Source organism: Hemibagrus wyckioides, linkage group LG03 (genome assembly GCF_019097595.1).
Source record: "Hemibagrus wyckioides isolate EC202008001 linkage group LG03, SWU_Hwy_1.0, whole genome shotgun sequence".
NCBI classification, from domain to species: Eukaryota; Metazoa; Chordata; class Actinopteri; order Siluriformes; family Bagridae; genus Hemibagrus; species Hemibagrus wyckioides.
In genome coordinates, this window is record NC_080712.1 from 4,173,766 (window position 1) to 4,245,854 (window position 72,089).

Below are 72,089 nucleotides of genomic sequence, written 5' to 3' on the forward strand. Positions count from 1 at the left end.
GTTTAATAAAGCTGAGGAATGTATAAAGGACATTAGACACTAGATGCTAGGTATTTCTTCTCCAAAAGTCGTATTTCTGATCTAAAAGAACAGTAGTAGCAAAACAGTTTTGGGGTCTCAGATCAGCAGGTTAGGTACAAAGCAGGAAAGAAACAAGTCTTTTTCTTCTGTCTTTACTATGGATTTTCACAAAAGAAAACTTTTCTGTTTAAATGTAGCATACTTGCCTGAGTTATATATCCTGAATCACAGCGCAGTCTAGCTGTTAGCAGGGACTATTTTACAATGCAGAATGATTTAATTGAATGGATGCTAGCCAGGATGCTAGGAAACAGGAACAAAACTGAGATAAATACAGTGTAGTGTAGCACAAAAATATATAACTGTAACGTTAGAACAACAGCCAGCACACAACATTAGCCAGACACACAAAACGTTGTTTTGTCCAATGTTTTAAATGCAAATTTTGATTATCATTTGTCATCCTTTTGCTTTTATCCACTGAGATTGTGGCATCGGGTCGTGCACCTAGGGAGAAAAGCTATTTATAAAAACTGTGTATTTATATTATAGGCTATTTTATTGTGTGCTGATTTATACATGCAGGTTGCACAGTGCTAAACTGGAGGCTATAAATGTTCCAGGACGAAACTAAAGAAGGAAACCTGACATGTCTTGAATGATTGGATAAAATTTGTGGTAGAAAGACATATTTTCTAAATGTTACTGTTGACCCAAGTGACCGCATAAACACTAGATTCTCGGGCCAATTCAAACGCTAAATAATAGACCTATAGTGTGTATGTGTGTGTGTCTGTGTGTGTGAAAGAGAGAGAGAGACAGTAAATATTTTAACTTTTCACTCTCTTTCAATTTATGATGTCATAATTTTGGTGCTCTGTTGTTTTGAAGCTTGGCGCAAGGATCATAAAATGAGAAACCGTCTACAGCTACAGACTAACCAGCTATGCATAAAAGATTTACAGTGTGTGTGTGTGTGTGTGTGTGTGTGTGTGTGTGGTTGTGTCTGCCTGAGATACTCTTCGTGTTTGGATTGGATCAGTTATCAAATTATAGCGATGAAGCATTTCCATACAAATCTTCAGTTAAATAGTTGGTGAAGACAGAATGGTGGAATTATTCTATAATGAATGTGTGTGTGGGTTTAGAGTTACAGCGCCACCTTCTGCCAAAGAAAATATTCACAGGCAGATTGTATCAGTGAGTCCACTGCTTTAGTTTAAAGTGGCTTTGATTGGATTTCAGAATAATTGTATTAATTAATCATTTATTTAATTATTTAAGTAATTCTTATTTATCTGTTTATTTTATGTGTTTCTTATTAATAAAACGTACATAGGGTGAGGAAAATGTTTAGAACTCAAGAAGTGTAATAGGGGAAATTCATACCTGAATATTTTAACGAATTTATGAAAGATTTTTAAAACATTACAGAAATATTGATTTGTTTATTTTTTATTTACTTGGTCTGTAATAGAAATGAAGTGAATTGGACCTTCATTTCAATTTTACATTTGTATCTTTGTTCTGTAACCTAAGAACATTGCTTTAATCTATCTATCTATCCGTCCGTCCATCTGTCTGTCTGTCTATCTATCTATCTATCTATCTATCTATCTATCTATCTATCTATCTATCTATCTATCTATCTATCTATCTGTCTATCTGTCTGTCTATCTATTTGTGTGTCTGTCTGTATGTTTGTTGTACAACTTTTATTAAAAATTAATAAGTAAAATTAAAAAGTAATCAATGAATTAATGAATGATGAATACATTTGGGGTTTTTTTCCAATTCAATGAATGTAATGTAATTAAAATGACATTTTTGTATTTTATTTTGATTTGATCTCACTTTTAATTTCTATTGTTATCTTTTTTTTTATTGATGACTGCAAGCAGACATAAACGTGAGAGGATAAAAAACAACAACACTTTTCTGTAGCCATAACTGTCTGATTATACAATTTAGACATTCAATTCAATTTTGACAATTTAGAACAAATATTAAGAATAGTACAGTAACTAAACTTTATACATAAACTATATTCCATCTTAAGGACATGCGTAAAGTGTAAAGAGGTACTTCAAGCTTTTCTGTACATGTTTAATTGACTGATCTATCACATAGTGATGAGTCTAGCTGAATCTAGATGATGTGTTAATATTTATGAGTCTTCTAACAGATGTTTTGTTATTATTGTGTTGTCTTCAAGTTCCCCAGAGACAAAATAATAGAATATGTATTTATTATCAAGTAAACATGTCTCACAGAACACAGAGGATTCATTCTCACAGAGTAATGGTAGGTTTTACAAATAGAAAAGCAAACCTCAGTGAGGAAACAAATCATTTCCTGTACCACCTATTGCATTTCCGCCCACATTTAGAACAGCTAACACTACTCAAAACATGCTAACACTAACTAACTATTCCTAATAATTCATCTTTGCAAATAATAAGAGGAAATAAATCAGAAATTAGACCATAATTCATTTTGTCGTTATCTCCATCACTTATCAGTTTCCTGCTTCTTCTTTTTCTTATTTTTGTTTGTTCTTATGCTTCTAAATTTCAGACAGGAATGTCCTCTGGAAGCTTCAGGTATAAAGTTCATATGCCACGACTCAAAGGATTGGCATTGGAGTAAGTCGCAAAGCGGGATGCTGAGATGTTGCTGCACTTTTCAAGTGAAAATTTCAGATTATTTAAACGATCAGCCCTCTGGGGCAGTTGTCTTTCTTTAATTGCCCTTTAGCTAGAGCTCTGATTAAAGGTATACAGCCTCTATGAGTGATGGTAAACCTCCTGGAGGGTAAAAGAGAAAGAAAAGCTCATAAGGAAGCAGAACCCTGTATGTGTGTGTGTGTGTGTGTGTGTAGTTACTATAAAGTTATGTGGTCATTTACATGGTTTATTCATGCTGGGGATTTAATAAAGCGTGTAATTCCTGCCTGTCTGCACATTATCAGACAGTGACAGTTTAATCTCTGGGTCTGTAAAGTGACTTCTAAAAAAGAAAGAAAAGAAAAAGAAAAAAAGGACGGCGTCTTGCTTTTAAATTTTGTCTTGATTTATTTGTGTTGCCAAAAATTATACTGATTACATCTCCAATTGTTGTAACCTGTTTTGATTCATTCTGTATTGCTTGGGGAGCTAGATTTAGTTTAGTTTTGTGTTTTTTTTAAAGGAATGCTGTGCCATAAAAACCATACTGTTGCGAGGCATGGGACGAGTTGGCGGCTGAATCCGTTTGCGGAGTTTATTTGAGAAAACAACAGGCAAAAATCAGTGAAACAAACAAATCCAAATCACAATCCAAACAACGAGAAAATCCAATGAGAGAAAACTAGGTCAAACACAGAGCAATGGCAGAAAAACAATGGAATGCTTGGTTATGTAGCAAATACTGACAATCCTTCGCCCCATGGTATCGGTGGAGCCGACAGGCAGGACGTGATCACATGGTTAATATTCCAGAAAGGACTAAAGGTTGGAGAGGGAATGGCAGGTGAAGCCGCTACACATACAGTGCTATCCCAGTGTATTTGATCAGCTAAGACATGTCCAGTGTTTGCTACTTACTTGCCCAGTAGCTCCAAACAAGCAAAGCAAGAACACAGTGTTTTTGTTACTCCGCCCCCTAGCCTCATTAATGGTTGATTATCCTGATGCTCCACCTACAAACCACAGAGATTTTTGTACATATTTTGTACTACTGAGCCAATCCTCTGGTGAGTTTGGTCCAACGTTTCCTCAATTCTTTCGCTCAAAAATGGATAAAACCTAAAAACATTTTCAAATCCTGTCACAAACAACATTTTATTAAGTGTTTATAGAGACATTATGAGGAAAAATAAAGCTCTGAAGGAATCAGCAGTGAACAGTAGTACCATTGGTGAGTGGATGTAACTAAGTACAGTTGGCATGCTTTGCTAATCTGCAAAGAAACAAAGCAAAGCATGTAACATAAATCTGATTCATCTGCTTACATTGATGCTGATGTTTTTCCCTAGTTTACCAAGGGGCGATGTATTCATAGAAAAGTTCAAGTTAACTTTTCCACGCAAACGTTTGTATCTTCAGAGTAAATGTTGATATCAAACCCATTTCTGCTCTCGGAGATGCTCCAAGTGCTTGTTCATCTAAAAAGCAGCTCGAATTTGATCTTCAACCAGTGTAAGGTTATCCAACAGACACGCGTCTAAAACATACTAAAAGCCAACATATTCATTTTAGATCAGACTCAAAGCCAGAACATCATTCATTTCTTTACACTGATTGAAGACATCCCATAAGTGACTTTCCGTTCTGCTGACGGCCTGGAACACCACCGTACTGGTAAAAAAGGGTTAATAAATAAATGAGGTACAAAAGGAATAAATGACGTCCTGGTAAAAGTAACGCTTTATCACATCACCATGTTGTTGATTCATATCCTTTAAAAGCACAGAGGGTTTTATTTCTTAAATATGTGGTGGCTTTACAGTATCACTTATCAAAATACTTTTGATCTTTTTCACACCTGGATCTGTTTTGCCGTCACAGCCAACCCCGGAACAGCGTAACATCAAGATCCTAAATAATTCTTTCAGATTTCCTCAGCACTGGTCACCATCACAGTGATGTATCACCACAACCGCAGTGTAAAGAACACACTGAAATGATCCACACCCCCCCCAATCCAGACCTCACTGATGATTTATAAGTCACTTTGGAGGGGGAGAAATGCCTGGAACGTTCTGTCCGACCCCTTGTACCCTTGCTTTGTACCCCCTGCATACCACAGATGTTCAGCAAACAGCTCATGTAAACTTGTTATTTTTCCCTCCGGGTTATTTAGCCCAGATTGGATCAGTCTTTTGGATGCAAATATTTGTCCTGATGTAATTGTGTAATTGCGATTTTTCTTACGCATGCTGTTGCAATGTCAACAACCACAAGTTTGTTGTTTTTCTTCTAAGTGTCACACAATCCCATTCCAAGCACGAGGAACTTCTGAGATACGGCCTCGCTCGTGTCGTCCTCTCGAGTGCTGGACGATCGCCTCGCTCTTTCGAGGGTTCCAACATTTTTCTTTTGCTCCGCTGGAGACGTTTGCCTGAGAGACTGTGAATTGAATTTCACAAACGTTTCCTCCAGGTGATGTATGACAGTCCTATGAGGGGCACCAAAGAGGCCTCGTGTTCGGACCGAGCGCTTTGGGGAAACACTGGACTCATGAGATTAGAAGGAAAACAAGAACTCTGGAGAATGAAGCACTCAAGCAACTGCTGATGGTGTGGATAAGAAAAAAAATGCAACAGTGTTGGATAAAATAATTACAGCATTTATTCTATTATAATGATTAATCTCCTGAAAATTAACAGTAGAGTCTAAAAAATGCCTCAATAAAGAGTAAATAATACAAATAATTACCAAATAAAATACATAAATAGAACATAATAATAATAATAATAATAATAATAATAATAATAATAATAATAATAATAATAACTGATGGATAACATAATTAAATAAGTAATCAAATAATTAAATTAATTAATTTATTTATTAAAAATTATAAACATTTCCTGATAAATAGTAAATAAAAAATAATAGTAAATATTAACTAGCATTTACTTTCAAATAAATAAATACATAAATACATAAAATACATAATAATTATATTAGTGAATAGTACATAATTAATAATCACATTGCATTAAAAATATTAAATATTTTCTTAAATATCACATTTACTTTAATAAATAGTATAAAAATTATAATAAATAATATCAATTGCTAAATAAATAAATAAATAATAAAAGACCTATGTATGTATTATTCGTACATAATAATTACTGTAAAATATAATAAATTGTAAATAATTATTATATTATATATAATATTATATTATATATTTTAATATATATAAAGTTATATAACCAATAATAAAAAGTATAATATTTAACATTCAGACAGTTCACGCAACCTATTGCTGTGCAACTTGATCAGTATTACAGTATTAGTTTAATTTTTTAGCAATGCAACTGCAGGCCTTTTCTTTCATTCCTAAAGCACATGACCACTTATTAAGAGTTGATTTAATGAATAAAATTATATCTAAGTCATCGGTTATAGAAGTGCAGAAGCGTTATTAAGGTCATGTGCTGCCCCCTGCTGGCCTGATTGTGACAATACAGTCAAAGTAGATTGAGCAGATTTCCAAACACAGGTCTGGAAGTTTCCACCGTTTGGTTCTAGTGTGAATCTCACTGATATTACATTTACACCCTGTATGTAAAGATAACTTCTCCTTCACTGCAACGTGTGCATGCTTGAGACATTAATAAATTCTACAATTTTTCTTTTCTTTTTTTTAATACCAAACATTAAAACAATTAAAACATCATATTAAATCATGAATTTATAGATTATAAAAACGTACATTTAGTTTATTATTTTTTTATTTACACAACCTGATCATTTTCATCCCTTTTAAATAATCATAATCTTCCCCAAGCCACATGTTCAACAGGAAGTTGAATCATCCACGTCTTCTGAAGATCATGAGAAGAAGAAAAGTAATGTCTCTCATTCTTTTTCTTTATCATCAGTGATATTGGTGAGCGATGGGCGAAACAAATCTTCCTGATACACTGACTGATTCGTACAGAAGTCCTAAGAGGCCATGAGTTATGAGACCTTTTTCTTTCTTGTTTTCACGTGATCTCGTACGACTTAATGTTTCTGTGTATTTGGCATAAAAACATGTTCTAGAGGCAGCAGAAGTACAGTAACACAGCACCATGGATGATCGGTTGTACTTTGATCAGGGACCAGAGCATAGATGACATAGGCAGTTGCCTAGTGTTCAAAATGACGGACAATAGGTTGTTTTTTGTAGAAGGTGCTCTTGTGATCATGAGATCCTACACCCATACATTAAGCAAAATTGTTTCTCCCAGTTAACATAATTTTAGTACTAATCGATCATCGAACTGATTAAAATATTGTGAGAATTAAATAGAATTAATATCAACATATAATGATGACACAATGACAATGATGAGAGAGTGGACAGTTTCTGGTACCTGGGTGTTTTCATCACACAGGACCTGTCATGGTCCTGTCACATCAACACCCTGGTAAAGAAGGCCTGGCAGCGTCTGTAAAAGACTTTAAACTACCCTCTCAGGTGCTGAAGACTTTCTACACTTGCACCATTAAGAATGTCATCACTTTCTAGTTTGAGAACAGCACCATGCAGGACAGACGAGCCCTCCGGAGGGTGGTGCGGTCAGCTGAACGTGCCATCTGCACTGAACTCTCTGACCTGCAGGCCACCTACATTAAGCAGTGATGGACCAGGACCAGGAAGATAGTGAAGGACCTCAGCCAGGGCCAGGAATATAGTGAAGGACCTCAGCCAGGGCCAGGAATATAGTGAAGGACCTCAGCCAGGGCCAGAAATATAGTGAAGGACCTCAGCCAGGGCCAGGAAGATAGTGAAGGACCTCAGCTAGTGCCAGGAAGATGGTTAAGGACCTCAGCTAGTGCCAGGAAGATGGTTAAGGACCTCAGCCAGGTCCAGGAAGATGGTGAAGGACCTCAGCCAGGGCCAGGAATATAGTGAAGGACCTCAGCCATCCCAAAAATAGACTCTTTTTCTGCTTTATTTGTTACATTTTTATATTCATTATAGGACAGTTGGAAAAAACATTTCACTACATTTCCTATTGCGTATGATGTGTATGATGTGTATGATGTGTATGATGCGTATGATGCGTATGATGTGTATGATGCGTATGATGCGTATGATGCGTATGATGTGTATGATGCGTATGATGCGTATGTGACAAATAAAATTGGAATGTGAATTGAATTTGAATCTTGATGCCATTATAATACAACAACATCTCACATCACCAGTGCACCCAGTTACCATACATATTAGTATTGCCATTTATGTGCACTTAAACTCTATTTCTAAAACAAATGAGTGAAAAAAGAAAATGATCAGGGGCACAAGGCAGGATAAAAAAAGACAAAAGAGCAATATAGAGGCAGAAATCTAAAATCTCGCCTAGGGCACCAACAGAGCCTGGGCCGGCCGTGTCAGGGACTCTCACTCAAACTGAGACAATTAAGTCGAGATCACGAGAAAACAAGTCTTGTTATGTCGAGATCGTGAAAAAATTAGGTTAGAAAACAAGATAGAAAACAAGATAGTTTCACTGCTGCTACAGAGTACTTCAATAAGGCTGGAAATTCATTCATTGTACAGCACCTAATACTTTTAAGTTAACATATACATTATTATAACATATTTTTCATTCTTATATTTTATCTAACTTAGATTGTACTGTGAGCAACTGCAACTTCATAAAATTTCCCAGAGGGGATCAATAAAGTATTCTGTGTTTGATTTCTAGGTTTCTAAACACTTTGAACCCTCTCACTGATGCCCTCTTCTGGACATTGACAATAAAGTCTAAAAAATAAATAAATAAATATAAATAATAATTAATTATAATAGTAAATCATACTTATAGCATATTATAATTGTAAATTAATAATAATAAGGATAATAATAATAATAATAATAATAATAATGAATAACAATTAAATAAATAGTAAAATAATTGAATTAAATTAATTAATGAATTAATCAAATAACAAAATAAAATAAAAATACCTGATAAATAGTAAATAAAAAATGATAGTAAATATTAAATATACTTTAAATATTTTTTGTTTGCTAAATAGTAAATAATACTAACAGTATATAACAATAGTAAATTATTATTATTATTAATATTAATAATAATAATGAATAGCATAATCAAATAATTACATTTAATTAATCAATTAATTAATAATATTAATAATATTATAAAAAAAGCCTACTCAATAGTCAATTTAAAAAAGAATTGTAGTAAATATATGTATGTATATAATTTTACATTTTATATTTTTGTGTGTTGTATCTTGTAACTGACTAAGCTGACAAAGACTAACACAAGAATTTCCCTCATGGGATCAATAAAGTCTATCTATCTATCTATCTATCTATCTATCTTTTAAATTAATTGTAAATTGCATATGAAAAAATAAAAAATAAATAAATAAATAAATAAAAATAATAAAATAAATAAAAAATAAAAAAGGGGTAGAAGAGATAGAAAGAATAAAAAGGGAGTAATGGGTGAGGGATAAGATTAATAAAAATAAAATTGTTTTTTAATAACCAAGTTATAAAACCTTTATCGTCATATAAACAATTATTATTTTTTTAATTACTATTATTACTATTTATATAATGACAAATTTGGTGAAAATTTCAAATCTGCATTTATTTACTTATTTATTTGATTTATATTTCGTGGTGGTAATTATGTAGTTTGACAATAAACAAAAATGTAAGTAATAAATAATAAAAAAAAATAGAATAAAATAATAATAATAGACCCACACACCTTGTTGAATAAGTTGTTGTTGCAGCTAAACATTAAGTATTTACTAACTGAAAGACACAATGTTGTACTGTTTTTGGTTGTTTTTTATTAATTATTAAAACCCAGAACAATGCGCAGCTTTGATGAAGATGTTTCAAGACGATTCAGTAGCTCTTGGGGCTTTCGTACGATTCGGGGAACGGCACCGACATGTGACCCGAGCCCATGACCAGCGGCAAGATCCCGGCGTTCGGCACCACGTTCCAGGAGAGAGTCAGAGTCACGTTCTTATTCGCCCTGGGGTTATAATAAATACATATTTTACACACAGTTCCACACAAACGGTCATGCATTTGGAACTCAGACACACGATGGATTATATCTAATAATTGGACAAAGATTTCTAACACAGAACCAAGCAATAGAATACACATATAAAAAATACATAAATAAATAAAATAAATTAATAACATTTAAAAAATAATGTTTACAAAAATAATGTATAATAATAAATCATATAAAAAATAATAATTAAATAATAAACACTGAGTAGTTTAGTAGCTTCAGTTTTCTGAACATAAACCTGAGCAGATCTGCTTCAGCCAATCACATGCGTTTATGCAAATGATGTAGCCAAGGTCATTTGACTGGACGTGAAAATAAAGTGCACTTCATAGGGTGCATACAAACCCTAAATTCTACACTATACTGTTCAATAAAGCACATTAGGTATTGAAACAACATGTGTTTTAAGGGGAATTTAGACAGGAATGATAGCTTTATGTAATATGTGGATAAATAATAATGATGATGATGATGATGATGAAGAATGTTCGCACCTCAGGCCATTTCCATCGTCAAAGAAGTAGTATTTGGACTTCATTTCCTTCAGTTCAAGTTTGGTGTTTTCTCCTCTCTTGACAATCTTGTCCCATAAGACCACCTGGTTCAGTGCCTGTGGAGAACACACACACACACACACACACACAAATACAAATATAGTACTAATAAAACTGCACAATGTGATTAGAGTGTAGTATTTTTATGAACACCTACGTTGCTTTTGGTTGAATATTCAGCAGACAGATAGAGAAAGAGCTCCTTCACGTTCCAGTCGAATATCGGCTTCAGATGTAACAATCTGTTATGGTAAACAACATGAGGGTGACCACACACACACACGGGTTACTGACTGGGCCACAATGGACACACTGCTTAAGAGCCCTGGCCACTAGAAATCAGTGAGACACTGAATGGCCTTGGGATCAGCGAGCGTCAGGGGGCATCAGCGAGCGTCAGTGGGCATCGGCGAGCGTCAGAGGGGATCGGCGAGCGTCAGAGGGGATCGGCGAGCGTCGGGGGGGATCGGCGAGCGTCAGAGGGGATCGGCGAGCGTCGGGGGGGCATCAGCGAGCATCGGGGGCATCAGCGAGCGTCAGGGGGCATCGGCGAGCGTCAGGGGGCATCGGCGAGCGTCAGGGGGCATCGGCGAGCGTCAGGGGGCATCGGCGAGCGTCAGGGGGGCATCGGCGAGCGTCAGGGGGGCATCAGCGAAAGTCAGGGGGCATCGGCGAGCGTCAGGGGGCATCGGCGAGCGTCAGGGGGCTTCGGCGAGCGCCAGGGGGCGTCGGCGAGCGTCAGGGGGGCTGCGGCGAGCGGCAGGGGGGCTTCGGCGAGCATCGGGGGCATCAGCGAGCGTCAGGGGGCATCAGGGAGCGTCAGGGGGCATCAGCGAGCGTCAGGGGGCATCAGCGAGCGTCAGGGGGCATCAGCGAGTGTCAGGGGGCATCAGCGAGCGGCTGATCCACAGTGGGGATAGGCGAGCGTCAGAGGGGATCGGCGAGCGTCAGGGGGCGTCGGCGAGCGTCAGGGGGCGTCGGCGAGCGTCAGGGGGCGTCGGCGAGCGTCAGGGGGCGTCGGCGAGAGTCAGGGGGCGTCGGCGAGAGTCAGGGGGCGTCGGCGAGAGTCAGAAGGGATTCAGTGATTAGTTGTTGAGAGTCAGTGGGGAAAGAAAAAAAAAGTCACTAAATGGGTAAAAAGGTCACCAAATCTAGCGACAATATAAATGGGCAACACAAGGAGGATACAACATTTTTGGTTTGGTTCTGAACGAAAATGGACCAAGGCAGACTCAACATGTCACTGACTGTGGAGCTGGACTTTAAAGATCTGTTGGTTGTGTTTATGAAGAGAAAAGTTAGACGAGGCCGTCTTATTGCTTTGTGTGGAATAGGGTGGAGATTTGCACCAGGCGTAATCTGTCCCTGGTCTGTGCATTAATGTTTACATGCAGAACTTTAATGCAACAAGCTTCAGACATGCAAAATCAACCGTCGCATAAATCAAAGGATATCAGCAGAGAGGTCAAAGGTCACAAAACCCAAATCACTCCTTTCCCTTGGTCCTGTGAAGTCGTCCACGTTTTTTCTGGAGAGCAGGAAGCACAGTAAGAATTAGAAACATTTACAAACTCATACACACAATAATGAGCCTCACATAGTTTCAAAATATTTGTCTGTATTGCTTAACCACGCCCCCATCACCAAAGCTCCGCCTCTAGAATCTATAGCGGTTTGCAGAGTGTCTACAAAATGACCAAACACGAACAATGATTCCGGCCCGGAAAGTGGTTTCATAATGTTTTTTTCAGCCATAAAATACTTTTATACTGTGGTAATGGGTTAAACCATTACATATGAACACGGTCTACATATTCTGTAGATTATCTGTACATTTAAAAAGTAATGAATATCGATTATTGCCCCTTTAACGTGATCATTTGTGATCTAGCCTAGCTTTGGCTTCCTCTACTTTAATAAAAAAAAAAAAACAAATGCTGTAGTTATATGGAACATGCAAGCACGGAAATATTGCAGGAATGTTTTATTTAAAGCAGAAGAAGGTGTTACAGATATTAATAAATGAATAAAAGCAGACGGTTAGGACTCACAGGAGCACTTTAGAGACGTGTATATTCACCGGTACGCTTCTGTCTCTGAACGCCGTTGTGATGAAGCAGCCGAAAGTGAGCGCGGCCATTACACTGAGAGAGAAGGCGAACAGAGAGTTCGCTCTCGATAAAACTGTGTTCATAATTCACTCTGTCTCTAAATAAACCGATAATAATAAAAAGAACAATTAGCTACGCGGACTACAGGAAGTCTGAATGAAAGCAGGAAGTCTTGCAGGAAAGATTTTTTTTCCGACGTGTTATTAGTTTTCTTTGCATACCCGTATTCAGACAAAAAAAAATCCCGCCTTCGTGCGTTATGATTGGTTAGATCCTAATCCACGTTAAGCTTCACGATTGGTTAGTGCATTATGACTAGGAGAAGTGCGCTGATTGGACGTTTGAGACGTCTTTCAAGATATTATGGCAACCCAATGATCCACGCAGTAAAGTTTTTACTTTATTATTTGATTTATTAGAAAGTTCATTTTAAATGCTAGTGTTGATAGGCAAGAAATGGACATTCCACATAATATTATATAATATTTATGTATTTTATGTACTTGTGTATTTTGTTTATTTATTTATTTATTCATTCATTCATTCATTCATTCATTCCTTCATTTATCTAAAATCCAAATTAATAATGTTCAGCTTAACCTCTTTAATAACCTCTGCCCAGTTCCTAATTTTTTGGTTATTTATTTGTATAACTGTTTTTTTATTATTTAAAAAAAATGAAGCCAGAAACATAATATAACATAATAATAAACATAATAATAATAATAATAATAATAATAATAACAATAACAATAAAGGTAATAGCAATAACAATAAATAAATAAATAAATAAATAAATAAATAAATAAATAAATAAATAAATAAATAAATAAGTAAGAAAAATGTAATAATTGTTATATTTTAATTCTGGTTCTGTTTTGAGTATCAGTGTTTATACATATACGTGAACATAAGCATATAGTAAATTTCTGATCACCTGTTTTTCTTTTCCAAGCAAAGATGTGTATCAAATTAACACATGAATATATTTTCTATTAGTGATCTCCCCCAGTTCCATCCTGAACACCTTCTACAGGTGGGTCAGTAGAGAGCATCCTGACCAGCTCACTATCACTGTCTGGTATGGGAATTGTGTGAATAGCTGAGAAGACTCATCAGGAGCTCTTTATCCACCATCAGCATCTCTTTCAACAACCGCCACATCCACAGACCACCACAACGGCTTTCCTCCAACTACATCCATAAAGTCTTCACTCTCCTGCTATCTGGGGCAGAAGGTAAAGGAGTGTACAACATGCCATACCACAACCAAGCTACACACAACTTCTTTTCTGAAAGTTCTTCAACTCTTCTGGGAAGGATTTCCACAAGGTTTAGGAGTGTGTTTATGGGAATTTTTGACCGTTCCTCTAGAAGCGCATTTGTGAGATCAGGCACTGATGTTGTGATCAAGAGAGGGTCTGACTCACAGTCTCCACTCTAATTCATCCCAAAGGTGTTCTATCAGGTTGAGGTCAGGACTCTGTGAAGTTCCTCCACACCAAACTCGCTCATCCATGTCTTTATGGACCTTGAAGCATTAAGAGTTCCTTTCATTGGAACTAAGGGGCCGAGTCCAACCCCTGAAAAACAACACCTGAATTCAATGAATTGGAGGGGTGTCCCAAAACTTTTGGCAATATTGTGTATGTGTAGCACCAGGGTCAAGGAGAAATCACATTTTATTCCAGTGTGCAGGATATAGAGGAATGACAATAAGAACTCTCCTGATAATAACATTAAGATAAAAACAGACTTTTTGTTCTTGCAGTGGTTCAACTCGTGTTTAAAGTAAGTCACGTGATCTCCAAATAATAGGATTATTTAACGGTCAGCTTTGAGCGCCACCAAGTGGACTTTCTAGTATCCTGTGACGAAAAAAGATATATTTATTTCGAATATTTTTTCTTAGAATTGAATATAATTCCACATATATTTTTTGGATTTTATTTTAAAATGTATTAGATTTATAACCAAGCACGCGCATACAATCAGACCACTCGTTAACCTCGTGCAGCGTGCAGGGGACGGTCCGGCCCAGCGGTGGGGATTTCCCTGGCGCATGCGCAGTTGACGAGTAAAAGTGAAAGTGTTGGGTTTTCTAGGGGAAGTTTATTGCTGTCTGCGCTTCATTTGGTGCCATCAGAAGCTACAGAAAGGAGCTGGTTTTAAGAGCTAAGCGCAGCCATGGGGGAAATTTCCACAATCTATAAACTCTCTGTGATCGCGTTTGCGCTATTCGGCGGTGGTGAGTATCACGCATACAAAAATACACAGTGAGATTATTTCAATGGCAGTCGGTGTGTAAAATACATCATATCATGTTTACTAGATAGCACTGACATTATTTAAAAGGAATACTAAATAAGAAGAGATCACTACTGGAATATGCAGTGTCCTTTTTCCTGTATGGGATTTGATAGGTGTCAAAAATGCTCCACTTTTGTTTTCAGAGATCTCAGAAAGATTGATTTGGGACAAATGCAAAATAACAGGGTTATATAGTTGAAAATAAGTATTCTGTATTTGTTTTACAGTATTGTTTGTGTTGTTTTTGGAGATCTTTGGAGGAATTGCCTTCGCTTTCACTTTTTGCTTCGTTGGTGCCAGCTTTTGTTTTTGGCTGCCATTTTATTTACTCGCTGCCAGTTTCCTCATTGGGGTTTGTGGCTATGTTTTGGAAATTGATGCCAAATTGATGAAGTTAGGACAGAGCACTACTCTGGATTCACATTTGCTGCACGCAGGACTGTATTTCTGTGTGCCTGGCCGCCACACCCACCAAACATGTGCAGACTCTGAGATACAGTGCCAACGTCTTCAAGAGGTGTGCAAAGACAAAACCTCCATCTTGGGTTCCCAAGCTTGTATTCTTGTAAACGAAACTCTGTGCATAATCCAGCTGCTCAGCACTCACATCACGTCATTTCTACCTGAAGTATTTAGGATATAATCATGCCTGTCTGGGCCTGCTGTTATTTCCGATCGAATCCAGTTGAATCGTTTATCAACACACTGAGCTGGACCGATTTCTCCAAAATATGCAAAGTAATTGAAATGCTTTGACGCAGAATAGGAAAGGATAGGGTAATCTGCTTTTGCTAGCAGTAAATCTAACTTTGGTAACCTTTAATCCTTGAAGGTATAAGACAATAGTAGGCCAGATCCAGTAGGCCGGAGCGCGGGCCTTGGTTTCCTTTTCTACACTAATTTGCATTTCAAATTCCACACACGAGCTTCCTCTGCCTATCACACAGCAGTTATTGAAAATGGAGAGTGAGGGCTAGCACTTGGGGAAAAAGAAAGCTCTATCTGCCCTGTTTTGTATTCTTTCAGCATTATGGTGAACACATTTTGAGTCACAGTTGTTCCAGATCGAGGATTTCAATCTCGCTATTTTCTTTCTAAACGCTCCTGCTGTGAAGTGTGATTTTTGAGGGAGAGTACGTAACCGATTACAAAGATGAACAACAAGCAACTTTAAAAAATAAAGAGGCAAAGTTCTAGTCTGATGTTACCGTAATAATCTCCCAGATTTTGTGTTTACATGTTATACATAATTATTGCAATTTCTTTCTTTTTGATTATTGGTTAGATAAATTCACGTTCCATTTCATTTTATCATGACTATTATGTTTGATGTGATGGCTGTTCAGCCATTTTTGGTCTTTTTTTGGTCTTTTTTGTTTCAGTTAAATTTTCCATATGATGCTTATGAATACCTTTAACACAAATAATATAGGAATAATATAAAAAGCATGAATATTATTTTACTATTTTTTTCTTAGCACTACTATGTCTGTCTACAGTGTCTTCAATGCCCCAGCTCTCTACTGTATATTTTTGCTGTATTCTTTTCACTGAGAGAAAGTCAAAGTGTTAATAAGAGTCACTTGTGTGTGTTCGGGTGCAGCGTTTAGTTCGAGATGCTCAGTGTTGGAGTGCTGGTTTGTTCAGGAGAGGCCGGGTGGTGGAGGTTTCTCGACGAGAATGACCCAGGAGAAATCCGCGCTGTACATCAGAACCGACCCTGACAGCGAGATAATTGAACACAAACCTTCATCAGACATCAGTCCCTCCAGAATTTACTACGTGTCAGGTCAGTTTGCTGTGCATTTGATGTATAGTTGAATATTAATAACACTCTTGCTGTATTTGATAACAAATTTTTCGCTCCAGATCCTGCGTCCACTTTCTGCAGCTCTGCCCTCCATCCACCAGAGGGCACTGTGGAAAAACCGCAGTGTGAGATAAACCCTTTCATCCCTCAAGCCTCCATGGTCAAATGGGCCGCCCCTCTGACCGCCTCCGCACAAAGCCCCATCTACCTGAATGCCGACTGGTATTCTGTATCAGCACAAGGTCTTCACGGAGAACTGACGCTGGCCAACGTGATGCGGGCGCCGTCTGGGTCTAAAGAGCCGAGCGGTAATTAGATTAGATTTGCACGTTATATTAGAATTTATTTCATTACATCACTGTTGAAATTTCAAATCTGATTAGTCAGAAGGTGTTGATTCATTTTCTAAAATTCGGCTACAATTCGCAGGTTTCTATTAGCACACTAATACCCATGCCTTATTGTTTCTATGGTAACAAACAACAACTCTGTAACTTGTTACATCTTCAGGACAGAGGAGTTTACGCTTTGTGGTTGCTCGGCTCTGAGCAGTACTCTGACTGATCTGTTTACAAAGCACTATAAACAACTTTTAACAGAAAATAACACCATATGTATGTTTACAACTTTACAAATGACAAATAATTTGTATATTTGATATAGAAGATTTCTGTTTGTCACTGAATCAGTTTTATACAGAAATACTAGCACAATCTTTGCTATTAATAAAAAAGTTAATAACAATAATAATTTAAAAAAAAAAATTTAAAAAAAATAATAATAATTAGATAGATTAGATTAGACTTAACTTTATTGTCATTGTGCAGAGTACATGTACAGAGCCAATGATAATAATGATAATGATAATGATAATGATAATCTGAGAAACAAATTTGATTAAAAAAAATATCCAAACTGTATCATCCAAATCAAAACAATAAAAAACGATTGAAAAACAAAAACTATAAAATCAAATTAAGTTCTTTATTTACTTCACAGCTGAATAAGCTTCATCGCTTATTTAAATTCAATTTATTTGTATAGCCCTTTTTTAACAATACACATTGTCTCAAAGCAGCTTTACAGAAATATAAAAAACAGAGAAGGAAAAAAAAATTTAAAGTTTTAATTAAAGTTACTATTTTATGCTTATTTTATTATTTTTTATTATTTATTTATATAATATTTTATAATATTATTTTTATTTATTTATTTATTTATTTAATTATTTATTAAAATTTCAGGAGTATTATAAAAACATTGGTTTTATTATAATTAATTCATTTATAATTAGTAAAATAGTTTATTAGCATAATTTGCTGTAATATAAATGTATTTTTTTACTAATCAGCTAGTATTATTTAATTAATAAAGTTCATAACCAATCAAGATTAATTAATGGGCTTTTAAAATCCTCCTGAAATTAAACATATGCACCTGAGAAAATTAATTTTCTTTTCATTGAATTGCACAATTAATTCAAAATAATTTTTTTCTTGTTAGTATTTAACTAGTAAAGTTTTTAAAATAATCTTGAAAAATATCAATTAAAGAATTATTCTAAAATATCACTCAATCAGTTAATTTCTAATGAAATTTATTTTTAGCATTAAATATCTGTCACTCTTCCGTTTTTCCCTTTACTTCTCCTCTCAGTAATCCTCAGTGTCTCCAGTAAAACTTCCATCGTCCGCTCCAGACTGGGAGAATCGGTTCTCCTGGACTGTGGGTACTGGGTCGACCCGTCTTCACCCCTGCACAGTTCTGGCTTCGCTGTGGAGTGGCGCTATCAGTTCCGCGGTGAAGGCAGGCTGGTCGTAGCCTACAACGGACTGAACGACCGCTTCGCCGAGACGTCAGGGACCGACGCTGAGCTGGACCTCACGGGTCTTTACGAGACAGGAAACGCATCACTGATTCTGAAAGAGGCCCAAGTCAGCCATGTTGGAACGTTCATCTGCACCATTTACCTGCCTCACCTCCTGGCTCAGGTGGCCTTAGAGCTGGAGGTTGTAGGTGAGGGACATTTCAGTCACCTTACTGTTGTTCTCTTCCCTGATTGTTTACACGTGACCTGTATTTATGAGTTTGAGAAGCTGCACTTTTAAATAAAATTATTCGTTATTAGCTCAGAAGTGCATTTAGACAAGAATCGTATTAAAATCCGCTTCATCTAGAAAACAATCACGTACATATATATATTCTCTCTCTCTTCTCTCTTTCTCTCTCTCTCTGTATATCCTCCTCCCTGTAGAGCCTCCATCGCTGGCGGTCTACCCCTCCCCTCTGCCTCTGTCAGTCCCTGGGCAGGTGGTGACAGTCCACTGTGAGGCGACTGGTTTCTATCCCCTGTCTCTGGACCTGGAATGGGAATTCACTGACGCTGATGGGAAGAAGCACTCGCTCGGTCAGGGCAGCGTAACGGGCCACAGACAGGCCAGCGACAGGACCTACAGCCAGAGCTCTCGCTTAGAGCTCGACTCGTTTAAACTGGGACTCGGGCGGGGCGGAGAGATCAGCTGCGTAGCCAAACACCAGGGAGGAACTCGACGGGCCACTGTGACTCTCAACGTCATCGGTGAGATATAACAACATCTCCATGTCATCATAGATATAACAACTGGATAGGCTAACTAACTCATCACTTGTTAATGCAGATGATTTCGAATATTAACAGTGACATTGTCATAAACAGTGTGACACCAGCCTTAGAGAAGATATATTTAAGGTTTCTCATTGAATCTGAATGAGTCATTTAATTGAACTGATTCAAACGATTCATTAAGATTCAGTGTGGAGAATTAAGGGAACGTCTAAAAAAAGGCGAAAGTTGATGAATGTGTGAAAACACACTCGCACATTAGACACAAAATCAGTTAGAATAAAGTAAATGGTGTTTAGGAATGACTATTTTGCTCTCGTTTTATGTAAAACTGTGGAAAATGAATCTAACGATAATTTGTATACTTGTTAAATAATCTATTAACAAAGTAACAAAAAGATAAGCACAAAGAATGAATCAAAATGAAAATGATCCGAGTTTTGTTTAGAGCAGAAATAATTATTTTCATTTCTTTATTTTGATTTATTGATTAATTTTGTTTTATTTTCGGAACTCAGGTGTGAGCGCGCCGTCTGTTGAAGACTCCATGGCCATGGTCGCTGTGGCTCTTGTACTTTACGGTGTAATAAAGGTCATTTTCTGGACTTTCAGCTCTAACGGTAAGCTGATCTGTTTGTGCTGTTAGACACAAAATTAATCAGAACTATAAATGGATTAAAAATATGATAATAATAATTCTTTAATAAATAAACAAAGAAATAAAACACTGCAGGAAAAAAATCAGGTTAGAGATTTCACAGTGAAGGAGTGTAGCTTGTTATTCCTTATTATAATTTATTTGTGTGTGTGTGTGCATATCTGTGTCTCCATATCTCCAGGCTCGAACAATGAAGAAGCCAATAATAAGGTAATTTTTTTGCAGATTTTTTCATACCTATTTAGAAATGTGTAAAAATCCATCAGTGTATTAATGACTTTTTTATTTCTTTTTAAACATTTAGAAGGAAAAATAATCCTGGAGCTCAACGTGTCCTGGATTTGCTGGACGCTCTGTCCAGTCTGCCGATGCTGAGAAATACGACCCCTGTAAATAATCCTCTGGAGAAAGAGGATGTACTGTAGACTTTCTGATTCATGCTCCATTTTTATTTTTATTTTTAAAGAAAACCCTTTTCATTTGCCTTTAGGTTTAATTTGCACGTTTTTTTGTTGTTGTTGTTTTTTTTTGGGGGGGGGGTGTTTACACATTTAGAAGGAAATAGACCGCGTGTTGTTTGTGTGAGGTGTGTTAGGATTCACTGCTGTATATTTGTAATTAAAAAAGAAAAAGTATGTCTATAAAATGAACTGGTTTACTGAAAACTATTTTATTAAACCGCTCTACTTTAATGTTAACAGCATGGTACAGCATTTTTGTAGCGTTAAATAACACTAAATTAACCTACTGTTGTCTTTATTCATGTTAATTAATAATAATAATAATTTTAAAAAAATACAATAAGCCAAAATATAAAACAAATATAAAATAAATAATAATCCAAAAACAAAATCACCAAATATTAAATATGATTTTTTATCATAATATAATATAAATATAATATAATATAACAATTTTTCTGAAATTTTTGTGAGCTCCGTTCATTGAACCGTTTCGAAAAGGAGATGTTAGCCAATCAGCACACAGGAGGCGGGGTTAGTCTGAAAACGGGTAGAAATCGAAGAAATACGTTTCCCATATAACGGAAGTAGACCTTCTTTGTGGTTTAAGTCAAAAGTAGCGCGACACCGCCCCCTAGTGATAGTGAGAAGGAATATAACACAATTTTAATATATGGATGGATGAAAGAATGAATGAATTATTTTCATACGATTGCTATTAACAAACAAATAAATAAGTCAAATTCCAGTGTAAAACATAATTTATTAACATTTATTTAATTCTGCATGCTGGTCATTATGTTATGACGAATTTGAAACCAATAATTCTAATATAATATTCTTACATTTCTTACTCATAAATTTCGATGTAAATATCTTGTTTTGGAACTATTTCCAATTTAAATATGTTTTATTTTAAATCTTAGACTAGTTATTCAGATTAAAAAAAATAAAATGTAAAAGTAAATACAATCGGAATTTGGTTTTAATAAACTCAAAATATATTTATCTGAATTTATAAAACTTATTATGGGATTAACAGATTCAATTATTATTGATTAACAATAAATAAATAAACAAATTAAATAAATAAATAAATAAATACATTTCTCCCTGTATTCAGCTGCTGTTTATGACTTTCCTGTTACCTCCAAATTCTTATAGTACAATTAGTAGTATAGTAAAAGGATTTCGTTCCTTTAGGGTTTTATCAGATATAAAACAAATCAAAACTACGATGTCTCATATCTCACAACTCTTCATCCAGATAGCATCTTCAAATACCAAGGTCAGAAAGTGTGAGTGGATTTTTTCATGATGTTACATACTGGATCCTAATTTGTGCTAAAATACATCTGACAAATAAAAGCTCAGAAGATATCATTTTTTAAATCTGATGTACATCCAAACATGATGGTTGATCTTTATTGTGCTTATTGACATTTACATTTCTGGCATTTGGCAGACGCTCTTATCCAGAGCGAAGTACAAGAGTGCTTTAGAGTCAATGAACACAATAACACTGCTTCAATAGCTCACAGACTTAGGTAACAAACAGGGAAAAATAAGAGCTAGTTTAAGTGCTTCAGGAAGAGGTAGGTCTTCAGTCGTCGTTTGAAGACGGTCAGTGACTCGGCTGTATGGACGTCTAGGGGAAGTTCATTCCACTACCTCAGTGCCAGAACAGAGAAGAGTCTAGACGTACACCTACCTTTTACCCTGAGAGACTGTAGGACCAGTCGAGCAGTGCTAGTGGACCTGAGGGAGTGAGGTGCAGTGTGAGGAGTAATAAGATCTTTGCGGTAAGATAATTCTGGTCCATTCTTGGTCTTAGTGTTTGAATCTGACGGAGTGGGTTGGTGTGGGAGATCTTAGGTAGATCACACAGCTGCATTTTGGATGATTGGTAGTGGATGAATTGCATTCAGAGGAAGACCTGACAGAAGAGAGCTGCAGTGGTCCAGTCTCGAAATAACCAGAGACTGAAGAAGCACTTGAGTAGCCTGTGTGGATAGGAATGTTTGAATCCTTCTGATGTTGTATAGAAGAATCGGACATGAACGTGTGACATTAGTAACATGGGAGGAAAAGGACAGTTGATTGTCCATGGCTAGCCCAGGGTTGTGAGCAGTGGCTGAAGGGAAGATCAGGGAGTTGTTCATAGATATTGTGATATCTTGGGCTGGGGATGAATGACCTGGGATGACCAGCAGTTCAGTTTTGCTGGGATTGAGTTTCAGCTGATGAGCCGTCATCCATGATGAAATGTCCACCAGACACGCTGAGATCCGACATTAACAAGGAAATTCACTTTACAAGCACAATTACACACAACAACACAACTACCACACAAACTCACACATTCTTCTTCATTTGATTTTATGTTTAATAACGAGAACATTCCAGAAACAAGAACTGACTCAGACTCACCAAAGCTGCAGAGTTGAAGAGTGGAAAAAGAGCAGGTGATTTTGATTCACTGTCCAGTGTGGGTGAGTCTGAGCTCAGGATAGCTTCAGATTCCTGTTCTTGGTGGTAAGGAGAGGAACCTGATGTGATCTTCTGCTGTTGTAGCTCATCCACCTCAAGCTTCAGTGATATGTGCATGCTTCAAGGACATGCTTTTCTGATCAACATGAATGTAAAGAGTGTTTTTATTAATTACTATATCCTTCCATTTCAGTCTGATCTCTCATGGATTTTTTACCTACAGAACTGTCTCTCACTCAGTGTTTTTTGTTTTTTGCACCATTCTGTGTAAATTCTACAAATTGTTATGATCCCAGGACATCAGCAGTTCCTGAAATACTCAAATTGGCACCGACCTCCATGCTACAGTTAAAGTCACAGAGATCTGACTTGTTCTTCCTTCTGATGTTTGGTATAAACACTACCTGAAGATCTTCAGCTGCATCTCCATGAGTTTATACACTGTACTGCTGCCATGTGATGACTATAACAATAAAGAAAAAATCTAGCAGAAGAGTAATAAGGCCTGTCTTTTTAAATACATATAGCTGAGTGCAAAAGTTTGTACACCCTTTGAGAAAAAGTACGACGCAAAGAAATGTACGGTGGCTGAGAAATGCAAAACAAAATAAAGGAGAATTCAGACAAAGCTGAAAAGGTTATATATTGTGAATGGAATTCTTCCCTCTGATTGGACAAGACATCGGTCACTCAGGATATACTGGAAGTAGGAAATTGTGTATCTAACTTTATTTCTTGTACACATGCTACTGCTGGACTTCCTGTAAATCCTGAGTGACCAATGTCTCGTCCGATCAGAGGGAAGAATTCCAACTATACCTACCTTTCCTGGTTTGTCTGAATCGTTCATGTGTTTTCGGATTTGTTATTTTGTTTTGCAGTTCTCGGCCTCCGTAGAAACCAGATTTTATTGCAACAGGGCTTGTTTTGTTGCGTGTTTGGTTTCGCAGCTCCGTAATTATTACAAGGAACAAAATTGTTTAAATTAGATACTGGAACAAAAATCAGTGCAAAAGTTTCTCTCATTCTTTCTGATGGTGACATAAATATTCTGTATTTACTCAAAATGTTTATGGCAGTTTGTGAGAAAAGCAATCTATTGTGATATTTTTGTCCAATCCCTCACCCCTAGTCAAAGGCAAACTTTTATACCAGAAAAGGTTTTGTCTTTATCTGCCCCACTGCAGTGTCTCATTTCACATTTCTTTCCACAACAGAGCATGAGACGTGCACTACTTTGTTTCCCCCCCCTCTCTCTCCATAACAACAAAACTTTGTTGCCATGCCTCAAGTGGTCCATTTTTCCACAGCTGCCTTATCTCTCCAGCCCGGGCTCTCGGCTGCCAGGAGTGGGCGTTCCCGGTGGGGGAAAGTGGGTCGCCATGCCATCTGATCCGTGTCAACACATGCCCAGCTGACCCTCATTCCAAAACAGATCAGCAGCGCTCAGCAGCAATGACCGACTTTCTGGAGGAGCGGCCATTCGGCTCGCGCTACACCAACGTCTACCTGTCCATCTTTGCCCTGTTCTGCTTCAAGCTCTTCGTCAAGATCAGCCTGAACATCCTTACACATTTCTACGTGGTCAAAGGGAACCGGAAGGAGGCGGCTCGCATCGCCGCAGAGTTCTATGATTTCGGCCAAGGGCACAGTAAGTGATCTGAGTATGTCTGAGACACGTGCAGGGGGGTTTGGGAGAACTGAGGAGACGATGTTGTGCCTTTCTACAAGCCTTCATACTCTTCATGCAGGTGTGTGTGTGTGTGTGTGTGTGTGTTGTTAGTGAGCTGTTTACAAATCTGTTATGACTTTAGCATTGTCTAAGAAAGCCTGGTTTTTCATCAGGTCATGTGGGTCACGTGAATGATGATATAATATCCCTGCCTGCAGTGACTGGTCATTTTAACAGTTAACAGAACTGGATGGAAATAAAAGTACAAAGCAAAGGTGTGTCACATTTTCTGCTGCAGGTTCCAGGATCTGAGTGAAAGCCCACAGATTTCCCTCTTACAGCTCTTGAAATAAGGTTTGGGAAGGATTTTGGTCCAGTTAAAGAGAAAAAAAGTAAACACTTTCTTGACGATCAACATGGTATCATTCTCGGATTTCAGTGCGCTTCATACATCTGTAGATACGACTCATTAAAATGACTGGCATGCAACAAGTAGAGTTTTAAAATGTATGACTCCTGTGTTATGAAGATTTAACTAATAATGTAGAGATGCTACTGTAGATTCTCAGAAATGGAGCCTAGTATTGAAATGGTGCTCGATAACCATTTAAGGCCACACAAGACCCCCCCCACCACCACCACACACACACACACACACACACAGCCAGAAAATAAAATAACAACAGAATTTAAAAAAAAAAAAAATAATTCATTAAAAAAGTAAACTAAAATACTAAAAATATTTATATTTTGTATTTTAAAATTTTGTTGACCTAACAAGTAAAAAGGTCAAAATAAAAAAGTATAATTTTTTGCCTTAAGTCTCATTCCCTTCTTTCCCTACATTAAATTTAATCTATTCCCCTGTATATACACTCCTACCAGAGCACACTCGCGTGTCAAAGGTAGGTGTAGGCATCTTATTTTCCTGCTAACTTACTATACACGGTGTTTATATGGCTATTCAAACACAGCTAAGAAAACTGTGTGCTTTTACATACACTCTACAATGCTATCACGTCTACACAGATGACCTTGATTAATTAGAGATGCTCATTGCTATGAAGTGACCAGAAATAGTGTATTAGCTACAACTTCTTTGTGTAGGACCTCCAGCAGAACAATGACCTTCAGTAAAAGAATCTGAAATCAGCCATATTGCTGACCACCCATAACATTGGTCTCACGTGACTCAACACATCACTGTGGAACAATTTCCCTTTTTAACGTGACGCATCCTTTCGAAAGAGGCCGAGTTAATTCTGTGCTGAAGATTAAAGCTGAGCCATAAATAGCGCAGGCTGCCGTACACACACTACAGGTCAATGGGAAAGTAAACACAGCCTTTAAATAGTCAACATGTTTATCGCTCTTATAAATGACCTCACACCATTGCTGACATTAGCAACCCATTGCGCATAGGAATATGTGACGATTAAATGTCAAATCTTTGAGTTTAATTGCTTCCTGTGTGGCTGGATGTTGTCAGAAAGCAAGATATTTTAAGTGTGCGAGATTAGTTAGCTATATGCTGTTGTTCCATTGAGGCTGTGTGTTCACAGTGTCGACAAAGAACTACTACATTTTGTGCCATTCGGTACTTCAGACGTTTTCTGATAGCCGTAATACAAAACTGACATTTCTCAATTTAGCCCAGTTCATAAAACCTACCTTTACATGAGACTTTTAGAAATGTACCAAATAATCTGAGATAAAAGTTGATATTCCTGATGTTTCTTGAGCCTATACATGTCTACATGCTAGCTAGTTTAGGCTTGTGTACCTATTTTTCCCAGTTGCCTAGCAACAGAGCGTCATCAGTCTGTCAGATAGATAGCTAGCGCTAAAGGTAACCAGCATGTTTTCATTTCTTTAGTTTATTTCTTTCATAAAAGTTTACGTTGTGGTCCATGCTAACCTTATTTTGGTAAAAGGCTAGACATACAAAGTCTTTTAGTAATTTGCCAAATAATCTGAGATAAGTGTTAAAGATATTCCTGCTCTTTTTGTGTACGCAATAACATGGACATGCTAGCTACACTAATCATTTACCTCAAACATTAGCTAGCTTATTATATTTGTGACCATATTTTCCAAGTTTGCTAGCCTCAGAGTACTATATTTCCAAGTAGCCAGCAATGTGCATTTAAAGAAAAAATGAAGAAAATATAAAAGATTTATTTATTTGATAAATAAATATATATTCATCACTCAGGCATAACATTATGACCACCTGCCTAATATTGTGTTGCTCCCCCTTTTGCTGCCAAAACAGCCCTGACCCTTCGAGGCATGGACTCCACTCGATCCCTGAGGGTGTGCTGCTGGTATCTGTCACTAAGATGTTAGCAGCAGATCATTTAAGTCCTGTACTGCAAGTTGCAAGGTGGGGCCTCCATGGATCGAACTTGTTTGTCCAGCACATCCCACAGATGCTGGTTTGAATTGAGATCTGGGAAATTTGGAGGCGGAGTCAACACCTCAAACTTTTTGTTGTGGTCATCAAACCATTCCTGAACCATTTTTGCTTTGTGTGCATTATCCTGCTGAAAGAGGCCACAGCCATCAGGGAATACCGTTTCCATGGTCTACAACATTGCTTAAGTAGGCGGTACGTGTCAAAGTAACATCCACATGGATGGCAAGGTTTCCCAGCAGGACATTGACCAAAGCATGACACTGCCTTTGCCGGCTCGCCTTCTTCCCATAGTGCATCCTGATGCCATGTGTTCCTTAGGAAAGAGATGCACACACACCCGGCCATCCATGTGATGTCAAAGAAAACATGATTCATCAGACCAGGCCTTTTTCCATTACTCTGTGGTCCAGTTCTGATGTTCATGTGCCTATTTATGGAGCTTTCAACGGTGCACAGGGGTCTGTGGCTATGCAGAACCATACGCAACAAACTGTGATGCACCGTGTATTCTGACACCTTTCTATCAGAACCAGCATTAACTTCTTCAGCAATTTGAGCAACAGTAGCTTGTCTGTTGGATCGGATCACACGGGCCAGCCTTCACTCCCCACGTGCATCAGTGAGCCTTGACCGTCCATGACCCTGTCACCGGGTTCACCACTGTTCCTTCCTTGGACCACTTTTGATAGATACCGACCAAAGCAGACCGGGAACACTCCACAAGAGCTGCAGTTTTGGAGATGCTCTGATCCGGTGGTCTAACCATTCACATCATCATTGAGGACAAAATGTTGACTTGCTGCCTAATATATCCCGCCCACTAACAGGTGCCATGATGAGGAGATCATCAGTCTTATTCACTTCACCTGTCACTGCTCACAATGTTATGCCTGATCTGTGTATAATAGCTATATATAGTTATACATATATTAGCTATCCAGCAATCTACTAAACACTCTGAAAGTAAAGTTCATATTCCTGATGTCATCTTGTTTCATCCGTCAATGTTTATTTACACAGTGTGTGTAAAAGACTTTAAATCTACATGCTAGCTATTTTAATCACTTACCTCAGACATTAGCTTGTGCTCGTGTCCGTTTTTTCCCTGCTGCCTAGCAACAAGGCACCGTTAGAGTGTCCTCTAGCGAGCTCGAGATAAACTCTAACAAAAAGGATCAAAAATCTTTATATATATTTTTATCTTGATTATGACAAATTTCTCAAGACAATCCAAATAACAATGGGTAGACTGCGTACCAAATCATATATGTAAATGTAAATTATGTAATACAATAAAAATATTCAATAACAGAAATATAATTAAGGCCTAATGTCTATAAAAATTATAATTTATGCTTTGCTAAAATCAATCAATAAATAGATAGATAAATAAATAAAAAAAAAAAATAAATAGTACTATACGTAGAGAATAGTACATCTAAAAACCATATTTAAAATAAAAATTTCTGTACATTAAGTTGATATCATTAACGAAGCTAGCCTTTCCCCCCCTCGCGCGCCCCGCTATCAGACCCTGCGTGCGCGCTCCCGTTTCCCTTCGTGCTCGCGCTCGCTTAGGTTCTCCTTATAGCACAGAAACAAACATGCCTGAAGTTCCCGGCGCAGAGCACGAGCGCTCCGGAAATACAGCCAAGAAGAGAAAACAGGGCTATTTGGACGAATTGTCCGCTAGAAAGAAATCTCGCTGGGGGATTTTAACTAGTCAGGGTGAGTGCAGTGAGATTTTCCCTCACTGTTCCTTATACACAAATACACTGCGCATGAGATTGTGGTAATGAAAAGTGGACAGATGAGGAGCTCGTGCTCATGTTAAACTAGAGAAATATTTCATTACTGCTCAGTGAATGATCAGGTCATCATTAGGTTTGGTTTGTTTGGTTTGTGAGAAATACACTAGAAAGATGACCGTCTGTTATGCAATAACATCAACAACGTAAGCGTGGTGCACCTGCTATGGAAAGCCTACAGGCTCAAAAAAATTCTAAATATAAATCGGAGGTACTGTAACAGAAACAGTGGCTTGTTGTATATGTCACGTTTTTTGGTTTTTTTTTTCCAGTTAATATTTTATGAGAAAACAACTAGTTTGTTTTAAAGAATACTTTACTAGTTTTGTGTTTATCTAAATAAATCCTCCTTATACAATAGTTATTTCCGGTCCACTAATTTGGTTGGTTGAACAGCATTCCAAGAGTGCTTATATTTTCTAGAAAACACTGGAAAACATGAATTTTTCATTAATTTAACTTTTGACATAAAATATGAAAGCATAACAGATAAAGATGAAATATGGTAAAGAAGGCTAATTGCATTATAAGCACGTTCATTTTTATAGTAGAAATTAATGAGAGCCTGCTAGCTAACTATCCAGCATGCTAAAAAGTGGGTGTGGCTTCTTCTGATTCTGTTTCCGCTGTATACTGTAGGATTCCAAGCCTGATTTTGTTATACTGAGACAGTCATCAACCTAATTCTTTCAGTATCAGATGTTTTTGATTACAAAAATAGAGAGCTGTTATGGTGCTTGTCTAAAAATCACTAATAGGATGATAGGACAAGTTAGAAATCCTTTGCTTATGCTTAGCAATGGCAAAACATGGAAAACATGAAAAGAAACCATACTATCTCAAGCTCAATTTGATAAATGGGCATTTTATGTTGTCCTCTGTAACTAAGGCACAAAGAGCTCCAATCCATCTTCCTCACTATTTAAAATATGTTTTCTCCATACTGTGTTATTATCATGCTGATGTGGGGCATTTTTCATATTATTGAGAATATTTATGCAATAAATAAGAAGGAATATGAAAATTAATTAGCCCATACATAATATGCATTTCTTCAGCATTTAATGCATAAAACTGTCTAAAAATTCATTAATCAAAAATTGTAGGTAACACATTTCAACTGATTCACATTAAGATGACAAAAACAGAACATGGAGCACTTTTTTATTTTTGCTTTTAAATATGACATTTTATGAATATTATGAAATGATTTCAGCAGGCAATTTCATATTGATATGCCTGTAGTTGATAGTCCATAGTTTGTCCCTTTTGGCCTTCCATACAGTTACACAGCGCCCTCTGCTGATTTATTTAGATTTTGATAGTGACTAGATATTTTTTATTTTGTTTGAAACTTTTGATGCTTGCTCTTAGTATATTTATTAAAAAATGAATTAGATTATTTAGAAATTTAGAATATTTTAGAATTATTTAGAAATGACTTCTTGGCTGTTGGTGGCATAAAAATTGAAAAAAGTAGAATAAAAAATAGAATTTATCTATACAGGTCAGAAAGGGAAAAAATATATAGAAATTATATCTTTGGTTTAATTTGGTTAATGTTAATATACATGTTACATACATGTTAATAATATTTTTTGTTTATAAAATACTTAAAATGTTAGTGTAGCAGAGACTAATTATAGATTTGAACTGTGTTTGAGTGATTTTCCATTAAAACATAATATAATTGAATATACTAGCACTTAAAACACACTTAGCGAAGACTAAGTGCATTTTCTGGACAAAAGCTTGATGTTTTGATTTATAAAATGCACAAATATTAGTGTTTGACCGTGACCTCTGAAGTGCTGTTAAGCGTTTAGCTCTTAGCATGTGTTTACTTCACTTATTCCACTAATTAGTGCACTTAATCTGAATTGCACTAGCTTATTTGCTGTATAAAATAAAATAAAATAAAATAAAACAGAGGCTTGGGGAAGGGCTTGGGAAATCTGTGCTATGTTTAGTTCAGGACATTTGAACCCGTCTCGCAAAGTCGCACTGCCAAACACATACAAAATGAAGAGTGCTTCAGTATGAAGGAGAAAAACAGGATGAGAGCACTCCATTAATCAGTCCTACAGTCATTCGACATTTCATAATTACAGCAGGAGAAAATGTCTAGATCTAAGAGTCTGTCTGTGATTTTCAATCTTAATCGTTATGTTTTATAACCTTCATTAAGCAGTAAAGATCACACCCTGTGAGTTTCTGCTGACAGGAGCTCGGGTTTCTATCTGCAGTAAACTCTGGGTTTAAACACTCTCCTGAATATTAATGAGTTTCCACTGAGGCACACAGAAAGCACTCCTAAGTAAAGAGAAAATGTCCCAGAATTCCTCAGTGCTGCAGTCAAAACCAGTAAGAGAACTACACTGGACTTCTGTTACCGGGAAAACTGGGCTTTTGTTACTGGTGGAAACCTCACAATGAGCTTTAATTATTAAGTAATTAATACGTTATGGTAATAAGTTGCTTATGTACTTGCTTGCTGGCTTACTTACTTAATTTATGTATTTATTCAGACCAGGTTTAAGAGGTCACTGAGGCTGGATTTGTTTTTTGTTTGTTTTTTTTGTTTTGTTTTTTGGTTTGGTTCATTTACCACGCTCCTGATTAGAGCAAAGAGGATACTAGTGCTTATAAACTTATAAAGTGCTTAGTTGCAAAGTCATAAATTATAGATATACATTCGTTTTAAGTGCAAAAAATTGTCTATAATCCATAACATTGATGCATTTTTTAAATTGATTTTAATTAATGTATTATTATTATTATTATTATTATTATTATTAATGTAGATACTTAGTAATTTTTTTCCAACTATTTCACTCCATTATTTATTTATTTATTCATTCATTCATTCACACTAGGTGCATTTACTCTAGGTAAAAAAAATTCACAAAATCAATACATTTTTAAGACTTCACAATACTTTTCTCTCCTCTGTAGTATTATTAAAAAAATTATAATTTTCCTAATCATTTTGAAAGGAAAGCCAACAACAGTTCCTGTTGTTTAAAAAAAAATAATTAAAAATTAAATTAAAAAAAAAAAAACATTTACAAAAAAAGTCCCAAAGTTTGCACGCTTTTTAGTCAGATTATTCATTTTCTAGTAAACATTTTAGGAAAAGTTAAACATAAAGTAATTTTACCCCCAGAAATTAATGGAAAACTGATAATAAAGCCACCATCCTTGTGATGTAATTTTCTACAATAACGTAACAATAGAGGCATTTCCGATTTCTTTATCACGATACACCATCATATTGATGACGTAAAGATGACAGGCGTGCTTTCGTTCGCAGGCTGTCATGCCGTACTCATATCAGTGGCTAGACGTGCCGTGGGGAGACGGAGACATGGGTACGTACAGTGCAGAAAGCTTTTCTTATATATAGAGAGGTGTGAAATGAGGGTTGTGTAAGGTTTGGCATTTGCATGTGGACTGCAGTACCAGGTGGAGATGGTACTATATATAGCTGCTGTCAGAGGAGAAATCCATAGGCAATTATTACACACTGATTTGACTTCCTGAAAAGGGTAAAAGGCAAGTTTACAGAATAGAAGTACAGATCGGCGAATTAGCTTAAGCATTAGGCATTTAACCAGTGAATTTATGGAAAGTTTCTTGGAAGAGTCATAGCTATTAAATCAGTTCCATTATGAATGAAAGAACAGACTTGCCTGATTGGACCGAATTAGATTTTTAAGGAAGTGATGATGTTTTGGAAAAAAAAGCATTTCTCTTCTCAAAGGATTTAGAGCAAACGTTTTAGGATGTGGCATTTTTGCTATATGGACGTAACCCTGTTAGGAAAATTGCTGTGTAAGTGGTTTTATATACATTTTATGATATTCATACTGAACATTTCATGTGGATTATTTTATACAAAGCATTTAAATGGCTACTGTGTTTTCAGTTTTGTTATTTTGATTTCAGATTTGTTATTTTGGTTTTGTATTTATTATTTTTGTTTTCAGATTTGTTATTGTATTTATGGATTTTTTTATGATTTCGAATTTCGGATTTATTATTGTGTTTGTGGATTTTTTTTATATATATATATATATATATATATATTTTTTTTTTTTTTTTTTTTTTTTTTCAGATTTGTTATTTTGTTTTTGGAATTTTTTTGTTTTGGGATTTGTTATTGTGTTTGTGTTTTTTATTTTTTATTTTGTTTTGGGATTTATTTTATTGTTATTGTGTTTGTGGATTTTTTGGTATTTTGTTTTGTATTTATTTTGTTTTGAGGTTTTTTTTTTTTTTTTTTTGGATTTGTTATTTTGTTTTGCACTTCTTGGCCACTGTAGAAATCTCTAGCAAGCTCCAGATTCTCAGAAGCTCATGAAGCTCCTATAAGCTGAGTCTGCTGAATGTAGTGTCTGATTTTTAATAGTGCTTTTGTGTGTGTGTGTGTGTGTGTGTTATAGGCTCATGGGCGGACCGATCTCCTCTCCATGAAGCTGCAAGCCAGGGACGCCTTCTGGCCTTGAAGACCCTGCTCTCACAGGTGTGTATACACACACACACACACACACCCTCACATAAAATTTTAATTTGATATGCGTCTTCCTCCCATCAGGGTTACAATGCAAATCTGGTCACCATCGATCATGTGACTCCACTGCACGAGGCGTGTCTGGGTGATCATGTGGCATGTGCCAGAGCTCTCATAGAGGCCGGAGCTAACGTAAGTTCTTACACAACCAAAGAAAATCCTTTTTTATGATTGTCTGGCTGTTATTTTAACAGCTAGAAGTAGATTCAGTCAAAAATTATATTACTATTACCTTGGCATACAATTTTAATTGGTTCTGAAGGCGAAAATTTGTATTGAGAAATGAATTTTTCCATCAGAAATATTGTAAATGCAGATGATCCATTACTCCCATATTCCCAAAAATATGACCAATGTTACCAACACGAAGGGTATGTAAACTATGGCTGCTTTGTAGTGTTTCATAAGTATTTCTTTTTTTTCTCTAGCCTACTAGGTGTGATATATTCATAGAAAAGTTTTTTCTCCACACAAATGTTTCTATCTTCAGAGTAAATGTTGATATCAAACCCATTCCTGCTCTCTGAGATGCTCCAAGTGCTTGTTCATTTAAAAAGCAGCTCAAATTTGATCTTCAACAAGTAAACTTCACCAACAAGGGGGAAAAACACATGTCTAAAACACACTGAAAGCCAACAGACTCATTATAGATCAGACTCAATCATTCATTTCTTTACACTGATTGAAGACGTCCCATAAATCCCGTAATTTTCATTGTGGCTTGTGAAGCTTAGTGGTTGGGTTTGTTGTTTGGGGGTTAATTCCTGGCCTGTGTGCGTAGAGATTCCTCGGGTTTCCTCTGGATTCTCTGCTGTCCTCCTCCGGTCCAGAAACATTCGTTGTAGGCTGATTGACGTCTCTAAATTGAATCAGTGTTAGATCGTGCCCTGTGATGGACTGGCACCCTGTCCAGGGTGTCCTCCATCTTGTGCCACGAGTCCCCCGGGACAGACCTCACGTTCCTTGCGACTCTGTGTAGGACAAGCGCTTCAGAAAATGGAGGGATGGATTGGTGAAGCTTTAAGAGAGAAAAGAAGAACTCACCAGTTAATAGCTGCTGTAACATAAGTAAGTTTTGTAGACATTCAACATTATGATGTGTCAAAAATTGCAATTTCTGTGATGTAAAAGGAATAAAACACTCTGGGAGTTAAAAAAAAAAAAACGAGGAAAGACTGAACTGGGTGGAGTCTTTATTTTATTTTATTTTTAATTTCCATGCAGCATCGGGGGTGACCTCTCATATCTAATTCGTTGTGTGGTAAAAGGTGTGTGATGATGTTGTGTTGTGTGTGTGTGTGTGTGTTAGGTGAACGCTACCACCATCGATGGAGTGACCCCTCTGTTTAACGCCTGTACTGCGGGCAGTGCCACGTGTACAGAGGTTCTGCTGGAGCATGGCGCTAACCCACAGCCTGAGCCGTGCCAACCCTCGCCGATCCACGAGGCAAGCAGCAAAGGTGATGGCTGCATGCGGTTTCAGATAGACTTTAACAAAAATATACCCCAAACAGTACAACACTAAAGTCATCTTCTTGTTCAGGAAGGACGGCGTGTGTGGAGACTCTGATATCGTGGGGGGCAGATGTGGATTACGATATTCCTCACTTAGGAACACCACTTTACATTGCCTGCGCCTCCCGAGAGCTACAGTGCACACGGAAACTCCTAGATGGAGGTATGGGCAAGAAAACTTAACTAACTAACTAACTAACTAACTAACTCACTAACTAGCAACAATCTGAGTTTAGTTTTAGTTTTATTTTCTAGTTATAGTTTATGAACATGTTTGTTGGCTTTCGTCTCAGAAAACTACAACAGTTTTAGTCACTTATCTATAAATGGAATATTTTTAAAACACTGCTTCAACACCACTTTAACATTTTAACACTTTAATATTCCAATATTAAGATATAAATATATTAATTCAGATATAATTTTGATATTTATATTTCCTTAAAATGTTTCCAGGGTGCAGTTTGCCTATATAATCCTGAGGAAATCGGTATAAAGGTGGAAAAGAAATTCCAGAAGGATTAATGAAAAAATAACGGATTAACGGAAATAAATAAATAAATAAATAAGTAAACACCAAAATCAGTGTTTAAAAAAATTGGAAGAAGTTGGAAAAAGTAGAAAAGTTTTCCAACTAATAGTAGAAAAAAAATTTGAAAAAAAAATGGAAATGTTATTTGGAATTTACAATAGAAATTGTCAAATTAATTGACATTTTTAAACCAAGCTGGAAAAAGACAAGTTTTAGAAAGTAAAAAAAATCATAAAAAGTTTTAGTGGTGGTGTGATGAAGTGACGTCTAAAGAAAATTCTTTTATGTTTTTTTCCTTTTTTTTATTTTATTCTTTTATTCTATAAAAATAAGAAGTCATATTTTTTATCCATTTGTATTTACAATGTTGTGGAACATCCCTGAAACGTTAGCTCCTGTTTACACTCACGTTAGGAGTTATAACTTCATCATCAACATCTTTTTTTGTATGTAATAAATGAGATGTGACTATAAAAGCCGATGACGGATAGAACGTGCGTTAGAGAATTAAAAAACACTGCTGTATGAATGTCAGTAACACTGTAACGTCGTTAATAGATCCAATCGAAATAATTCCGATCGACTCGGCAGGTGCTAACGTACAGAAGGGGCGGTTCCTGGACACACCGCTTCACGCCGCCGCGCAGAAAGACTGCCCTGAGATCGTCAAAGTGCTGCTGGAGTTCGGCGCCAACATCAACGCTCGAAACCTGGAGCTGCAGAGAGCGGTGGAGACAGCGCCCCCTAGCAGCCTGGCAGAATGCTTGTTACTGCATTACGAAGGTAAATGCTTCGTTCTTCTCTTCAGCAGATTCCTTTATTTAGTATTTAGAATAATTTAAAAGAATAATAGAAATAGCGCTATGATAACTCTACAATGTTTTAGTTTTAAAGGCAAGAATAAAATATTTACAATTTCCTGTCTTATTCCAAACGTTCGGTTCGGTTACCCTCTTTTGTTTTGTACTGGAGCTACAAAGCTAATGTAGCTAACGTAATATAAGCGTATAGCTACCAGTTTAGCCTTCAGTCAGCGTTCAGCATCTCGGGTACATTAGATGATATGGTTTCGTGATGTCACTGAGATAAAAACATAGTGATGTCACTTCCTTCTTCTGTTTAACATCAGCGTTAGGGGGCATGGCCTAAAGCGTGATAGAGATGTGAATGCTGCTCCCTTGATGTGATTTAGATATTCAAATTGTGTGATGCTAAAGTGGTGGCTATAATATTTGTGTGTGTGTGTGTGTGTGTGTGTGTGTAGTTACTCCACGCTCTCTGAGTGAGCTGTGCAGGTTGTGTATCAGAGAATATCTTGGACGCACGAGGCTTCATCTCATCCCTCAGCTGAAACTGCCACCTCTGCTCCACAGATTCCTGCAGCACAGATAGACACCTGTCTCTCTCTCTCTCTCTCTCCATTTTGTCAGGTTCTGTCTTTCTCTTTCTGTCTAGCTATATTAATCTGTCTCTCTCTCTGTATGTGTCTGTCTCTAAATGTCCCTCTCTCCACCTGTCTCTGCCTCTTCCTCTCTGTCTTTCTCTCTTTCTGAGCCCCTGTGCCTTTCTACACCTGTCTCTCTCCACTTGTCTTTGTCTCCACCTGTCTTTTACTCGACCTCTCTTCTGTCTGTCTCCACCTGTGCGTTTCTCCAGTGATCTCTCTCTTTACCTGTCTCTTTCCCTTCCTTTCTCTCTTCACCTTTCTTTTTCTCTGTCTCTACCTGATGCTCAATCCACCTGTCTCACCACCCTGTTCCTGTCTATGTGTATCTGTCTTTCTCTGCTGGCCTCTGTCTCCACCTTTCTTTTTCTCTACCTCTGTTGTCTGTCCGTTTCTCTGTCAGTCTCTCGCTACACCTGTCTCTTTCCTCACATTTCGCTCTTTGTCTCTATACCCTAACGCTAGCAGGACACTCCATCCACTCGTCTCACCAGCCTGTTCCTCTCTGTCCATGTGTCTGTCTCTCCTTCCTGAGACTGGGACACCTATCTCTCTACCAGTCTCTCTGTTTCTCACCATGTGTCTCTCTCTGTTTCTTACCACCTGTCTCTCTCTCTACCTGTCTCTGTTTCTCACCATGTGTCTCTCTCTGTTTCTTACCACCTGTCTCTCTCTCTACCTTTCTCTGTTTCTCACTGCCTGTCTCACCAGCCTGTTCCTGTTTCTGTCTGTCTCTCATTTAACCTGCATCCTTTTCCACCTCTCTTTCTCTCTCTCTCTCTCTCTCTCTCTCTCTCTCGTTTTATTTGATATCTCATCTCACCTCTATTTGTGTATCAGATTGTCATTTATTTTGTCTCTCAAGTGCATTTATTATCTTCTTTATAACACAAAAGGATGAAGTGCTTGCTCTCGATTTAAATATGATGTCTGTAAAAACAACTAACTTTCTTTATTCTTTTAAAATCCACAATGCTTCTCATCACTCTGTGTTCATTAGGACGTTTTCTCACACCACATTCACACAAAATTTGTCATTTAAGTGACACAGATTTGTCTTCCTAGCATTTTCTTTTCTATTCTAGCTTTTACACTTTAGTTCTCCCTTCAAAATCATTTGCTACGTGGTGACATCAGGGACTCGTTTTCCTCCTGATTCCACGTTTCTTTGAAATCTGTGACCTAAAGCCGTACCTGAGAAGTCAGAATGAAAAATAACCCACAGCGTTATCTGTCCTTCTGTTCTGGCCGTTAATTAAATGTGAATGTCAGCGGTGGAAACGCCGAACTCTCAGTCTCACATCTCACACTGTTTGATCTGGTGGTGTGTGTTCAACGTGCAAAGTGTGTATCATAATCACAGCTGTACTGTGTTTTACTGAAATGTCAGCATGTCAACAAATATACCGGAATAAAAGAAATAAAACATTTAATGATGTCTTCACTATTTTATTTAATGTTACTGTTTTATGTTTAGCAGTGCCATGACTGGAGTGTGTATTTTCTTGTGGTGTTAAAAAGAAGAGAAGACCACTTTGACCTAATGTTAGGTATTAATTTGATCCATTTCCAGCTACATTTTAATGCTGTGTGACCTCCATGAATCAGCTTATTTCCTGTTTTCGCTTGTGTTATAGAAGATCGAAATAGTCATCATCTCACTAGCTTTCTGAGAAACCATAGAGCCTCCTGAGGATGTCAGAAAACTGATACACTGGAGACTCCTTCCATAACTGTTAAATATTTACTAAAATAAACAAGTCTGGCCATTTTCTGTTGATTTCTCTCATCAACAAGATTTTTTCCATCTGCAGAACTGGAGGTTTTTTCTTTATCGCACCATTCTGAGTAAACTCTACAGACTATTGTGTGAAAAAATGCCATAAAATCATCAGTAACAGAAATACTCAAACCATCAACCCAGCTCATCTGCAAGCAAAAAGCATGCTTTGGTTAAATTCACTGAGATCGAACTTATTTGGCAGACGTCCTTATTCAGAGCAACTTACAATTTACCTCATTTTATGCAACTGAGGGTTAAGGGCCTTGCTCAGGGGGCCAGCAGTAGCAACTTGGTGGACCTGGGACTTGAGCTCACAACCTTCTGGTCAGTAGTCCAACACCCTATCCACTCGGCCAAAGCCAGGGCAAAAGGGGCTGCCTGGAGGGGGGAAAGAAAAAAAAAAAAGGGGGGGGGGGGGAGAGGAGGAGGTTTTTTTTTTTACTCTCCTACTAGTTTTTACTCAAAAAAAATTACTGAAAGGTCAACGCTCAGATTTTTTTCACCTTATTTTTCCCAAATCAAGAGACATACCAATAATATTCTGGGTTTTTTTCAACAAGAATATATCTACACTTAATATTAAATTCTTTGTACACTTTCATTAAACTAAAAGATTACCACACAGGACACTTATTTCTCCAAACAAACTTTATTCCAACAAGCATGCCCTTTAAACAATTAAAAACTTTACTTATTAACAGCACAAGTATTAATAACAATAATAACTATTATTACTATGTAATTATATTACTATTATTAAGAACAATAATTATTATTAAGAACAACAAAATTACAATTTTTAAAAAAAAATTACAAGTCATTACAAAATTACAAAAGTCAAAATTACAAGTCTTTTTTTTCTTTATTTTCTTTTTTTTTTACAAAATTACAAAAGTCTTTTTTTTTTTTTTTTTTTTACAAAATTACAAGTCTTTTTTTTTTTTTTTTTAAACAAAATTACAAAAGTCATTACAAAATAGACTATAGGCTTTCCACTGCTCAATGGTCTTCCCAGATGCTGGACAGTACCATTTTCCTTTCACCTGAGTGTGGCCAGTAAGTTTGTTTTTTGACTGACCACATATTTTGCATTTGTACTCATAGCCTTCTTTAGAATGCCGCTTCCTTGGTGGCTCCCCTCTTGCCACACGCTCTCGATCCTCTTGCTCTGCCTTTTGCAGTCTCCATGCACGTTGTCGATTCTGAGACTGCAGTACTGGAGCTGATGGCTGAGGACCTGGCAGAAAGGATGACCACCCCTGAGTCTGCGGTTCTGGAGCTGATGGCTGAGGACCTGGCAGAAAGTATGACCACCCCTGAGTCTGTGGTGTTGGAGCTGATGGGCGATGAGCAGGTGGAAAGGATGACCACCCCTGAGTCTGTGGTGTTGGAGCTGATGGGCGATGAGCAGGTGGAAAGGATGACCACCCCTGAGTCTGTGGTGTTGGAGCTGATGGGCGATGAGCAGGTGGAAAGGATGACCACCCCTGAGTCTGTGGTGTTGGAGCTGATGGGTGATGAGCAGGTGGAAAGGATGACCACCCCTGAGTCTGTGGTGTTGGAGCTGATGGGTGATGAGCAGGTGGAAAGGATGACCACCCCTGAGTCTGTGGTGTTGGAGCTGATGGGCGATGAGCAGGTGGAAAGGATGACCACCCCTGAGTCTGTGGTGTTGGAGCTGATGGCCGATGAGCAGGTGGAAAGGATGACCAACCCTGAGGCAGAGGTGCTGGCGCTGATGGATGATGACCCTGCTGATCTGAAAACCCAGGCCAGTTAAACCACTCAGGATCTTGCTGGACCCTAGGCCAGAAGGGTTCACCTGCTGCCTGAGTCTGTGACACTGCAGTCTCTGTTCTTGCATGCTTACGGCGGTGAATTACTGCCTCACCCTCAAGATTTTCAGGTTCCTGGATCTCAATGACAGCATGTCCATGTTGAACAGGTGTTGATGGGAGCCCTCTAGGTTTTGGCAGTAAATCTTTTGCCACACTGATCTGCTGGGGAAGGTCCACTCCTTGTAGCAAGGTGTCCCGGTCAGTTCTCTTCTGCCGATCAAGCAGCCTGAAAAAACAAATCCATTTTAGAATAAAAAATTGCAAAGCTTTTATCATTGAACTGAGTGTAGAGAACAGAAGCCCAACTCACCAAGAAGAAACTGTAGTGTTATTTATGGTTACTAAAACCAGGTTGGTCCGGTCCAGCAGCTCTTTGCAGTCTTCAAGCAGCTGCTTGATGTGACTGTATGTCATGACGATTGCCTGTGGAATAGGAAAGGTTTTTCCCTTGTTGTCTTTAGGCCTATTCCTTGCTTCCCTGTATTCCTTCAAAAGCTTGAGGGCAACACATTCAGAAATCCTGTTGGCATCAGGTCTCTGGGCAGCCTGGCCTTGAGTCATGAACAGTCTGTGGATAAACAGATGCATTGTTTGTGTAATGCATGATCAATATTCTATCACTACAATTGTTTCAATAACAGCATCACCAAAATATACAGAATATTATTTCAGAAAATGCAAATCACATACGACTATTTTTTATTTTTGTTTACACGAACATGCGTCTGCCAGTTTTCAAATAAGAAAGGTAATTGCTATTGTGACATGATAATTTACACAATTCCTTTGAGAACTGTCAGAAATATACTTCCACAGTCTGTATGTAAATTACAAAATGTGTGCATCCACTAAAGGTCAACTCACCTCTCAGCTGCTTGCTGACCAGGGGCTGAGCCACTACGCTTCCGTGAAGCTCTCCATGGACCTGGCAAGGTCTTTTTCTTGGATTTAAGTGAATATCTGGAGGGGATTTGGTCCATGGCATGCAGACAGGAATACAGTCGCAAGATCTCTGCTATCTCGTTGGTTGATAAAGCAGTAATGGTGCGGTTGAGGCTGACAAGGTACCCTGCCAAGTCATCCACTGCCTCCCATCCAAGAACACCCCTTGAATCACAACGACTATCCTGTTAAAAAAAAATCCTTAATTTCGGTAAAAAAACTGATAAATTATTCTTCACAATTTACAGATTATCAAACTTTAGCCATTTTACCGGAGCCAATGCGTCGGGCACACCAGAGTAAATATCCTCAGTGTCACTGTCAGTAAGATGAGGGCCACTGCTTCCAAGACTGGTTTCCTAAATTAGGCATTGTTAGTCAGGAATAAACTACAAAAACTCTAAACAAAATATTACCTGTAGATTCATGCGACAATTCAACTTAAAGAGCAACTGTAAATTAACTTTCCCTAAAAAAAGTCACATTACCTGGTATGAGGAGTCAGCAAGTATGTCAAGGCTGCTGGAGGTGTGTGAAGTGTCTACACTGATATCAGTCACATCACAGACTGTGACATCCAGGCACTCATCCTCCTGAACTTCAGCCTGCACCTCTGGCAGAGTAATGCCTATTTCAGCATGCTGCAGAGGAGCCAGCAGATCCCCTCTGTTGGACTGTGCCAGCAAGTACTCCACAGCAATATGCTCACCTATCATAAAAAACATTAAATATTTTTTGAATTAAGAGAAGTAGATCAGACTATGTAACATTTTTAGCAAACAATCTATTGTTAATTATTTGCCATTAATTTAAATCGCTCATGAAAGTTGCACTGAGTAAGAAAAATAAAATCACATAGGCAGAAGAAAGCAAACTAAACTGAATAAATTTACAACCTCACATTCAATGATATCACGTTAGATTTGGTCAAACTGCCAACTTGGATTGTAATCCATCTGCTAATATTTAAATAACACATTTTGTTTATCAAGTGATATATTTTGAATATATCTTGACACGCTATATCTTGACACTGTGCTAATTTTGTGATGTGTTTTGTCTATGACCTTATCTGATGACCACTATATCCTTTGTTTAAGTCTTTGAATTCTTTCTTCAAAGATTGAATAAAGAATGTGTCGTGCACAGACACTCTGTCATTAGTCTACCTGTAGTGAACTTTGCCACCACCTTCGTTAACACCTTTGATGTCCATCGTTAATGCCTTTTGTTACCCATGGACAACGCCTTTTGTCATTAGCCCATCTGTAGTGACCTCTGTTGACACCTTTGACGTCCATCGTTAAATGCCTTTTGTTACCCATACGGAATGCCTTTTATCACACATACCATAGATAATGACAAATCCAAGTGTCTGACTCCCTGTCTGTCTCAATAAACTCTGAAAAAGCATTGCTACCTAAACCCTGACTATGTTTGTCTATCATCAAGTAGTTAGATGAATCTTACCGGTGGGTTTCCCAGGGGGTGTGAATTCTGGCAGGAGGGCACATCCGAGTACTCTGCTGCTGAAGGCATTCATTTGAGACATCAGACGTACATCATAGATTTTACTCTGTGATGTACCACTCATGTCGACAGCTTGATATGCTCGGTTCACATTCCATCTAGATACACCCTCAAGCATGTACATCTGTGTGCAGAGCATTGCATCGCCACCCTATAAAGACAAAATGATCATAAAAATACTAATTGCATTTAGTAAATAATGAATCACATGTTCATCCTTAGGAAATCTTCCAGTGATAAACGAATAAGACATTGAGTTTCTTAAGATGAAGAATTCAACAGCAACCATGTAAATATAACAAATGATTTATGTGAAAGATCTATTTAAACAAATATGATATTTTCACATAATTTCAGTTTACCTGGAATAAAATTACACTGGTGGTGATGGAAGCTCTCCAGAGAAGAGGACCCTCTGCCACACCTCAGAACATCCAAGACCTTGTCGCCCTTTAACCCAGTGCCCAGTTTTGTATAAAGCTGTACACCAGGTGGATCTTGGATGCATGGCAAGTGCCTTTGTTGTACCTCCCACACGTGTCATGCTCTCTGGATTTATGAGACGCAAACCTGTGGTGTCTGTCAGTTCCCACATTGAGTCCAGCAATCCTTGTATCATTGACCGTGTTTCTTCAACCCCACGAGTCCTCCTCCTGCAGTGTTTGGCCAGCTCACTGGAGGTCATGCTTGACAGAACTTGGGCTTCAGATGGAATATGGCTGCCATGTTTTCCTGAACTATTGTGCCACATTGGTCACAACTCTCTTCGACATGGTAGTCTATGAGATGTCCAGAGAAATGCTCCAAAACAATGTCTTTTTTGCATAAACTACAGGTGATCATCTTATGCTCACTTGCTTGAGTAGTGGTCTGAGTGGCTGGACAAACTGTGGTGCTGGACGAACCGTTGTGCTGGTCAGAGGTGCTGGGCGAACCGTTGTGTTGGTCAGAGGTGCTGGGCGAACTGATGGTGCTGGACGAACAATTGTGCTGGTCAGAGGTGCTGGGCGAACTGATGGTGCTGGACGAACTGTTGTGCTGGTCAGAGGTGCTGGACGAAGCATTGTGCTGGTCAGAGGTGCTGGGCGAACTGATGGTGCTGGACGAACTGTTGTGCTGGTCAGAGGTGCTGGACGAAGCATTGTGCTGGTCAGAGGTGCTGGGTGAACTGATGGTGCTGGACGAACTGTTGTGCTGGTCAGAGGTGCTGGACGAAGCATTGTGCTGGTCAGAGGTGCTGGGTGAACTGATGGTGCTGGACGAAGCGTTGTGCTGGTCAGAGGTGCTGGGCGAACTGATGGTGCTGGACGAACTGTTGTGCTGGTCAGAGGTGCTGGGTGAACTGATGGTGCTGGACGAAGCGTTGTGCTGGTCAGAGGTGCTGGGCGAACTGATGGTGCTGGACGAACTGTTGTGCTGGTCAGAGGTGCTGGACGAACCGTTGTGCTGGTCAGAGGTGCTGGCTGCGTTGCTGAGCTGGTCTGAGGGGCTGTTTGTATTGGCTGACTCCCTGTCTGCTGAGTTGACTGAAAAAAAAAAGAAAAAAAAAAGCATTAGTGTTTTCCACAGATCATAAAGTATGCCAGTGAATTTTTAAACAAAACAATGTATTTTTTAATTGACAATAAATTCTGCTATGAAGAATAAAACATGGAAGAAATTTTAAAAAATTAGTAATGGCAGTGGAAGTTTATCATAACCTACCTTGTGATAACCGCATTTGCAAATGATACTTTGCCCAAAGATGTTGTGACTATGAGTCTTGTTGTGTAATGGACAGTTATTGATGGAATGCAATACATCCTTCCACTTCTTTGACCCCGGCTTCTTGCCTGTTGTGAAGTGGTACTTCCCTTGGGCATACTTGCACATGATGTCATGCCAAAAAGCGTGTGGTTTACCCGTCTTAGTTATATCTACAAATATGAAATAACAGGGTACAAAGGTCAGGAAACATGTACACAGAGAATGTGTTTATCAAATAAACAATCGTACACAGTAGGACATATTGTGAAATGAAAATATAGTGAAAAAAATCAGATATTGAAATGAAAATATAGTGAAAAAAAAACAGATATTGAAATGAAAATATGGTGAAAAAAAACAGATATTGAAATGAAAATATAGTGGAAAAAAAATAGTTATTAGGCTGATGGTATCCTAAGTCTGTGACCTACTGAACCAGTGTTAATGTATTCATCAATAGAGACTTCAGAGCACTTTTGTTGCTCTGGATAATAGTGTGTGCCAAATGCCAGACATCTGAATGTAAATGCTTTTTTTTCTATTACAACCGAGAGTTCGCGCCAAATATAGAGAGGGACGTGTCTGGCCTTTATTCTAAACGCAAAAATTTGGCACGAACACGCGGTTATAATAGAAAAAAAAGTTATACATTTACATGTCTGGCAACGTAAAAAAAAGTGCTCCGAAGACTCTATTAATGAATACATTAACACTGGTATCCACAGACTTAGGATGGGATCCACAGACTTAGGATGGGATCCACAGACTTAGGATGGGATCCACAGACTTAGGATACCATCAGCCTAATAACTGATTTTTTTTCACTATACAGTATATAGTATAAGTAAAATCATGCCCAGCAAAAGCGGATCAATATAAATCGATATAAATGTTTGTCGCGATGAAACAGATAATAAAATAGTCTAACCAACGACTGAACAATAAAGTTAGCCAAATCAAAGATTGTACTCACCTGCACGGTGCCGACAGGTTGCCGAAAGGTCCGAAAGGAGAATAAATACGTGTAAATATGTCTGTCAGCGGTAAATATATATGTCAGGATCGCGAACTAAAGTCACCTCCTTCACGCAAGTTACGTGATATCGCTTCGGCCAATGAGAGATCATCCCCACCCCAACCTCCTGCTTCGGCCAATGAGAGGTTATCCCCGCCCCAACCCCCTGTTTCGGCCACTGAGCGTTTTGTCCCGTTAGGACTCATTAGGACTCGCCGTTCGGATTTGTTAGGACTTGTTAGGAATTGTTAGGATTTGTGTTAGGAATTGTTCGGATTTCCGTTAGGAATTGTTTGAAGTGTGTTAGGACTCGTTAGGACATGAAGCCAGGGCAAAAGGGGCTGCCTGGAGGGGGGAAAGAAAAAAAAAAAAGGGGGGGGGGGGGAGAGGAGGAGGTTTTTTTTTTACTCTCCTACTAGTTTTTACTCAAAAAAAATTACTGAAAGGTCAACGCTCAGATTTTTTTCACCTTATTTTTCCCAAATCAAGAGACATACCAATAATATTCTGGTTTTTTTTCAACAAGAATATATCTACACTTAATATTAAATTCTTTGTACACTTTCATTAAACTAAAAGATTACCACACAGGACACTTATTTCTCCAAACAAACTTTATTCCAACAAGCATGCCCTTTAAACAATTAAAAACTTTACTTATTAACAGCACAAGTATTAATAACAATAATAACTATTATTACTATGTAATTATATTACTATTATTAAGAACAATAATTATTATTAAGAACAACAAAATTACAATTTTTAAAAAAAAATTACAAGTCATTACAAAATTACAAAAGTCAAAATTACAAGTCTTTTTTTTCTTTATTTTCTTTTTTTTTTACAAAATTACAAAAGTCTTTTTTTTTTTTTTTTACAAAATTACAAGTCTTTTTTTTTTTTTTTTTAAACAAAATTACAAAAGTCATTACAAAATAGACTATAGGCTTTCCACTGCTCAATGGTCTTCCCAGATGCTGGACAGTACCATTTTCCTTTCACCTGAGTGTGGCCAGTAAGTTTGTTTTTTGACTGACCACATATTTTGCATTTGTACTCATAGCCTTCTTTAGAATGCCGCTTCCTTGGTGGCTCCCCTCTTGCCACACGCTCTCGATCCTCTTGCTCTGCCTTTTGCAGTCTCCATGCACGTTGTCGATTCTGAGACTGCAGTACTGGAGCTGATGGCTGAGGACCTGGCAGAAAGGATGACCACCCCTGAGTCTGCGGTTCTGGAGCTGATGGCTGAGGACCTGGCAGAAAGTATGACCACCCCTGAGTCTGTGGTGTTGGAGCTGATGGGCGATGAGCAGGTGGAAAGGATGACCACCCCTGAGTCTGTGGTGTTGGAGCTGATGGGCGATGAGCAGGTGGAAAGGATGACCACCCCTGAGTCTGTGGTGTTGGAGCTGATGGGTGATGAGCAGGTGGAAAGGATGACCACCCCTGAGTCTGTGGTGTTGGAGCTGATGGCCGATGAGCAGGTGGAAAGGATGACCACCCCTGAGTCTGTGGTGTTGGAGCTGATGGGCGATGAGCAGGTGGAAAGGATGACCACCCCTGAGTCTGTGGTGTTGGAGCTGATGGCCGATGAGCAGGTGGAAAGGATGACCAACCCTGAGGCAGAGGTGCTGTTGCTGATGGATGATGACCCTGCTGATCTGAAAACCCAGGCCAGTTAAACCACTCAGGATCTTGCTGGACCCTAGGCCAGAAGGGTTCACCTGCTGCCTGAGTCTGTGACACTGCAGTCTCTGTTCTTGCATGCTTACGGCGGCGAATTACTGCCTCACCCTCAAGATTTTCAGGTTCCTGGATCTCAATGACAGCATGTCCATGTTGAACAGGTGTTGATGGGAGCCCTCTAGGTTTTGGCAGTAAATCTTTTGCCACACTGATCTGCTGGGGAAGGTCCACTCCTTGTAGCAAGGTGTCCCGGTCAGTTCTCTTCTGCCGATCAAGCAGCCTGAAAAAACAAATCCATTTTAGAATAAAAAATTGCAAAGCTTTTATCATTGAACTGAGTGTAGAGAACAGAAGCCCAACTCACCAAGAAGAAACTGTAGTGTTATTTATGGTTACTAAAACCAGGTTGGTCCGGTCCAGCAGCTCTTTGCAGTCTTCAAGCAGCTGCTTGATGTGACTGTATGTCATGACGATTGCCTGTGGAATAGGAAAGGTTTTTCCCTTGTTGTCTTTAGGCCTATTCCTTGCTTCCCTGTATTCCTTCAAAAGCTTGAGGGCAACACATTCAGAAATCCTGTTGGCATCAGGTCTCTGGGCAGCCTGGCCTTGAGTCATGAACAGTCTGTGGATAAACAGATGCATTGTTTGTGTAATGCATGATCAATATTCTATCACTACAATTGTTTCAATAACAGCATCACCAAAATATACAGAATATTATTTCAGAAAATGCAAATCACATACAACTATTTTTTATTTTTGTTTACACGAACATGCATCTGCCAGTTTTCAAATAAGAAAGGTAATTGCTATTGTGACATGATAATTTACACAATTCCTTTGAGAACTGTCAGAAATATACTTCCACAGTCTGTATGTAAATTACAAAATGTGTGCATCCACTAAAGGTCAACTCACCTCTCAGCTGCTTGCTGACCAGGGGCTGAGCCACTACGCTTCCGTGAAGCTCTCCATGGACCTGGCAAGGTCTTTTTCTTGGATTTAAGTGAATATCTGGAGGGGATTTGGTCCATGGCATGCAGACAGGAATACAGTCGCAAGATCTCTGCTATCTCGTTGGTTGATAAAGCAGTAATGGTGCGGTTGAGGCTGACAAGGTACCCTGCCAAGTCATCCACTGCCTCCCATCCAAGAACACCCCTTGAATCACAACGACTATCCTGTTAAAAAAAAAAATCCTTAATTTCGGTAAAAAAACTGATAAATTATTCTTCACAATTTACAGATTATCAAACTTTAGCCATTTTACCGGAGCCAATGCGTCGGGCACACCAGAGTAAATATCCTCAGTGTCACTGTCAGTAAGATGAGGGCCACTGCTTCCAAGACTGGTTTCCTAAATTAGGCATTGTTAGTCAGGAATAAACTACAAAAACTCTAAACAAAATATTACCTGTAGATTCATGCGACAATTCAACTTAAAGAGCAACTGTAAATTAACTTTCCCTAAAAAAAGTCACATTACCTGGTATGAGGAGTCAGCAAGTATGTCAAGGCTGCTGGAGGTGTGTGAAGTGTCTACACTGATATCAGTCACATCACAGACTGTGACATCCAGGCACTCATCCTCCTGAACTTCAGCCTGCACCTCTGGCAGAGTAATGCCTATTTCAGCATGCTGCAGAGGAGCCAGCAGATCCCCTCTGTTGGACTGTGCCAGCAAGTACTCCACAGCGATATGCTCACCTATCATAAAAAACATTAAATATTTTTTGAATTAAGAGAAGTAGATCAGACTATGTAACATTTTTAGCAAACAATCTATTGTTAATTATTTGCCATTAATTTAAATCGCTCATGAAAGTTGCACTGAGTAAGAAAAATAAAATCACATAGGCAGAAGAAAGCAAACTAAACTGAATAAATTTACAACCTCACATTCAATGATATCACGTTAGATTTGGTCAAACTGCCAACTTGGATTGTAATCCATCTGCTAATATTTAAATAACACATTTTGTTTATCAAGTGATATATTTTGAATATATCTTGACACGCTATATCTTGACACTGTGCTAATTTTGTGATGTGTTTTGTCTATGACCTTATCTGATGACCACTATATCCTTTGTTTAAGTCTTTGAATTCTTTCTTCAAAGATTGAATAAAGAATGTGTCGTGCACAGACACTCTGTCATTAGTCTACCTGTAGTGAACTTTGCCACCACCTTCGTTAACACCTTTGATGTCCATCGTTAATGCCTTTTGTTACCCATGGACAACGCCTTTTGTCATTAGCCCATCTGTAGTGACCTCTGTTGACACCTTTGACGTCCATCGTTAAATGCCTTTTGTTACCCATACGGAATGCCTTTTATCACACATACCATAGATAATGACAAATCCAAGTGTCTGACTCCCTGTCTGTCTCAATAAACTCTGAAAAAGCATTGCTACCTAAACCCTGACTATGTTTGTCTATCATCAAGTAGTTAGATGAATCTTACCGGTGGGTTTCCCAGGGGGTGTGAATTCTGGCAGGAGGGCACATCCGAGTACTCTGCTGCTGAAGGCATTCATTTGAGACATCAGACGTACATCATAGATTTTACTCTGTGATGTACCACTCATGTCGACAGCTTGATATGCTCGGTTCACATTCCATCTAGATACACCCTCAAGCATGTACATCTGTGTGCAGAGCATTGCATCGCCACCCTATAAAGACAAAATGATCATAAAAATACTAATTGCATTTAGTAAATAATGAATCACATGTTCATCCTTAGGAAATCTTCCAGTGGTAAACGAATAAGACATTGAGTTTCTTAAGATGAAGAATTCAACAGCAACCATGTAAATATAACAAATGATTTATGTGAAAGATCTATTTAAACAAATATGATATTTTCACATAATTTCAGTTTACCTGGAATAAAATTACACTGGTGGTGATGGAAGCTCTCCAGAGAAGAGGACCCTCTGCCACACCTCAGAACATCCAAGACCTTGTCGCCCTTTAACCCAGTGCCCAGTTTTGTATAAAGCTGTACACCAGGTGGATCTTGGATGCATGGCAAGTGCCTTTGTTGTACCTCCCACACGTGTCATGCTCTCTGGATTTATGAGACGCAAACCTGTGGTGTCTGTCAGTTCCCACATTGAGTCCAGCAATCCTTGTATCATTGACCGTGTTTCTTCAACCCCACGAGTCCTCCTCCTGCAGTGTTTGGCCAGCTCACTGGAGGTCATGCTTGACAGAACTTGGGCTTCAGATGGAATATGGCTGCCATGTTTTCCTGAACTATTGTGCCACATTGGTCACAACTCTCTTCGACATGGTAGTCTATGAGATGTCCAGAGAAATGCTCCAAAACAATGTCTTTTTTGCATAAACTACAGGTGATCATCTTATGCTCACTTGCTTGAGTAGTGGTCTGAGTGGCTGGACAAACTGTGGTGCTGGACGAACCGTTGTGCTGGTCAGAGGTGCTGGGCGAACCGTTGTGTTGGTCAGAGGTGCTGGGCGAACTGATGGTGCTGGACGAACAATTGTGCTGGTCAGAGGTGCTGGGCGAACTGATGGTGCTGGACGAACTGTTGTGCTGGTCAGAGGTGCTGGACGAAGCATTGTGCTGGTCAGAGGTGCTGGGCGAACTGATGGTGCTGGACGAACTGTTGTGCTGGTCAGAGGTGCTGGACGAAGCATTGTGCTGGTCAGAGGTGCTGGGTGAACTGATGGTGCTGGACGAACTGTTGTGCTGGTCAGAGGTGCTGGACGAAGCATTGTGCTGGTCAGAGGTGCTGGGTGAACTGATGGTGCTGGACGAAGCGTTGTGCTGGTCAGAGGTGCTGGGCGAACTGATGGTGCTGGACGAACTGTTGTGCTGGTCAGAGGTGCTGGGTGAACTGATGGTGCTGGACGAAGCGTTGTGCTGGTCAGAGGTGCTGGGCGAACTGATGGTGCTGGACGAACTGTTGTGCTGGTCAGAGGTGCTGGACGAACCGTTGTGCTGGTCAGAGGTGCTGGCTGCGTTGCTGAGCTGGTCTGAGGGGCTGTTTGTATTGGCTGACTCCCTGTCTGCTGAGTTGACTGAAAAAAAAAAGAAAAAAAAAAGCATTAGTGTTTTCCACAGATCATAAAGTATGCCAGTGAATTTTTAAACAAAACAATGTATTTTTTAATTGACAATAAATTCTGCTATGAAGAATAAAACATGGAAGAAATTTTAAAAAATTAGTAATGGCAGTGGAAGTTTATCATAACCTACCTTGTGATAACCGCATTTGCAAATGATACTTTGCCCAAAGATGTTGTGACTATGAGTCTTGTTGTGTAATGGACAGTTATTGATGGAATGCAATACATCCTTCCACTTCTTTGACCCCGGCTTCTTGCCTGTTGTGAAGTGGTACTTCCCTTGGGCATACTTGCACATGATGTCATGCCAAAAAGTGTGTGGTTTACCTGTCTTAGTTATATCTACAAATATGAAATAACAGGGTACAAAGGTCAGGAAACATGTACACAGAGAATGTGTTTATCAAATAAACAATCGTACACAGTAGGACATATTGTGAAATGAAAATATAGTGAAAAAAATCAGATATTGAAATGAAAATATAGTGAAAAAAAAACAGATATTGAAATGAAAATATGGTGAAAAAAAACAGATATTGAAATGAAAATATAGTGGAAAAAAAATAGTTATTAGGCTGATGGTATCCTAAGTCTGTGACCTACTGAACCAGTGTTAATGTATTCATCAATAGAGACTTCAGAGCACTTTTGTTGCTCTGGATAATAGTGTGTGCCAAATGCCAGACATCTGAATGTAAATGCTTTTTTTTCTATTACAACCGAGAGTTCGCGCCAAATATAGAGAGGGACGTGTCTGGCCTTTATTCTAAACGCAAAAATTTGGCACGAACACGCGGTTATAATAGAAAAAAAAGTTATACATTTACATGTCTGGCAACGTAAAAAAAAGTGCTCCGAAGACTCTATTAATGAATACATTAACACTGGTATCCACAGACTTAGGATGGGATCCACAGACTTAGGATACCATCAGCCTAATAACTGATTTTTTTTCACTATACAGTATATAGTATAAGTAAAATCATGCCCAGCAAAAGCGGATCAATATAAATCGATATAAATGTTCGTCGCGATGAAACAGATAATAAAATAGTCTAACCAACGACTGAACAATAAAGTTAGCCAAATCAAAGATTGTACTCACCTGCACGGTGCCGACAGGTTGCCGAAAGGTCCGAAAGGAGAATAAATACGTGTAAATATGTCTGTCAGCGGTAAATATATATGTCAGGATCGCGAACTAAAGTCACCTCCTTCACGCAAGTTACGTGATATCGCTTCGGCCAATGAGAGATCATCCCCACCCCAACCTCCTGCTTCGGCCAATGAGAGGTTATCCCCGCCCCAACCCCCTGTTTCGGCCAATGAGCGTTTTGCCCCGTTAGGACTCATTAGGACTCGCCGTTCGGATTTGTTAGGACTTGTTAGGAATTGTTCGGATTTCCGTTAGGAATTGTTTGAAGTGTGTTAGGACTCGTTAGGACATGCTTTGCCACTCTGTTCCCCCTGAGAGCACCTTAATTACTCATTCTGATAGTTGATGTGAACATATCATGATGTTATGGCTGATTGGATCATTGTATAAATGTGTACAAACATTCCTAATAAAGTGCCAGGGAGCGTATCTTACATGTTATCTTATATCTTAAATGTTTTGACTGATTGGATCATTGTATGAATGTTAGATAAAAGCTAGAGCTAGTTTTTAAATCTTAAAGCTGATTGGTCAGAAAAAAAAAAGCTTGATGTCACTGCGTGTGTTTCTGAAACAAATAAGTATATAAAAAATCATTAGATGATGTGGTCTCAAACATAGTGATGTCACTTCCTTCTTCTTCACATCTGCATTTGTGGGTGTGGCCTAAAGTGTGATAGAGATGTGAAGGTTGCTTCTTTGATGTGATTTAGATATTCAAATTGTGTGATGTCACTGTGTGTGTTCCTAAAACAAATAAGTATAAATAAATAAACAAACAAATAAATAAATAAATTTTCCTTAGAATTATGGGAGGTAAAAAACAAACAAACCAACAAACAAAACAAATATGTATAAATAAATAAATTATTTATTAAATAAATAAATAAATAAACAAAGACTTTCCCTTACAATTATGGGAGGTAAAAAATAAACAAAACAAATATAAATAAATAAATAAAATAAAATAAATAAAAATACTTTTCTTTAGGATTATGGGAAGTAAAAAACAAACAAACCAACAAACTAAATAAATAAATGACTTTTCCTTAGAATTATGGGAGTTAAAAAGACAAACAAAACAAATTGGGATTAAATAAATAAAATAAAATAAATAAATAAATAAAATTAAAAAAATTAAATAAATAATGCTTCATCATTTTAATAAGAATCTTTAAAACTTTATGATCACAAATGCTGCCTAGTTCTTTCCTTCTGTCTCTGTTTCTTCCATGTGGTACATTTTACCCCTAACAGCATTATAAAAAATAAATAGATCACTATAATGAGAAACATCATTTTCTTCTTCAAACATAAGTATCGTCTATTTCTACCATTTTCTGAGTCTTACAAATGTATAGATGGAGGCTACACCCTGTTCGGCTGTGGAATCGTACAACAAAAAGAGAGTATATACAAATAAATAAACAAATAAATAAATACATGGATAAATACAGTTCACAGTGCAGTCTGTTGAAAATGATTCTCACGGCTACAAACCGTTAAAGAAATCGTTAAACGAATCGCTCTTCACACGCTCGCAAAACAAAACCATTCAGAAATATTTCTTTACAAGCAAAACCGTATGATACATTTTAATGTTTTTTTTATCTGATGTCTGATAATCATGTTGTCTAAGGTAGCACACCATGCTAATACAGACATTAGACATTATTTATTTAATGAATTAATTAATTTATTTATTTTGGCTTAAGAACTGAACTGTGGTAAATTCGAACCATATCTGAGGATGCATTTGGTTTAGGATTTAATTAGAATTTTTGTATGAGTCTTAAGTTAATTAATTAATTGAATAATTTGGCTATAATGCAACATTTAGACAAGCCTGATCTTGATCTGGTCTAACTTTCCTGCTACATCAATATCTGTTCTTATCAGATCTGATATCTGACGTATGCTGTCATGCTAACAAACAGACTGAAGCGATCTGGACTTTCTACATGACTAATGATCAGAGTAAAGCAGACTGTACACTGTGATCAGGGAAGAAGAATATCACTAGAAGGAACTTCAGCATCATCCTGTAATGCAAGTAACGGATACATGATCATTCCAGATAAGATCTGTTTCATGATCTGGAATTAATACAATCAAAAATCCAAACTGAAAAAAAAAAACAGACCACAATGATGTCCTTCAGCTGTGATCCTGATTCCATCTGACGTGATGGCGATGGTAAAATACTGATAAATGCGTTCTCATGCCTCTGAACACAAACCGCAAGCATGAAGACCAGCCTGGCTTCACGTCCACTTCCCAAGATTGTGGCCTTGTGTCTTTGTCCATGATGGGACTGTAATACTGTCTCTACATGTGTATGATGATGAGATGAGTGTGTGTGTGTGTTCAGAAGGGATTAAGGCGTATCCCTGTCCCCAGTGGAGAGAACGGATTCACCTTGGCCCACATCAATGCATCGTTGAGCGAAATGGACGACTTGCCATCCTCCAGGAAGAACACGGGACCCTGTCGATCACAGAGAGCAGCCATGTTACTGCATCAAGATTATTTTGAAATTAACAATTTGCCAAATATTATATATTTTATTTATTAATAAGCAGGTAAACATGAACAGCTGGAGCCATTTTCTTCCCTCAACGTTCTGCTCACGTCAGCTGTAATAACTGTGTTCCGATTGAATTTCCAGTTACATGAAAGAGAAATCAGTCAAATGTACACAAGAGAATGAAATTAGTGCCATATGCCAACCCAGGAACAGGATTTAACTCCTAGCTCTGTAATTTAGCATGTAGCAGACATTAGAGAGGTCAAACATGGTGCTAGAGTTGTGCTGTAATGTATGATGTTCATTTTTCAATGTAAACAGACAAACAGAGAGCAGTTCTGAAGAAAGAGTTACGAGCAATATTTAATTGAAATATCCGTTAATAGCAGCGAATAAAAATGCTAGTCGTTTTGTTTGAGCTCGTCTTCCTCCATTACTGGAAAACATCACTATTATCAACGATTACAGGCCTTTTTGTGTAAAGTTTGGTGGATTGTTAGATGGTTTTGTATCGTCGTTATTCCTCTGATGAGTTTAGTGGTTGTGTGTCACAAGAGGACACCGTTTATTTCTAGCACAGCTACGGGTGTTTAAGAAACATTAAATGTTAGGAATAAGTGTCAGGTTTCACCGTTTGCTCCTAAAAGCCAACTTTTTATCATCCACCTTTTATTCAGCGACGTCGTTCATGATCATATTTATGACAAATTCAGATAAAATAAAAACTTTATACATCCATGTTTGACTTCACGGTGCAAAATCACACATCCTCCACATTCAGAAATATAAATAATATTGATATTCTGATATTTTCTCCCAAAAAGCAATATCTCATATTTCTGTGAGACTGTGGTTATTCATTACCATGGCAACAATAATACAGCGGCATAGATTTGTCCTAAAAGCTTCATATTATTTATTTTTATTCTATAAAAAAACTCAATTATCACTTATTATGACATGGATATGAGGTTGAGCTTATAGAACTTATAGAAACAAAAAATAAATAAATAAATAAATAAATAAATAAATAAATATAAATACAAAGAAAAAATCAAAATGGCTTCCAATAATAAACTTATACAGGATTCTAGTATTGATAAAAAATGTAGATAAAAAGTCTATCTATCTATCTATCTATCTATCTATCTATCTATCTATCTATCTATCTATCTATCTATCTATCTATCTATCTATCTACAGGGGCTGGACAATGAAACTGAAACACTGGCCAATTTAGTGTTGGAGGTTTCATGGCTAAATTTGACCAGCCTGGTGGCCAATCTTCATTGATTGCACATTCCACCAGTAAGAGCAGAGTGTGAAGGTTTAATTAGCAGAGTAATACAGTAATACATTAGCACAGTTTTGCTTAAAATATTGCAATGCACACAACATTATGGGATAACATTAACATAACATTATCAGAGTTCAAAAGAGGACAAATTGTTGGTGCACGTCTCGCTGGCGTCTCGCATCTGTGACTAAGACAGCAAGTCTTTGTGATGTATCAAGAGCCACGGTATCCAGGGTAATGTCAGCATACCACCAAGAAGGACGAACCACATCCAACAGGAGTAACTGTGGACGCAAGAGGAAGCTGTCTGAAAGGGATGTCCGGGTGCTGACCCGGATTGTATCCAAAAAACATAAAACCACAGCTGCCCAACTCACTGCAGAATTAAATGTGCACCTCAACTCTCCTGTTTCCACCAAAACTGTCCGTCGGGAGCTCCACAGGGTCAATGTACATGGCCGGGCTGCTATAGCCAAACCTTTGGTCACTCGTGCCAATGCCAAAAGTCGGTTTCAATGGTGCCAGCAGCAAAAATCTTGGGCTGTGGACAGTGTGAAACATGTATTGTTCTCTGATGAGTCCACCTTCACTGTCTTTCCTACATCCGGGAGAGTTACGGTGTGGAGAAGCCCCAAAGAAGCGTACCACCCAGACTGTTGCATGCCCAGAGTGAAGCATGGGGGTGGATCAGTGATGGTTTGGGCTGCAATATCATGGCATTCCCTATGCCCAATACTTGTGCTAGATGGGCGCGTCACTGCCACGGACTACCGAACCATTCTGGAGGACCATGTGCACCCAATGGTTCAAACATTGTATCCTGAAGGCGGTGCCATGTATCAGGATGATAATGCACCAATACACACAGCAAGACCGGTGACAGAGTGGTTTGATGAACATGAAAGTGAAGTTGAACATCTCCCATGGCCTGCACAGTCACCAGATCTAAATATTATTGAGCCACTTTGGGGTGTTTCAGAGGAGCGAGTCAGGAAACATTTTCCTCCACCAGCATCACGTAGTGACCTGGCCACTATTCTGCAAGAACAATGGCTCAAAATCCCTCTGGCCACTGTGCAGGACTTCATTCCCAAGACGAATTGGTGCTGTATTGGCCGCAAAAGGAGGCCCTACACCATACTAATGAATTATTGTGGTCTAAAACCAGGCGTTTCAGTTTCATTGTCCAACCCCTGTATCTATCTATCTATCTATCTATCTATCTATCTATCTATCTATCTATCTGTGTATAGATAGATAGATAGATAGATAGATAGATAGATAGATAGATAGATAGATAGATAGGTATTAATAATAGCATATAATTTCTTTTAATTAAAATATTCCAATTTTAAACCTTTAGAACCCAAAGTTCTATTAAAATTCTAAAAAGTTTATAAAAAGATAAGAATAAAATAATAAGTTTCTGTCCCCTAGATGGCGCTGTAACTCAGGCGTAATAAGGTCTGTTTGTGTTTTTTTTAAATACAAAATGTTGGACGATGAGACACAATTTGGAACATTTGCAAAGAATGAACTATGTTTTACACCTTCACACACACACACACACACATACACACAAACACACACACACACACACACACATACAAACACACACACACACACAAACACACACACACATATACACACACACACACACACACAAACACACACACACACACACACACAAACACACACACAAACACACACACACACACACACATACATACAAACACACACACACACACACACACACAAAAACATACACACACACAAACACACACACACAAACACACACATACATACAAACACACACACACACACACACAAACACACACACACACATACACACACACACACAGACACACACACACAGCTTGAGTAACCAGGAGGAAACATTTTGATTATTTTAAATTGAATCTATTAAATGAAAACTGTGTGTCCTGATCCTCAGTGCTGTGAAAAGGATTTTTTATTTTCTTGCATATTTGTGACTCTTAAATGATTCAGATCATCAAGATAAAATGCAGTTTTTAATGATAATTTCATTAGTCAGGGGGAAAAAAGCTGTCCAAACCTACCTGACCCTATGTGAAAGAGTCATTTATTTATTTATGTGTTATTTACCAGGTGGATTACAGTCTATAAGAAATCTATGACTTTTCTATTAAAATATATATCATTTCACTACTAAAATCTAGCCATGGGGTCACAGTCCAGTGACTTCTGTGCCGGTCCCAAACCCGGATATATAGAGAGGGTTGCGTCAGGAAGGGCATCCGGCGTAAAACATTGCCAAATTTAACCATGCGAATCGTCAGTACTATGAATGTAATACCGGATCGGTCGAGGCCCGGGTTAACAACGACCGCCATCGGCGCCATTAACCTACAGGGCCTGAAGTTAGAGATTGAGGGCCCACCCTGTCACATGGCTGGCCTACCTATCTAAGAGGGAAAGTGAGAGGAAAAATGCATTCTTATCACACGTACATACACTATATTGCCAAAAGTTTTGGGACACAAATCCAAATCATTGAATTCAGGTGTTGTTTTTCAGGGGTTGGGCTTGAGTTTGGTGTGGAGGAACTTGAGTCCTGACCTCAACCTGATAGAACACCTTTGGGATGAATTAGAGTGAAGACTGCGAGCCAGACCTTCTCGTCTGACTAAAAAAATTGACAAAAAATTCACCACTGTTGCCAAGTCCACATATAATATGTGACTTTTGGCCGTTGCGTGAAAAAATCCTGGGTCACGGGTTGCAGTTTATTGGGCTTATTTTAAAAAAATATGGTTGATTGTTAGGAAAATCTGACAAGCAACTTCGTTTCTTTACATTTATGGTTGCCGTTTCCTCCAGTTCTTTGACTGACACTTAGTCTGTTCTCAGTTATTAGCTAATCAGTGCAATAATATAAATGCTGTAGCCTAATGCGTCAAACATTCCACCCCCTCCTCCTCCTCCTCAAAGGAGTAAAATCACGTTCAACGTGACGCTGTAATCCTGAGCGAGTAGTTGATGTAATAAACATGTAAATTTCCACAAACATGCCGCCAACAAAGTGGTCCAAGTATGGCTAAAAACAAAGACTGGGAAACAAAGACTGGGAAAAGGATACACAACTTAAAGACTGGATAGGTCAAGTGGTCAGTGATGAAAGTAAAGCGATGTGCAGGTACTGTGAAAAGGAGACTCTCGCTCACCATGGAGATCTCCTACAACATGCAAGCACAGACAAACAAAAGAGAAATTCCAAGCCATCTTCATCAACACACCTAACGGACATGGGTTTTACAGTGTCAAAATCTTCCACTGTAAATCAAAAGGCTGAGCTTCAGCTAGCATGTTATGTCACTTGTCACACAGCGGTCAGTTCAGCTGATCACTCGGGTGAACTGGTAAACTCGGCCTTTGTAAAGGATTTGAGCATTCATTGTACAAAATGTACAGCACTTATCAACAACGTCATAGCTCCATGCATGTTCAAAGACTTGTTAAAAGATATCGGAGAGACTCAGTGTTCACTGGAGATCGATGAGAGCACAGACGATGCTACGGTAAAGCAGCTGTGTGTAGTAGTGCGTAATTTCAGTGTCTCATTAAACAACACTGTAAACATTTTTGGGCTTAGTGGATATGCAGGGAGAGACAGCAGAGGTAGAAGCATGGTGACAACACTGACGGAGTTTCTTGACAAAATTGGTCTTGATTTCAAGAAGTGTGTCTTCATCGGAACTGATGGCTGTATTGTCATTGTTGGACAGAAAAACTCTGTTTACACTCACCTTCTCAAAAAGAATGACAAACTGCAACTGTTTAAGTGCGTGTGTCGTTCAGTTCAACTTTGTACCAGCAAAGGCGTCGAAACACTGCCTCGCAATCTCGAGTTTTTAATTTCACATTCACACAATTGGTTTTCTCACTGAGGCACAAAGAATATGCCAAAATGTACTTAATCAACCCCGGTGAAATGCCACTGATGCTAGTGCAGCTTTCAGGCACTAGATGTGACTGCTGTGTTCGTGTACTAGAGCAATGGGATGAACTGAAGTTACATTTTCAGCTGTGCAGAGATGCAGAATAAGTTCCCAGCAAATATCAATACCTGGAAATCCATGACATCGTTCAGCCCACCAGTGATTCTATCACAGAACAAACCACAGTTAGCCACAGAGCAGGTCGATTTTTCATTTTACAATGTTTTTGTAATGTATTAATAATCACGGACTATAATAAAAACACCCTAATACTAGGTCTATACTAATACTAAACAGTAGATACCAATCTAGCCAATCACTAAAGTGACGTCACTGACGCGCGACACTGCCCCCTAATCTACATAAAACTTTACTTGTGATTTTTGGAATAACAAACTAGCAACGTGGAAAGAACAAACTACGAGTAAAGAAAGCACGGAAAATAAAAGTTTATTATTAATTGTTAGCATTTCGAGTGTTTTTTTTATTTGTTTGTTTGTTTTCTTTTTTAAATTGTGTTTTCAATTCTGTGATTCACGTGTATTATCATTTTTAAGTGTATTTTTTTTTTTACAGGTATGATACTCATGGCGCTAATTTGATGCCATCATAATCACCTGATAAATGGCTATTTACAGTCCTGCATTACTACCAGTTTGATTTTCAAGTTTGTTTATATATATATATATATATATATATGTGTGTGTGTGTGTGTGTGTGTGTGTGTGTACATTCTCTTTTTTGTTTCTTTTTTTTTATTGAAATAACTTGAGACAATACAACATAGAATACAAAGCACGTTAAATACAGTTTAACAATAACAACAACAACAACAAAAAACATTAATTACAACAAATCAAACACAAAGGAGAAAGAATTATAAATAATATGGCAGTCCAAGTAACGTTAAAAGACACGAGAGGAAAGTTATGATATATAAACAGTGGGAAAGATGTAGCAAGAGATATATTTACTTCAATTAAAAACAGTGTCATAGAAATGTAGAAGTCTATTATTCTTCTTATTAAATCGAATTAGTTTAAGAGACTTAAAAAGTGAAGTCATTTCCATTATGAAAAGGGGGAAATACAATTGTTCCTTTCGAATTATTTGTTTATGTATAAAGAATTTTGCATTTAAGACAAAATAATTAACTACAAATTCAAGAGGTTTATTTTCCGAATTCTCATAATAGAAAATGACGTCTTTAATGCCAAAGGAGCGAGATACATTGAGGTGGTCCAAGAGGTGGCATTTTAGGAGAGTTAAGAATCTTTTTGTTTTCTCACACTCAACGAACAAATGTATCAAAGTTTCATCTAATGTATCACAGAAAGAACATTTATTATCTACCTCCAAAAATCTAGATAAAACAGAGTTTACAGGGTAAATCTTGTGGAGAACCTTAAAGTGGACATCTTTTATTTTGTTAGAAATGCAGTATTTATTAGGCATAAGCCAGGCTTTATGCCAATTAATATCTTGAATATAAGATCTCCAATAAAATTTCCCTCCCGGAGTAATTCTTCGAGTTTGAAAAATCCGGCGAATGTGTTTATTATTGCATTTCCTATCTGTTATATCAATACCATCTGAAAGTAATTTAGATTGTCTGATCTCGTATGAACCAAAGGTTACGTGACTCTTAATGAGAACAATTAAACCGGGGCGAATATCCCTCTTTAATAAATTAAATTATTTAACAGTTACTGGAAGACCATAGAGAGTCAGGAACTGCTCGTATGGGTGTGTACATTCTCAATCACTGATCAATCCCTGTTCATGCAAAAAGCAGCGAACATCCAATCACAGAGCTGTATAGAGCGGGTCTTCGCGGCTCTGTCCAATCAGATCACAGCGCTGTGCAGTTTGGCGTTGACGTCAGCAGTGAGGATGAGGAGCACGTTTCAGTCCTTCATTCATTCAGGTAACGAGGTTGTTTGTAAAGTGTATGAAGTTTACTGTCTGAAGATGAATTAATCATGAATTTAACATCAAGTTTCCCTCTCACTTTCTTTATTCCAGTTCTTCTTTTTTATTATCGTCCTTTTATCACGTAGTTTCTTCCTAATACTAATTTAGCTAACATTAGCTAGTTCAGGCTAGCTACACACGAGCTAGTAGCAGAGACTGCGCCTTGTGCACTAGAAATGTACAGATTTCTGCTTCCTAAAGATACTGTGACAGACACTAATGTTAGTGGATCGGTCCCTGATTCTCGTCCGGCACCAAGACCGTGCTTCTGCTCCCCATGTAGGGTTTTAGTCCTGCATATGCCATGAGAAAGACGGTGCATTTGTGACAGAGGGGTCACTGACCGGACAGCTGCACGAGCAGGAGACCGTGAGCTGCAAAAGCACGTGCCGTGTCCGGTGTGCACATACATGACATTTAGCAAGAGTTTGTCCAAACAAGCCGGAGATTAATGATCTGATCAAATCTATTAGTTCAGAAAGCTCCTGCATTGATTGGGTGTACTTCTGTCATGTTGTTGTACATTTAGACTTCACAACCTTTAGTTCTGATCAGTTTTAATAGCAGCGATTATATTAGTGTGTAGTTAGGGGTTTATTCACTGCTATTCAGGTGTTATTTACCAGCTGTGACTGACGTCATGTGGCTGAGGGCGTGTTAGGGCATGTGACTGAGGACATGTTAGGGCCTGTTAGGACATGTGACTGAGGACATGTTAGGGCCTGTTAGGACATGTGACTGAGGACATGTTAGGGCCTGTTAGGACATGTGACTGAGGACATGTTAGGGCCTGTTAGGACATGTGACTGAGGACATGTTAGGGCCTGTTACTACTTTGGAGACGGTTCACACTTTCAGACTGAGGTAAGAGAGATTTTTTTGTGTCTTCAAACTGACAAGTGTTTAGAGCAACATTCAGACAGGACGGATTACTAACTGAATCACTGTGTGTGTGTGTGTGTGTGTGTGTGTGCGTGCACACTGTAGGAAAGCTGCTGGGGGAAGGAAGCTACGGCTCGGTCTATGCTGGAATCCGTAAGGCAGATAAATGAATGAATGATGATTCATCACTGGCCTGTGGTTCTGTCCTGGGGAACCTGATGGTCTGTCCTCCAGATGTTGAATCACCATTGGCCTGTGGTTCTGTCCTGGTGACCGTGATGGTCTGCTCTCCAGATGTAGACGGATGAAGTTCATCACTCAGGCAAAACCAAAGCCCATTACTCTCCTCATCACCTGTACAGACTGTTCATTTAGATTTTATCTGAGGAGATTTTGTGATATTTGAGTTTCAGTATAGTTTGTAAACTCTCCTCATCACCTTTACATTTAGATTTTATTTGATAAGATTTTGTTATTAGTGCAGTCATAAATCTTAAGGTTTTTTTTTTTAATATAAAACATCACTGGCAAGTACACAGACTAAATATTATGTATTATAAAAAGTGATGTCTATAATATTTACATTATTATTATTATTACACCTGACATCACGTATATAGATGCACATTGGATATTGAGTTCTTTGAACTGAGAACTGAAGTTCAGATCAAAATTGTTGAGAATAATCAAAACAGTTCTAATATGTAAGTTTATTCCTACCGTTCCTATCCTATCACGCCTCAGCTAGCGTACTTCACATCACTTATTCTGCCTCACCTTACCTGCATCACCCGGCCTGCATGACCCAGCCTGCCCCTCTCATCCCAGCTCACACAGCTTGCCCCATATGGCTAACCCCCCCCCGACCTGCCCTGCTCTGCCTGTCCACGTAGACTGCCCTGACCCTGCTTGGCCCGTCCGGCCCGCCCCGTCTGCCTACCTAGCCCGGCGGCCTCTGCTCACCGCTCACCAGACCTGTGCATGCTAGTTATCCCTGCTAGGGAGATATTTGTACAGGTGGGGTGTAGATAGGTAGATAATTGTGTAGGTGGGGTGTAGATAGGTAGATATTTGTGTAGGTGGGGTGTAGATAGGTAGATATTTGTGTAGGTTGGGTGTAGATAGGTAGATATTTGTGTAGGTGGGGTGTAGATAGGTAGATATTTGTGTAGGTGGGGTGTAGATAGGTGGATATTTGTGAAGGTGGTGTGTAGATAGGTAGATATTTGTGTAGGTGGGGTGTAGATAGGTAGATATTTGTGAAGGTGGTGTGTAGATAGGTGGATATTTGTGAAGGTGGGGTGTAGATAGGTAGATATTTGTGTAGGTGGGGTGTAGATAGGTAGATATTTGTGTAGGTGGGGTGTAGATAGGTAGATATTTTTGTAGGTGGGGTGTAGATAGGTAGATATTTCTGTAGGTGTGGTGTAGATAGATAGAGATTTGTGGAGGTGTGGTATTTGTGTATATATAAGCGGGTGTGTAGGTTAGTAGATGTGTGTAGGTGGTCTGTCAGTGAGCTGATAGGTGGACAGTTGTACAGGTTAGTAGGTGTGTGTAGGTGGTCTGTCAGTGAGCAGGTAGGTGGACAGTTGTTCAGGTCAGTAGGTGTGTGTAGGTGGTCTGTCAGTGAGCAGGTTGGTGGACAGTTGTTCAGGTCAGTAGGTGTGTGTAGGTGGTCTGTCAGTGAGCAGGTTGGTGGACAGTTGTTCAGGTCAGTAGGTGTGTGTAGGTGGTCTGTCAGTGAGCAGGTTGGTGGACAGTTGTTCAGGTCAGTAGGTGTGTGTAGGTGGTCTGTCAGTGAGCAGGTAGGTGGACAGTTGTTCAGGTCAGTAGGTGTGTGTAGGTGGTCTGTCAGTGAGCAGGTTGGTGGACAGTTGTTCAGGTCAGTAGGTGTGTGTAGGTGGTCTGTCAGTGAGCAGGTTGGTGGACAGTTGTGCAGGTCAGTAGGTGTGTGTAGGTTGTCTGTCAGTGAGCAGGTTGGTGGACAGTTGTTCAGGTCAGTAGGTGTGTGTAGGTGGTCTGTCAGTGAGCAGGTTGGTGGACAGTTGTTCAGGTCAGTAGGTGTGTGTAGGTGGTCTGTCAGTGAGCAGGTTGGTGGACAGTTGTTCAGGTCAGTAGGTGTGTGTAGGTGGTCTGTCAGTGAGCAGGTTGGTGGACAGTTGTGCTGGTCAGTAGGTTGAGTTTCAGGTGTTTAGGTGTGAAGTAGAGCTGCACGATTCTGGACCAAATGAGAAATACGTCGTAATTTTCAAAAATATTTTTATCGATAAATAAAACGTTTTTTTTAGAATATAAATCACACTTTTCTCTTTCTTTGAACTTTAGTCGTTTAGAAACCCTGCACCTTAAATTACCAAACGTAAACAAAACAGAAAAAATGCTCTTGGCTTTAATTAAATTTAAACAAATATAAACAAATGACTACCAGGTTTTTCATGAGAAATAAATAAAAATCACAATTTTGTCATAAAAATATTCATATAAAATAGAAGAAGCCCTCAAAATGTAATATAAAGAGGCGCTTCTTATTTCACTTTTGTAGTAATGAATAGAATTTATTAAAAAAAAACACAAAAATTAATATTAATGAATTTATTTTAATTATTTAAATAGAATTTATTACTTATAAAAAATAAAATCATCTTAATAATCTATAATGAGAATAATAAAATAATCTTATTTTTATCTTATTAGTTTTAATTATTTTATGTTTATTGTATTATTTTCTTATTTTTAAGCCTTTTAGTAAATTAAATTAGACATTATTTTAATCCAAATAGATTTTAAATCATAATTTTTACTCACATGTGAAAGACAGTGTGAAGGTGTTTGTAACAACATCGGTTTAGTGTCATTCAGTTAGTCATTTATTGACGCTCCCCTGCGCTGAATAACGTCGCTTTTATTAACGTTAGTGTGGTCTGGAATGTTTCAGGTGATTAAACAGGTTGGTGGTGTTACCCTTTGGTGTAGAAACCGTGACTAAACATTGCTTGTAATGCAGCGTAATCTAGTTTAAAACCGAAAAAATAGACGATACTTGGGAACGCTCCTCTCTCCTCGTTACACTTCTCTCATTTCCATGAAAAATAGATTTAGCTGAACTGTAGTAAAGTAGGATTACGATGGTGTGGAATCGTGATGGCCGTTTTTTAAGGAGTAATCGTACAGCTCTAGTTCCTAGTTAGGTGTGTGTTCAGGTCGGTGGATTCGGCGGGGCGAGAGGGTGCAGTAGACTGGGCAGGACTGGGTAGGCGGGGGGGGGGGGGGGGGTGGTCATGTTTAGGTAGGTGGAGGGGCAGGGAACGTTGTGTGCGTGACAGGCGGGGCCCGCCGGAGGGCGGACACGCTTGATAGGTCTGGAGGGGGTGGGCGGTGGTGTCGTACGGTGGCCGGGAGGCGGGCGATGGAGTGGGCTGTGTCGGAGCGGGTGGGGTAGGGCTGGGCTGCGTGGTACAGGCAGATGGGGTGGGCGGGAGGGGGGGCCTATTGGGGTAGCTGCGTGGGCTGGGCTGACTGGGGCAGGTGGGTGTGTGAGGCCTGGTGGTGCAGGTGGGTGTGGCAGAATGTGGTGGTCAGTATGCAGTTAGGTGGGTAAGAAGGAAGGTAGGTAGTTTTGATGAACCTCCTTTCAACCACGAAAGGCACCAAATTGTTTAAAAAGAAACAGATTCTTTTTCACAGTCCATTCTGTGACGAGCGGTCAATCCCACCATGGGTCAGACACCCAGGTCTAAAGTGGGACAACCTTTAACCTTTAAGGGACTTGCCAGTTTTGTTTAAGTTAATGTTTTTTTCATTCATTTTTATTATTATTACTACAACAGTGGAACCTCGGCATACAAATTTAATTCAGAAATAATGTAAATGTAGATAATCCGTTCCAGCCTCCCAAAAATCTACAACTTAGCCGGCGTTCGGTTCGGTTCGTTCGTATGTTGAAAATGCTTCATATGCCGATGCTAATTTCTTCCAAAATTTCAATTCTTAAGGAGAAAATTTGAAGACGGGATTTTTATGTCGAGGTTCCACTGTAGTATTATTATTATTATTATTATTATTATTATTATTATTATTATTATTTCATAATCATTTGTTTTTTAAACATAATATCTGCTGTATGGCCATCCATAAGGACTATGGAGCCTTGCTCCTGGTTTTTTCTTTTTTTTTATTCTAAGATGTAAATGTTATATTAAATCACGGTCACGTATTCCTTGGCTAGGTATTGTTCTAAGTGTTATCACCCAAATGGTCGGGCGATACTAAATGGTAATCACGGTCACGTATACCCTTTGTTCAGGGACGGTTCTTGATGTCTTGCTGCCGCTCCCAGACTAATAATTGATTGGATTAAGTGTTCTAAATGTTTGGTTCTTAAGAAGAAACATTATGATAAGTTTGCCTAGTGGAATGGAGCCATAACCAGTGTGCATGAGGTGAAGTTTCGATGACGGGTAAGATTCTCTGAGGGCCGAAGGAGGATAACCCACTGCAGGGCTTCACCGCCACTGGGCACCTGCCCGAAATGGGAGGTGTAATCTGTGTAAAGGAAGTGTTGTGATGCTTCAGGGCCAAAAGCATCAAAGGGGGGACTGTAAGAAACTACAGACTGCCTCAACCCAGATTCCACTCCACAGTACACATGTGAAAGAGCTCATTCCCAAAAAGGCTTAAATATCATATAGAAATATCTTTAATTCAAATCAGTTTATCTATTTGGTATCTTTACATTGTCTTAAAGCAGCATTACCAAACATTTAGAACACTTAATCCAATCAATTATTAGTCTGGGAGCGGCAGCAAGACATCAAGAACAGTCTCTGAACAAAGGGTATACGTGACCGTGATTACCATTTAGTGTCACCCGACCATTTGGGACATTTGGGACACTTGGAACAATACCTAGCCAAGAAATATGTGACCTTGATGACCATTTAAGGACATCCGGCTAGACGACAGTATCATCCAGCCATTTGGGGAATACTCAGTTCTTACACTAATTTACATTTAAAGTGAAACTCATTTAAATTACACTCGGGAAACACTGTATAAAAGGTTTGAGCAGGATTTGTCCTGCGTTCTTTTTGACTCTGATGAACCCAAAGTACTTTATGTATTTTGTCACTGTGACGCTGCAATAAACTTCTACATTAAGATCTTCAATGCCCTCATTTGTTTTTTAAATATAATATCTGCTGTATGGCCATCCATAAGGACTATGGAGCCTTGCTCCTGTTGTTTTTTTTTTATTCTAAGATGTAAATGTTATATAAACGTTAGATTTAAGTAGAATTTAAGGTTTTTCCATTGTCATTTACTGCATTTAGCAGAAGGCTTTATCCAGAGCAGCTTCCAGAAGTGCTTTTGAAGACTCTGTCAATAAAAACACATCGACACTAGTTCACTAAGAATCACTGAAATGAACCAAAATGAATTCTATCTACTCTAAGATCATAAGCGTTATTATAACCATTACAGTGTTTTACTGTATCAGTGTGAAACCAAGCACTGATCCAATAATGAGTAAAACACACAAGCCCAAATTTCTGAAGGCTCCAGTAGTGCAGCTGGGGTAATAGCAGTGTGAGACGAGGTGTGGATGTAATGACGGGGTCAGAGCCCTTCTGTAAGTCGCTCTGGATCAGGCCTTCTGCTAATTACATTATATAATTATTATTATATGTATATATAACATTGGAAATAAAAATAAATAAAAATCTTGCTGTTCTTCTTTCAAATTGCACAAGATACACACACACACACACACACACAAGGTTAGGCAGTAACTTTTAGACTAAAATCCCTCAGTTTCATGTTGAATCTTCTGAGTTTATCGAGTGGGATAGAATATAAATTAAAAAAAGGGAAATGGTTAAAGTGATCGATATAAAATCATCAAGCTAAAGTTTTAGTCAGTAAGAAAATAGTGTATTTGAAAGCAAATAACTATAAATAGATAAATCTATAAATGGGTTTCTATTTCCACAGACAGGCAGATCCACAGCTTGTATAATCCAGTGAGATTGCTCTGATTTTCTCAGTAGCACAGACGATACAGTCTGCTTTGGAGAAAACGTCCCACAATCCATTTCTGATCACTTTTAAATAGATTAATCTGCTATTGGATTTTCTTTAGAAGATGGATTAATACATATCTCTAGAAAATTATACCATATCTATCTTTTTCAGCTTTATTTCCAAATTTTCACCTTACAACATCAAACTACTGAAAGGTAAGAGTTCTGAAAATGAATAAAAAACTGAAAAAGTAGAATACCAGAGATGGAAAAGTCATCAGACTCCTGATTTAATACTTCATAGAGCCACCTTTTGCTTGAATTACAGCCATTGATCTTTTTGGATTAGTCTGTTTTAGCTTTGCACACCTAGATTAGGGAAAATTTGCCCATTCTTCCTCATAGAATTGCTCAAGTTCAGTCAAATTCCATGGTGAGTGACGATGAACTGCTCTTCATCTCTCAGACAGATGGGATTTAAGTCAGGGCTCTGACTCGGCCACTCAAGTACATTCACCTTCCTACCCTTAAGCCACGGTGTTGTTCTTTTGGCGTTATGTTTAGGGTCATTGTCGTGTTGGAAGGTGAATGATCTGCCCATCTTCAGCTGTCTAGCAGAGGGACACAGATTTTCCTCAACAATTTGGATGTACTTGGCAGCATCCATTTTCTCTTCAATCCTGATAATCCTGGTAATACAGAGCCTTGCAAAAGTATTTGGTGTGTTTCCTCTTTTATTTAGATTTTATGTAAAGGATCTAGTCCAGATTGTTGATGTGGAATGAAACAAATAAGATTAAAACTGCTAACTCAGCTAGTAAGAAAACACACTTCCTAGTTTTTCCAGCATGAAAGACCACAAACATTCAGTCCAGTTCAGTCTCTCTCGCTCTCTCACAATCATACAACCTGAAGTTTTCAATAAGTGTTCCAATAAATGTAAAAAGTGTAAATATTTTCATATTCCCATTGTGTACACATTCATTCTGTATATGATTTTCTGCTCATTTTTTTATGAAGGGTGCCAATACTTCTGTTATCTACACAGGACATGTGCAGAGACACTAATATTCCTACAAAGGGGAAAATCCAAAGGAGTTTAAAGAGGAAAGCAAGTATTTACACAGAGCCCACATTTCTCTTCAGTGCCATGTCTCAGTGATTCAGATTCATCCACAGAGTCGATCAAAGAAATGTGAATCATTTAACAATTATATTTAAGTTCATATTTTTAATATATATGAATGATACTGTGTAAGGGATTGTTCAGACGGTTGTTTGTTTGTTTTCCTCAAACACTACTCCACACACAGCGATAGAACGTTTGATTCAATTTACTGAGTCGATTCAATGAATCGAACGTCCAAAAGATTCGACCGATTCATTTTTGTTCGTCCGAGTTTTTTTATTGTCATTTCAGCCACATATAGCTGACGCAGTACATAGTGAAATGAGACAACGTTTCTCCAGGACCCTGGTGCTACAGAAACATACAACATATAATTACAAACACAGAAACAACACAGAGCTAGGGGCAGAAGTTTGTCCTAGCCACATAAAGTGCAACCAGGCGCAAACAGAGCAAAGACTGGACAGTGCAGAAACAGTGAGTACAAAAATCAACACAAGACAGGACACATAGAGCCGAAAAAGAACATGGGAAATTAAATGAAACTGTAAAAAGCAGGTATCTAATAACATATATGATATTCTGATGAGTTCTAAACAACTGTGCTACCACTTACCCCTAAACCAGGGGTGTCCAGTTTTATCCCCAAAGGCCCCGTGTGGGTGCAGGTTTTCATTCCAATCCAGCAGGAGCTACAGCTGATTCCACCTGCTTAATCAGATGATCTTGGCTTTCTGCTGGGTTGGAATGAAACCTGCCCCCCCCCAGCCCTTTGGGGATAAGATTAGACACCTCTGCCCTAAACTAAGAGCTCGCTGAGGACATCCTTTATCTGCTTGGATAATTCCATTGGTGCAAAACACTTATTGACGCTTCAGGCCGTGGTTTGTTTAGCTAAAATTTTAATGGTAGAGCTAAACCACTACGGCTGCGGTATATTTTCGGCCGCCGACCCTCTACTGGCGCTCTTCTGTGTTTTTGCTCCCGTCTGCGCATGCGCGCACTGTTGGCCCCCTGTCCAGTTCATTCAGCAGTGTCCGCTCCTCGGTCACAGGTATGTTACTTTACAGGTATGTTACTGTACTTTAAAATGACATTAGCGTGTGTTTGTTTTTGTTTACAGTTAATGCTCATATTATCTTCTCTGCATGGCCGTATCAGACATTGTTCGTGAATGATTAATGTAAACGCTAAACTATGCACGAGCTTGACTTAAATATGAGTTTTGTGTTAAAACATATCGATTAAGATTTTTTTCCTTCCGTGTATGTTCTGTCTCGTTATTTATCTGTTTATCGTCTTTATCGTACTTTCTCGTCTTTATTGTCTGGTGAATGAATGAACGGTGTTGTATTTACTTGTGTAATGTTTGTTTTTTGTCTTTGTTCTTGTTTGTTTATTGTGATATTGTGAAACATGTACGCGATGCTAAACGAGATTGTTTATGTCTGTTTACCTGCTTAATAATAAATTCAAGGAAGGTTTATTATTTATTTATTTATTAATTATTGTAGTGTTTATCAGGTTACATCTATTACAGCATGTCTAAATGACGTTAGTTTTGTCCTATTGGGAGTGTTTGCTCTGATTATTAATGATAACCTTATTTGTGCTTTTATGTATTTAATGACTAAAAAAAACAGTTTTATGATTCATGTTACACTGAGTATCTAATCTAGCCATGGGGTCACAGTCCAGTAACTTCTGTGCCG

The 72,089-nt window shown here is 38.3% G+C and overlaps 3 protein-coding genes across 6 annotated transcripts; 2 read left to right on the forward strand and 1 right to left on the reverse strand.

The window, feature by feature from the left end:
* Positions 1-9,543: 9,543 nt before the first annotated feature.
* spcs3 (signal peptidase complex subunit 3) lies at positions 9,544-12,693 on the reverse strand. Its single transcript, XM_058379390.1, has 5 exons — positions 12,411-12,693; positions 11,812-11,887; positions 10,517-10,591; positions 10,300-10,415; positions 9,544-9,757 (listed from the first exon to the last, which is right to left on the reverse strand). The coding sequence occupies exons 1-5, from the start codon at positions 12,551-12,553 to the stop codon at positions 9,625-9,627; spliced, it is 543 nt and encodes a 180-aa protein (XP_058235373.1). The 5' UTR covers positions 12,554-12,693; the 3' UTR covers positions 9,544-9,624.
* A 1,839-nt stretch (positions 12,694-14,532) lies between these two features.
* On the forward strand, positions 14,533-20,577 carry LOC131351375 (tapasin-like). The gene is made up of 8 exons (XM_058386802.1): positions 14,533-14,718; positions 16,384-16,569; positions 16,650-16,898; positions 18,247-18,606; positions 18,845-19,168; positions 19,711-19,812; positions 20,032-20,060; positions 20,155-20,577. Exons 1-8 carry the CDS (start codon positions 14,658-14,660, stop codon positions 20,164-20,166), a joined length of 1,323 nt encoding a protein of 440 aa, XP_058242785.1. The 5' UTR covers positions 14,533-14,657; the 3' UTR covers positions 20,167-20,577.
* Positions 20,578-24,200: 3,623 nt separating this feature from the next.
* On the forward strand, positions 24,201-38,191 carry asb5b (ankyrin repeat and SOCS box containing 5b). 4 transcript variants are annotated; one of them, XM_058378022.1, is made up of 8 exons: positions 28,486-28,620; positions 32,014-32,071; positions 33,146-33,225; positions 33,298-33,405; positions 34,583-34,733; positions 34,817-34,951; positions 35,912-36,103; positions 36,585-38,191. In XM_058378022.1, the coding sequence occupies exons 2-8, from the start codon at positions 32,020-32,022 to the stop codon at positions 36,710-36,712; spliced, it is 846 nt and encodes a 281-aa protein (XP_058234005.1). In that variant the 5' UTR covers positions 28,486-28,620; positions 32,014-32,019; the 3' UTR covers positions 36,713-38,191. The 4 variants fall into 4 exon arrangements, with proteins under 4 accessions (XP_058233988.1, XP_058233996.1, XP_058234005.1 ...); XM_058378005.1 differs by lacking the exons at positions 28,486-28,620; positions 32,014-32,071 and adding an exon at positions 24,201-24,452; XM_058378013.1 differs by lacking the exon at positions 32,014-32,071 and having other exon boundaries at positions 28,462-28,620.
* Positions 38,192-72,089: the final 33,898 nt, after the last annotated feature.

What these genes read in the sequence shown, in the direction of transcription:
- LOC131351375 (XM_058386802.1), top strand. Translation starts at nt 14,658, where the DNA reads ATGGGGGAAATTTCCACAATCTATAAACTCTCTGTGATCGCGTTTGCG. An exon ending in TGGGTCTAAAGAGCCGAGCG is followed by an intron (nt 16,899 to 18,246) that starts GTAATTAGATTA and finishes TTCTCCTCTCAG; the next exon opens with TAATCCTCAGTGTCTCCAGT. An exon ending in TGTGACTCTCAACGTCATCG is followed by an intron (nt 19,169 to 19,710) that starts GTGAGATATAAC and finishes TTCGGAACTCAG; the next exon opens with GTGTGAGCGCGCCGTCTGTT.
- spcs3 (XM_058379390.1), bottom strand. Translation starts at nt 12,553, where the DNA reads ATGAACACAGTTTTATCGAGAGCGAACTCTCTGTTCGCCTTCTCTCTC. An exon ending in CCTTTGACCTCTCTGCTGAT is followed by an intron (nt 10,592 to 11,811) that starts ATCCTTTGATTT and finishes AGATTGTTACAT; the next exon opens with CTGAAGCCGATATTCGACTG. An exon ending in GACGATGGAAATGGCCTGAG is followed by an intron (nt 9,758 to 10,299) that starts GTGCGAACATTC and finishes TTATAACCCCAG; the next exon opens with GGCGAATAAGAACGTGACTC.
- asb5b (XM_058378005.1), top strand. Translation starts at nt 24,257, where the DNA reads ATGACCGACTTTCTGGAGGAGCGGCCATTCGGCTCGCGCTACACCAAC. An exon ending in TCATAGAGGCCGGAGCTAAC is followed by an intron (nt 33,406 to 34,582) that starts GTAAGTTCTTAC and finishes TGTGTGTGTTAG; the next exon opens with GTGAACGCTACCACCATCGA. An exon ending in ACGGAAACTCCTAGATGGAG is followed by an intron (nt 34,952 to 35,911) that starts GTATGGGCAAGA and finishes TCGACTCGGCAG; the next exon opens with GTGCTAACGTACAGAAGGGG.